Raw genomic sequence first — 70,951 nt, forward strand, 5'->3', positions numbered from 1 at the left:
CTGCTGAGTGCCTGGCATTCCATGCAGAATAAGAATGATTTCCACCCCCTCCATCTCTTTTTTTTTTGTGGTAGTCTGATTATAAAGGTAAGATTTGCTTAATCTTATTTTAAATCTAAAATGTGTCAGAATGCTGTGCACTACAGAGGTTCTACTCGGGGTCTTTCACTTTCTAAAGATAGTCATAGCTGCTGTTTATGGGGTACTGTGAACCAGTGTTTTCCATGTGTGAAGGAACTAAAATCCTCAAAACCAGCCTACCCATCTTGCTTTATAGATGGGAGATTTGAGATTCCAAGGGGTCAGATAACAGACTGAAGAAGAGTGGGAGCTGACATGCTCACCCCCAGCACCCACCTGTCACCATGACTACTGCCAAAATAAGACCTCTACCAGAGAACTCCAGTTTGTTTCACGGCTTTTTCCCGACTAAGCTGTAAGGTCCCTAGGAGCAGACTGGCTGCATGTTATTCTCCAGTGCAGGGCCTGGTTCTCTGTGTGGGCTCAGTAAGTATTTAAGTGAATAGGCGGGTGGCTGATGCTGTCTTCTGCTACATAGCATTTGTGGTCAGGGTCCCACCTTCCTCTGCTAATGTGCAACAAGCACACAAGCTATAAGAAGCACGATGCTGTTGCTAGGCTTCTGTGTTTCAGTGAGCCTGGACTTATGACAACTTGTCCAAGGTGACAGGGCATTTGGCTGAGACCAGTTATAAACAGCTAGACTCTTAGCCATGTCTTAACACTGCCAGTACTATTTTAACAGCCTTATAGCTTCATAAAAGCTACTGGCTGACCTATAGAAGCCAGTTTGTCCAGAAGGGCAGCTGCTGCCAGCTAGAACAAGGCTGGAGAACACCCTCTGGGCTCTTACAGGCCATGGTGGTTTGCCAAGAAAGACTTCCCTAATTGCCAAGACTTCTTCATTATGGCTAACACTCTAAGGATGTGTTAAGTAGAACAAATTGTTGTCTGATTAATTTCAAACCTACCATAGTGTAGATGTATCAATGACTAGGAAAGGGTCCTAAGAGAATTGGTTGATGTATAAGTGACTCATTCAGAAGCCACTACCCATCCCAACCAACCACAGAGGCTCTGGATAACCATGTAAAACAGAATGGGTCAACAGGACCTTACAGGTCAATCATTCAACCTTGTTCCCAGTCCCTGGATCCCTGCAATGTGAAAGTTACGTGGGCAGGAGTAGGGATGGGAAGAGTATGGCTCATATCCAGGCAAACATGTACTATATAAATGCTGGGTAACCCAGGAGCTTAATCCTAGTTCCTCAAGAACTGGAGGCATGTAACTAGACAACCTAGATGGCTGGCTGGGGACAGAAGGAAGCAGTTCCAGACAGAGAGGCATCCTTGAAATGGCTCTTTGTTGACCACAGCCACTCGAGCTATGCATATTTCCCTTTGCCCCAGTCTGGGCCCAGATCCCCCTTCAGGGGGATTGTCCTTTGGGACCAAGAGTAATGAGAGAGTGGGTTAAGTGTGTACAGGGAGTAGGCTGGGGAAAGTGAAGAGCTCTGGGGAAAGAAGAGGCCTGCACTAGATGCCTGATGATTTTTCCTGTCCAGACACTTTTATCCCCTCTGTGGTAGTTTCAGTCATTTCCTACAACCACTAGTCATTAACTCTCAGTCCATGTGTGTGCCTGTATCTCAGCTTCTTAGCTACAATGATGACTTGAGCCTGGATACCTCTCTGGTCTGGACCAATGAGAACCAAACCCAGGCGGTTTTCGGCAACGAGAAGCTCTTTCTACCAAAGCTGTGTGGGTTGTGTGTATGTGTGTGTGTCACACTATGATATCTGAAAATAAGTCAGGCATGGTGGCACACTTTTAATCAGGAGGCAGAGGCAGGCAGATCTCTGGGAGCTGATGCCAGCCTGGTCTATCTGGTCTATAGTGAGTTCCATGGTAGCCAGGGCTACACAGAGAGACTCTGTCTCAAGAAAGACAAACAGACCAACAAAAGAACCATCCCAAAGGAAAACAGACACAGGGTCTGGAGAGAGGCAGGTCCTTGTGACACTTTGGTCTTAGAATCCAGCCTGAAGTCCAACTAAGGCCTGACTTTCTCAGCAGCAGAAACCCAACTCCTTTCTCTCCTCTCTGTAGCTGGAAAGGTCTTTCCCATCTACTTTCTCTTCTAATATTCCAAGAACAAAGAATTTTTCTTCTCTGGAATTATAAGTGCCTAGTGACAGGCTGTCCCTGGGGTGAGAACCACCGTGGAGACAGAGTCCAGCTGGCGTTTCCTAGGATACACACTCTTGACGGTTAGCATACTCTCAAATACTACCAGCACACAATTAAAAAGTAGCTACTGGTTATGGTAGGGACTGTTTTTGTCCTCTCAGTACCTTGATTTGGCAATAGACCCCATTCTCACATTAGGGTCAATCACAGGATCAAACACCATTGGCCACAGTCACTGATCCAAAAGGGCACAGGTCTCACAGTGTAAAGCACTGAGCATTTTCTTTGGGACCTGCCAGGCTAAAACTGGAGTGCCACTGGAATACAATAATAGAAGTCTAGAGCTGTAATCTGTCATATCCCAAATGTACAGAGAAATCTCACATGTAGTACAAGAAAAACAAAGCAAACACAGAGTCTGCTCAAGGCTGCTTACTATCTACTTATGTCTGTTCTCTTTAATATCAGAAAATCCTTCCTAGCCTAGGTCACAGTGAGACCATGTCTACACACACACACACACACACACACACGGCATGACATGTTGCATCAAGTTTGGTCACCCAAATGGAAATTAATTTGACAGTCTCCCTTAGGTCTAAATTTCAAAGGTGACAAGTAGGATGCCTAATGACATTAGGAAGCCCAGCCACTTGCGTATCTCTGCACTGTTAGGGGAGTGTGATAGCTGCTCTTGCTTGTCAACTTGATTACATTTAGAATTAACTAAAACCCAAATGGCTAGGTACACCTGTAAGGGATTTTTTTTTTAATTAAACCTTTTGAAGTGGGAAAACCCATTTCTAATCCATTTCTTTGAGGTGGGAAGATCCACCTTTAATCTGGACTATATATACACCTTCAGCTAGCAGCCTCTGGGGGGGTTGTCTTTTTGTATGCTGGGAAAATGTGTTGCTCTGATTGGTTGATAAATAAAACGATAATTGGCCAGTAGCCAGACAGGAAGTATAGGTGGGATAAGGAGACAAGGAGAATTTGGAGAAGAGGAAGGCTGAGTCAGGAGATGTCAACCTGCCGTCCAGGGAGCAGCATGTAATGGCACACAGGTAAAGCCACAGAACATATGGCGACATATAGATTAACAGAAATGGGCTGAGTGTAAGTGTAAGAGCTAGTCAGTAGTTAGCCTGAGCTAATGGCCAAGCAGTTTTAATTAATATAAGCCTCTGTGTGTTTACTTGGGTCTAAGCGGCTGCAGACTGGGTGGGACACAGAAAAACTCCAGCTGTAAGCCTCTATAAAGGACATGTAAGAAGGAAGCATTCTCTCTCTTGGCCTGCTCTTGCCCTCACTTTTGATGGCAAGTCCATTCCTTCACTGGCATTAGAGCTGGCTTCCTCAGGATTCCAGTGTATACTGAAGACCAGTTGAGACATCCAGCCTCACAGACTGAGCAGCTTCTAGATCCCTGGACCTTCCATTGGTAGGTAGCCATTGTTGGACTAGCCGTAGCACAGCCTGTAAGCCATTCTAATAAATCACTGACTAGCACAGTGAGAGAACTGTCTCAACTGAGGTCCGGCATTCCTCAAGGCCTCTGTTGCAGCCAGCGGCAGTCTGTCTTTCCACTATGTGAAAAAGATGCAAAAGTGTACTAGCAGGTACACCTCTGCATGGGACCCTGTAAGAACCTTTGGGAGAGTGCTTCCTAAGCGCCAAAAGCTGTCCTTAATGTTTACAGTGCCTTGTTTAATCAGCTCCACCTGTCCGAGGTGCTGCCATTACCTTGCTGCTCACTGTAGGATCCAAAGTGTCTTGCCCACCTGCACGCTATGTTGCTGCTAAGACTAGTCTTTTCTAGTGATTTATTGTGTAAGGTGATAATCTCTCTCCCTTTATTTTGGAGGTCTTGCTTTATAGCCCAGGTTAGTCTCTAACTCACTATATAGTCTCAAATTTACAGCAATCCCCCTGCCTTCAGCCCACATAGTACCCAAACATGTTTTTTTGTTTGTTTGTTTGTTTTTGGTTTTTTGAGACAGGGTTTCTCTGGGTAGCTTTGAGCCTTTTCTGGAACTCACTATGTAGCCCAGGCTGGCCTCAAACTTACAGAGATCTGCCTGGCTCTGCCTCCCGAGTGCTGGGAATAAAGCCATGCACCACCACCACCCAGCTCTCAAACATACTTTTTAATTTCAGTTGATTAACAACAAAATGAAGTCAGTTGCAAAAAGTAACCAAGTTCCTTTTGGAGGTATTTAAACACAAGCTGGACAGGTAACCTGCCAGACATGCTCTGGAAAATATCTGAAGTTAGCATAGAGAGCATCTAACTGCCAATTCCAACATTTACCTTTTTGGTAACACCAAAGGACAAAGAATCTGGAGCAGGTGCCTTGATATAACTAAGAAAAATCAGAACCATTACAGACGGCTGCTATCAGACAAGACACAGAGCAGATGGCCTCCAAGGACAAGCTCATTTTGTCTTTACAGGGCAGAGCTGACCAGTGTAGGCTGTGAAGCCAGAGAGCCATGGGGGACTCCTGACTCAGCCAGTTCTTCACTGTACAAATGGCACCAAGTTGTCCAATAGCTCTGAGTTTTTATTTCATGTGTTAAATGTGAATAATATGCCGGGCGGTGGTGGCGCACGCCTTTAATCCCAGCACTCGGGAGGCAGAGCCAGGCGGATCTCTGTGAGTTCGAGGCCAGCCTGGACTACCAAGTGAGTCCCAGGAAAGGCGCAAAGCTACACAGAGAAACCCTGTCTCGAAAAACCAAAAAAAAAAAAAAAAAAAAAAAAAAAATGTGAATAATATTCACCGTACAGTATCAGTGTGAGAAACAAAACAAGCCCATGAACAGAAAGCTTGTAGCGGCCGGGCAGTGGTGGCGCACGCCTTTAATCCTAGCACTCGGGAGGCAGAGGCAGGTGGATCTCTGTGAGTTCGAGGCCAGCCTGGTCTCCAAAGCAAGTTCCAGGAAAGGCGCAAAGCTACACAGAGAAACCCTGTCTCGAAAAAACAGAAAAAAAAAAAGAAAGAAAGAAAGCTTGTAGCATGGCTCCAGGTAGTGTAGTGAATCCTAAGGAACAGCAGCTGCAATTACTGGAGGTGGAGAGTGATCATCTTCAAATGTGTGCCAAATGTCAATCTTTTAATGCACCAACGTTAAAAAAATGACAAACAGAAAGCAGTTTTGAATTGGATTAGAGCTGAATCCTCATAGGTTTTTCTAGACTACGCCTAGTTGTAAGTCAAGATGGCCTGTTAAGTCCTATCCTTTAGTGCTGAACTGCTCTGCCATAGTCTCTGAGAGCACTGGTGGACCAAGCCCTTCCTTCCTAAACCAAGGATTCAGAACAGAACCAGGAGGGCTGTGCTATCAGCTAGGGGAGCTGGGAAGATGGCACTGGCAATGCCCTTCCTCAGGCTGTGTGTCCATGTGATGGCTTGAAAAGCTGCTCAGACACATGTGAGGCTGACCTCAAATACTGATATTTGGGTCTAAACTACGGGAGTTTTGGCAAATACAAGGTAGGACAAATGCTTCTAGGCTAGAGAGCAAGGTTCACAAAAGCTCATTTCTAGTGAAGTAAATCTTGAGACAAGGAATGACCTGCCTAAGCTGTCCACACCCAAGACCTAAACCTGGAACTCTGCAGAAGCAAAATCTGCAGTATTGGTTTCCCCTCTGTAAATAAATGAGCCTAAAACAGGATATTTATATCTTTTATTAACACCTTAAGACAGCTAAGGTCTCTCTGAAATGAAGAACAACAGCTACCACCTGCTCTTTGCATTTTTTTTTTCTTTTACTGATTTGTTTTCGTGGTTTTGAAGCAGGGTCTCATGGAGCACATCAGACAAATGTGAGCTCACTATGTAGCTCTTACTCCTCCTGCCTCTACATCACAGGTGCTAGGAAGACAGGTATGTGTCACTGCAGCCCATCTCTTTCTCCCATACTGTAATAGCCAATAGAAACCCGGGCTCTGAAATCACTAACACTTTCCACAGGGTACAAGAAATTGTGGCTACTGGTCCTGTGTTAGAAGCAGGATAGCTGAATGTCATCTGTGTGGGTGGTGTGCAGTGGGGGTAGGACATGGTTGTGAGTAACACCTGGGCCATGTGACCCCATGCAGGGAGGGTGCTATTGCTCTGCAGGCCCATGCCAGCCAGGTTCCAGCCATCTGCAGGACCACAGGGCTGGAGTGTTGGGAACAGACCTTTTTGCCCTCCTCCGACAATGGTACAGTGATGTAGACAGATTAGGTGAAAACACAGCAGGTAAAGACAACTCCTCCAGATGTTCCCTTGTTAAAATTATTTTCTTTTAAAAAAAGTTCATTATTTTATGTGAAGGGATGTTTGGCTGCATCTATGTCTATACCACATGTATATCTGGTACCCAGGGAGGCCAGACCCATCAGATCACTGGAGTTATAGATGATTGAAGGTACCATGTGGGTGCTGGGAACTGAATCTGCATCCTCTGGAAGAGCAGCCAGTACTCTTAACCACAGAGCCATCTCTCCAACCTTCTTATTAAATTCTTAAATGCTCAGACAGAGCCTTCGAGTATTGAAAAATTCTAAATTTAAAAAAAACAACAACAAAAAAAACAAAAATCAAGGAGAGTAGAAGTCATCAAAAACATGGTAGCTCTTGTAGTTACTGACCACTCACTTTATCTCCAAGTTCATCATAGTAGAGTTCAAAAGAATTCAATATATAAAGCAGAGATTAGACTTGTGTTAGGGGCAGAAACTTCTGGTAGTAGCTCTTGGTGACATCAATCATCAGCTCCTGTGTGCACTCTGGGAGCTCCCCTGAGAAGAGTCCTGGGGAAAGAGAGACCAGGTCAAGCAAGGGAGCCAGGAGGTCTGTAGCCCTACCCTTTGTGAAAAGCTTACAATTTCTGAGATCTACTGTGAGGATCTAACCGTGAGGCCCTTCATCTTCAGACTGATAAGACTGTTGGCTACTGACATCTTCTGAAAGGTCTGAGTTTGTGTTTGGGAAACAAACACTACAGCTCTCCAAATGAAGAAACAAATTCCAGGTGGAGGAGATCAGAACACGCTTACAAGATAAAAAAGAGAAAAGGCACATGGGACTGCTCTGAGCATCATTCCACAAAAGGGTTTCCACCCCCCAGGATTCCAGTGTGAGCCCCACTGAGCCAGTCTTACCCTTATCCCTGAGGCAAGAACTGTCCCGCATTCCTACAGTGAAACTCAGTCCAGCACAATAAAACCAAAGCAACGATACTAGGTACAGATGAATCAAAGGAGGACAACAAACAGTCCATGATGGAACAAGCATGGTTAAGAATTTCACTCCTGGGGCCAGGCGGTGGTGGCACACACCTTTAATCCCAGCACTCGGGAGGCAGAGGCAGAGGCAGGCGGATCTCTGTGAGTTCGAGGCCAGCCTGGTCTACAAAGCGAGTTCCAGGACAGGCTCCAAAGCTACACAGAGACACCCTGTCTCGAAAAACAAAAAAACAAAAAAAAAAAACAAAAAAAAATTCACTCCTAAACCGGGAATGATGGCACACGCCTTTAGTCCTAGCACTCAGGAGGCAGAGGCAGGCAGATCTCTGAGTTCAAGGCCAGCCTGGTCTACACAAGGAGTTCCAGGATAGCCAGGGCTATACAGGGAAACCCTGCCTAGAAAAACGACAACAAAAAGAAAAAACAGTTTCTGAAACAGTGGTAATACTCTGTGCTACCATCTCCACTCACGCAGATTTTGTTTGTTTTTTGGGTTTTTTGGTTTGAGAGGGTTTCTTGGTGATGTCCTTGAACTTACTCTGTAGTTTTTTTGTTTTGTTTTGTTTTGATGTGCATTGGTGTTTTGCATACGTTCTTCTGTGTAAGGGTGTTAGATCCCCTGGAACTGGAGTTACAGACAATTGTGAGCTGCCCTGTGGGTGCTGGGAATTGAACCTGGGTCCTCTGGAAAAATAGCCAGTGCTCTTAACTGATCAGCCATCTCTCCAGCCCTATCATGCAGATGTTTTGAAGGACACTTTAAAAATAGCTAGCAAAGGGCTAGAGAGATGCCTTGGCAGCTAAGAACACTGACTGTTCTTGCAGAAGTCCAAGTTTTGGTCCCAATACCCATATGGCAGCTAACAACCACCTGTAACTCCAGGCCTGGGTGCTGTATGTATGTTGTGCAGAGATATATGCAGGCAAAGACACATACACATAAAATAAAAATAGCCAGCAAATTTTTCAACATTCATATCCTGTGGTCCATAAGTTGGCTTCTAAGAATGTATGCCAGAGATAACTGTGCCCAATTGCATAATACATGTAAAAGAGTGTCAAGACAGAAGTTTCTAATAGTGCCCAGGTACAACTAAATGCTAATGACCCATTATACTATGGGACTAATTCAATGCTTTGTGTTAAATCTACCTATGCAGTGTGCGAAACCTGTAACCCTTGAGAGGAATGATGTAGTTCTCTATATACCACCTGAAAAGCTGCCCAAGGTATAATGCTAAATAACTGACAGTTTCTGAACAGTACAGAGTAATAGAGTGCTTGATTTCATTTATATAGGTGCCGTTTCAAATACCTATATTTTCCATTCAAACATATAAGTGCACATATTTCATACATTTATACAAATTGTATTAAGTATATATATAAAACAAATAAAAAACAAAAAAACTCATACAATTCTCATAGACACTGTATAATTAAAAAGTGCATGTTAGGCCTACAAATATGTTTAAATTTCACAGTATTTTTGTTTTGTTTTGTTTGTTTGAGCCAGGGTTTTTATTGTAGTCCTGGCTGTCCTGGAACTCACCATGTAGACCAGGCTGGCCTCAAACTCATAGAGATCTGCCTGCCTCTGCCTCTGCCTCCTGAGTGTTGGACCACAACTGGCTCAAATTTTTTTTTAATGTATATGGATATTTTGCCTGCATGTATGTTTGTGTACCATGTGCATGCCTGGTGCCTAAGAAGTCAGAAGAGGGCTTTGGATCCCCTGGAAGTGGATTCGTGGATGGCTGTGAGTTATGTGGGTGCTTAGAATCAAACCCAGATCCTCTGCAAGAGAAACAAGTGCTCTTAACAGCTTAGCCATCTCTCTAGCCCTTAAACTTCACAGTATTTAATCTTTAATCACAGTAATAATTAGACAATTTTAGAATTCAGAGATACCTCATAAAATTCCCATTTGTAGCTGTTCCTTAAACATCAGCTTTCAAGCTTCCAGTGCCATGTCCAGCAGCCATGATGGGCTATGACTTCAATTAGTGCATTATCTGCCTGTGTACAGTAGCATCAGTGCTCTCGGCTTCTGATCAGGGTTTATCCTGCTTTCCATTTCTTTTTGCTTCAGGCTCAATTTTATCTCATGTAGCTCTCACAAATGTGTCAGATTCCCTGCAAGCCCACGTGTCTGAATTCAAAGATGGACGTGCCAATAAAGTACCCTAATGCCTGGCATTTATTTTTGAAACGACTCAAAAGAAACACCCCGTCATGGTGCAAGAAGCTTTGGGCCCTAAATGAGGCGTCTTTGACACTGGAGACGCGCACCTTCCAGTCTCAGTTCCCTCATATACAGAGACCTGCATGGTCCCATGCAGCTGGCCTTTTCAAAAGTAGTCATTATGATTTCCACCTGAAATACTAGGATGGTTCCTTGTCTTCCGACATTAGTGTTCCATGACCATAAGAAGTTAGTACTAAGGAACTTGAATAAGTTAAAAAGATGAGGCACATGTATATCTAAAGAGATTTTTTTTTCTTTCCCCTTTGTCCAGTCAGAGCCCAGGCCAAGAAAGAAATGCTTCTTTGTCTTTACCATGTGCTGATGGCAGATTTGTTCCATAGCAACCTTTTTTTCTTCAATGTTATTTATTTTTATGTGTATGGGTGTTTTGCCTGCATGTATGTCTGTTTACCTTGTGTGTGCCTGGAGATTGCAGAGGCTGGAAAAGGTAGGTGAATCCCCTGGAACTGGAGTTAAAGTTGAGCTGCCATGTGAGTGCTGGGAATTGAACCCAGGTCCTGTGGAAGAGCATCCAGTGCTCTTAACTGCTGAGCCACCTCTCCAGTACCTATAGCAACCTTCTTGAGGGGAAACCCTTGAAAAGTATTTGAGAATCTCTCTGCCATGTGTGGATCTAAGGCCTTCTCCTATCCCACAAGTACCACATTTTAAATCACTTTACTATGAGGTCAGCATTTAACACCTGCTGTCTTCCAGCTTGGGTTTCATTTCCTTTTTGTTTCTGATAATTCCCTTTTTTCCTTGTAAATCCAGTTATTCATTCCAAACACAGCTTGTTCACTGGGTGTGGTGGCGCACGCCTTTTATCTCAGCATCAGAAGGCACATGCAGGCAGATCTCTTTGAGTTCAAGGGCAGCCTAGGCTACATAGTGAATTCTCTTTGAGTTCAAGGGCAGCCTAGTCTACAGAGTGAATTCCAGACCAGCTACATAGTGAGACCCCATCACAAAAAAACAAATACTACCTGTACCAAAAGCAACTTATTTATATGACTTTTCTAGGTGTTTTGTTGCTAAATCACATATCAGAGTTAGAAGTCACATGGATTACTTTAGTAATGGAAAACAGTTTGAAGGAGGCTGAAATAGACATTGACATCAACATTACCTGGGCAGCCTGAGAAGACCGTGAATGGTGGGACCACAGTTTCTGGAGGTAATACTGTATTGTCAAGAATTTTGCAGCAGTCTTTCAAGACACACCGGCGCCCCTGAAATTAAAATCTTATTAATAGGAATTGAGCAAGACATGGGAATAAAGCTTGTTTAGTATTCTGTGTGGAAGGCTGTTCTATATTTTCTCTATTCATTGTATTTTTATGACAGTGTCTCATTATTGTAGCCCTACTTGGCCTGGAATTTGCTATATAGACCAGGCTGGCCTTGAACACAGAGATCTGTCTGCTTCTACCTCCAGAGTGCTAGGATTAATGCCGAGCACCGCCACACCCAAGCATTCACGATATCTTGTAATAGCAAGGGAGCCAAGGACAATGACAGGGTGTTTGGTTGAAATGACATACTTCAAGTAGAATGTGACAAGGAGTAAAGGGTGAGTGTGTGTATGCATAGGTACACACGAGGGAGGGTTGTATGCTCCAGATAGTACAGGTTGTCGTAGGCATCAGACACTAGGCAAACCTTTGACTTGTGAGAGTTCCATTTTTCTCTGTTGTTTTGCTGCCTTGTCTTCTGGTAACAGAAATCTTTTTGCACTGGGCACTACCCACCCCCATCTTGGTTCACATGCTTTACTTCTAGCTCACACATAGACTCCATGCTTGACCAGTGACTGGTTTGAGGAAGTGGCGTATGAGCCAACTTAGTCTAGTGAACCTCAACCTTGGGTTTCCGCTGGGACGACAGGGAAATGAAGCACTTTCCAGTAGAGTCCCCAGAAGACAGGATGGATGCCAACAGCATCTTATCCTTGCCAAGAAGTAACCTCCAGAGGAAGGAGAAAAGGGATGAAGGCTTGTTTTCATGGTATCAGATGAACCTTTGGATCGCGTGGGCATGAAATTAGGATCTACTTCTGGACTCTCAGTTTATATTAGCTAATCTAATACATCTGGTTGGGCACCTGCCAGGTTAAGGACTACTTGTCTGTTCTCTGGACAAATTTTCTTTCTTATTTTTTTTTATTTTTCGAGACAAGGTTTCTCTGTGTAACAGCCCTGTCCTGGAACTCGATTTGTAGACCAGGTTGGCTTCAAACTCACAGAGATCCACCTGCCTCTGCCTCCTAAGTACTGGGATTAAAGGCGTGCACCACCACCACCGGGCCCTGACAAATTTTCTTGAGTAGAAGTTATTAGTCAATTTGTTTTTCCACAGGAGATAGGTATCTGAATATTTGGACTAAACCTTATGTTTAACTTTATACAGTGTTACCATTTTTTTAATTCTTCCATAATCCACAGCATTTTAAAGGTGAGCGATATGGCATGGGAAAACTCATTTATTTGATAGGTTAAGGGAAAAGCTATACACACTGTTTAAACCTATGCCTTAGGTTACTCACCCGAGCAGAGCAAAGTTTACTCTTTTTTGTTGTTTGTTTTGCTTTGTTTTTCAAGACAGGGTTTCTCTGTGTGGCCCTGGCTATCCTGGAACCCACTCTGTAGACCAGTCTGACCTCGAACTCTGAGGTCCGCCTGCCTCTGCCTCCCAAGTGCTGGGATTAAAAGCCTGTGCCAACACTGCCCAGCTCAAAGTTTCACTCTTTATTAACTATTTTTTTAAATTGTGTGTGTGAGAGTGCTCATCCATGCATACCCATGTGGAGGTCACAAGTTGTTTGTTTGTTTGTTTTTTTAATCAGGAAAGTGGTAATTTTCAACCTTATTTTTTGAGTCAGGATCTTTCACTGAGCCTAGAACTTAATGTTCTAGCTAGACTACCTGACCAATGAGCCCCCAGCACTGTCTCCACCTTTCTCCAGCACTGGGGTTACAGGCATGTGCCACTATACCCAACTTTCATATGGGTGCTGGAAAAAATCTCAGATCATTTGCCTTACACAGAAAACACTACCCACTAAGTCAGCTCCTTCAAGCTGTGTTTGAGACTCTTAATCTCAGGGTCGTGGGTTCGAGCCCCACGTTGGGCACCATTTGTTGCTAGAGTTTTCCTGCCTGGCCCACAGTCAGGGCAAATCTCTCTCACCTGCCAGTCCCACAGCCGCTCAAACCTGACCAAGTAAACACAGAGACTTATATTGGTTACAAACTGTATGGCCGTGGCAGGCTTCTTGCTAACTGTTCTTACAGCTTAAATTAATCCATTTCCATTAATCTATACCTTGCCACATGGCTCGTGGCTTACCGGCATCTTCACATGCTGTTTGTCATTATGGCGGCTGGCAGTGTCTCTCTTACCCAGCTTCCTGTTCTCTCAATTCTCCTCTCTGTTAGTCCTGCCTATACTTCCTGCCTGGCCACTGGCCAATCAGTGATTTATTTATTGACTAATCAGCAACACATTTGACATACAGACCATCCCACAGCAGTGGAGGTCACAAGTTGTTTGTTTGTTTAATCAGGAAAGTGGTAATTTTCAACCTTATTTTTTGAGACAGGATCTTTCACTGAGCCTAGAACATAATGTTCTAGCTAGACTACCTGACCAATGAGCCCCCAGCACTGTCTCCACCTTTCTCCAGCTCTGGGGTTACAGGCATGTGCCACTATACCCAACTTTTATATGGGTGCTGGAAACAATCTCAGATCATTTGCCTTACACAGAAAACACTACCCACTAAGTCAGCTCCTTCAAGCCGTGTTTACTAGGGCTTGAAAGTTCGCCTGTGTCCTGATAAAAACAATTTGATAAACATCTGGGTAGTAAAACACAGATAGGAGAAATGAGATTAGACAATCTGATGAAAAATATCTGGCTGAGAATGTAGAAATGTAAACAGCCAGTGCTCTTAACTGCTGAGCCATATCTCCAGCTTCCCTAAATGAATTTTTAAAAAAGCTTCTACTTTAATCTCAGCACTCAGGAAGCACAAGCAAGCTGGTCTCTGTAAGTTCCAGGTCAGCATGGTCTACAGAGTTCCAGGCCAGCTACTAACGAGACCCTGTCTCAAAATAAAAACAAAACCCAGGGAGCTACAGAGATGGCTCAATTGTGAAGAGCACTGGATTCTCTGCCAAAGGACCCAGATTTGATTCCCAGCACTCACAAGGTGGTTCACAACAGTCTGAAACTCTAGTTCTAGCAAATCTTTTTTTTTTTTTTTTTTTTTTGGTTTTTCGAGACAGGGTTTCTTTGTGTAGCTTTGTGCCTTTCCTGGGACTCACTTGGTAGCCCAGGCTGGCCTCGAACTCACAGAGATCCGCCTGGCTCTGCCTCCCGAGTGCTGGGATTAAAGGTGTGCGCCACCACCGCCCGGCTAGTTCTAGCAAATCTTACATCCTCTTCTGACCTCTGCAGTCACCTAGGAGGCATGCAATGCATAAACAGACATGCAGACAAAATACCCACACACATAAAATATATATATGGTTTTTAGAGACAGGGTTTCTCTTTGTAACAGCCCTGACTGTCCTGGAACTTGCTTTGTAGACCAGGCTGGCCTCAAACTCCCAGAGATCGACCTGTCTCTACCCACCTCCTCTCCCCCAGTACTGGGATTAAAGGCAAACACCACCACACCCGGCTAAATTTAAAAAAAAGAAAGAGAGAGAGAGAGAGAGAGAGAGAGAGAGAGAGAGAGAGAGAGAGAGAAAGGAAGGAAGAAGAGAGAGAGAGAGAGAGAAAGAGAGAAAGAAAGAAAGAAAGAAAGAAAGAAAGAAAGAAAGAAAGAAAGAAAGAAAGAAAGAAAGAAAGAAGAAAAGAAAAGCTTCTGCAGGATCTGAGTTTCATAAACGGTTAAGCTGCCTCCAGCTGGATGCACAAGACAACAGTTGGTGTGTGACTCTGAAGCAGGCTGGCTCTAAGTAGGGATCTTCATTCTTCCGAGGAAGTGCTCATTCACGAATTAGCTATGGTACTTCCAAAGGTATCAACTGTCGATCTCCCCTGGTGAACAAGGTGATGTTATCTCTAAGGCCTACACTCAGGCCTACCTGAGTTATCTCATGAGGTCATCTCATGCCTACACTCCTAATCCCAGGACTAAGCTCATGGGAACAGGATGTGCTAAGTAAGGCATGACGCGATCCCATGCTGGGGTCCGTGGACAGATGGCCCTAGGGAAAAAACAGTGGGAGGAGTCTTCTCACTTACTGCTAGCCACTGTACAGCCTGCAGCCCGCTTTGTCCACTAGCTGGCCATCCCACTCACTTAGATCCTGACTGCTTAGAGAAACAGATTAACTACATTTCAGGAACATTCTGAGTATAGGGATTAATTCATAGCAACAAGAAGAATGCCAATAGTTTTTGTTTTGTTTTTTATTTTTTGAGACAGGGTTTCTCTGTGTAGTTTTGGTGCCTGTCCTGGATCTCGCTCTGTAGATCAGGCTGGCCTTGAACTCACAGAGATCCACCTGGCTCTGCCTCCTGAGTGCTAGGATTAAAGGTGTGCACCGAGACCCAGTGAATGTCGATAGTTTTAAGACATGCGTGGATTGGGAATAGCTAAGGATATGTTAAAAGGCTTCTTCATTCTTCCTTTAAGAAGGAATCAGGAACTGTGGCTATGCAGCTCATGTTACAGCAACCTGGATAATTTTAGCAAGCCAAATTAGCATCACTGAGCCTTGGTTTCTTCACCTAGAAAGCCAAACCAACAGCAATGCCACCAATCCAGTAACAAGCATAAAGCTGACAGCACTGTAATGCCTGGGATATTGATCGCTAAGCTTTTCCTTCTGGCATTATGACAATTCTGATTTATACCTTCACACAAAAAGCTGTCACTAGACTATCACACGGGACACTCTAGGAAAGTCTATGTGCCATGGAGGCAGTTAGGCTTTAGCTCTGAGAGTCTATAGTTCTAAAAGGCTCTAAAGTCTAAAAAGACTTTAAAATGTGTTAAGGGTTAACAAGTACTGCTCATACTGAACAGTGAAGAGGTCATTAAGTGATATTCTGAAAAGAGGTACAAAAAGCAGAGTATCTAGCCAGGAATGGTGGTACAGGTCTATAACCCAGCTCCTTCGAAGGCACAAGTTTAAGGCCAGTCTAGGCCACACCAAGTTCAGGTGAGTCCAAGCAACTTAGCCAGTCTCTGTCTTAAAATTAAAAAATATATATATATATGTTTTAAGTGTTAGAAATGTAGCTCAGGACAGAATGCATGCCTGGCAGTTTCTGACAGTAGTCTGTAATTAACCAGTATGTAATAACTGTTGTATTTGTAAGTTAGAGTATGATATTTCAGTACATAACATGTGGCGATCAAATCAAGGCAACTGGGATTTTGATTGTCTCATCACTTCATGTTTGGAGCCTTCAAATGCCTGTCTTCAGGCTCAGCAGTATAGAGTAAGTTGTGAACTGTGGCCTCTCTACTAGAACGTCTTCCTACAGAGCTGTATTTTAGCGCCCATATTCAATTTCCTTCTATTTTTCCTTTAATAACTACTCTTTCTTCTATTTAAGATCAAATTTTTATCACTCCCTTTCTTTAACATGAAACTGAACAAAAACTTTGTCTCTACACATATTGAAGAATTCCTTTGCAGTTAGAATATGTGCAGACAGGGTCTCTCATTGCTCTGGTGCTTACCAAGTAGGCTGGCTGGCCAGACCTGAGACCCTGGGGTCCGCCTGTTTCCGCCTCCCCAGTGCTGGGGTTATAAGAGTGTGACACCACATCTGGCATTTACATGGGTTCTAGGGATCAAACTCAGGTTCTCATTCTTGCATGACTGGTACTTTACCAACTGAGCTATCTTCTTAGTCCCAGGAGCCCCATACATATATGTATAGCCCCATATTTAATATCATATGGAAAAGGTTCAATAAAGGCTAGCCATTATTACTTGGTTTTATTTTGGGTGTGTGTTTGTGTCTTTGCAGTGCTGAAGAATCAAATCCTGAGCCTCATACAAGCTACATAAACACTCTACCAGTGAGCTAGATCCCTAGCCCACTGGCCATTATTATTACTGCTTGGAAAAATAACTCCAATCCAGTAAGGAAAACCTAACCTCAAGAAACTGGAAATGACTCCTCCCCTTGTTACAGGGACAGAGTCCCACAGATGGGGTGGAGAGAGGAAGACAGAGGAAATGATGCTGCTTAGCTGAGTGAGTCATGTACTCACAATCACACAGTTCTTCCCAACGTGAACATAAGAACCGATCTGAGCAGCGTTGACCACACAGTCTTCCTCAATAAAGACATGGTCCCCAATATGTAGAGGAAAGAATGCAACACTAAAAAGGAAAAGAAGACAAACAAGAAAAGGTCAAGGTGATGGAGTTTGGGTTAAGGTTACAGAACTACAGATCATAATCTCAACATTTATTTATTTACAGATAGACTATTTTGTTTTGTTTTCTGAGACAGGGTCTCTCTTTGTAGTCCTGACTATCCTAGAGCTTGATATGTAGAGCAGGCTGGACTCAAACTCATTGAGATCCTCTTGCCTCTGTCTCTCGAGCTCTGGGATTATAGGCATTTGTCACCAGGTCCTACCTTTACAGACAGACTCTTTCTATGTTGCCCAGGCTAACCTAGAATTTGTCACATAGCCCAAGATGGCCTCAAACATCTGACACTCCAGATTCAGCTTCCTGAGCAGTGATTACAGGCATGTACCATACCCTCAGTTTTTGTCATGTTAATAGGACTATTCCTTGCAAGGAAAGAATCCTCAGGTCACTGAAATTCCAAATGTTAAAACCAAGGAATCAGGCTAAAAACTCAGAATCAGAATTACTGGATTGTAAAAGGAAAAGGTAAGGCAGGATCTTCAAAGCAAATTAAAATGAGTGGGTACTGACCCATTCCTGCTTTCTTTGACAAAGCTCACAGACATGTTTAATAATCTGTTTCCAGGACTGACAAGTTCATAGGCTATCAGTTTTGGTGCTCAACACATAACAAAGAACAACAGCAGCAACCAAAAACAAAACGAAACCAAAAAACCTGGGGGGCTAGGAAAAAGAACAAGCTTTCATGTAGCTAACCTGGCCTTCAATTTGCTATGGAGGAGATGACCTTGAACATTTGATCCTCCTGCCTCTGAACTAGAGCTGTGTGCCACTACACCCTCCCTGTTCATGCAGTGCTGGGACTGAACCTAGGGCCTGTATTATGCTAAACAAATGCTCTACATTCTCAGATCTTTTTTTTTTTTTAAAGATTTATTTATTTATTATGTATACAGCATGTATGACTGCAGGCCAGAAGAGGGCACTAGATCTCATTATAGGTGGTTGTGAGCCACTATGTGGTTGCTGGGAATTGAACTCAGGACCTCTGGAAGAGCAGTCAGTGTTCTTAACCTCTGAGCCATCTCTCCAGCCCCATTTTCAGATCTTAAAAAAAAAAATCATTTTAGTACTCATCATTCTTAAACTTCAACCCTCTACCATATTTACTGAGTTCCTATTGTGTGCCAGACTCTTGGCTAGGAACTGAGGATAGAATGTAAGCAAAACAGATTTGTTGCATGAGGAGTGTACAATCAAGAGAAGCCAAGAGCTTAGAATTTTGTCTTCTTAAGATTGGTTTAAATGTTTCTTGTTTTTTCCCTCAGAGTGGGAATAATGCAATATTAAATGTCCTTTCGTGGAAAATGTTTCTTATTTTTCCCTAATAGTGGAAATAACTCATTATCAATGATCCCTTCATAGGAGAAAGAAAACACTTTTAACAAGCCAACTTCTAGTAAAAAACAATTGGGGTCAGAGTCAATGCTGTTTAAATTTCCAGAGATATTAGTTATCCATTGTATAAAGGATGTTCTCTTCTCTTGATTGTCTAATTATTGTCTAAATGAATGTTTAATTTTCATAGTAAATGAACTAAAAGAACAAAATTCATGATTTTAAACTATATATGCTCTTGACTGTTTATCATTATTAAAAATTTGGCTCTGCTCTTTTAAGTTGCTTTCTAGAAATTCTTAGGTAAATTCTATGAAAATGGAACACTTGAAACAGAATGGGTTGTTACATTATTAGAGAATGTGGTTACTAAGGTAAAAGCTCATGGAAAATGATCTCTTGCTAAGTGAGAGCTTATAGAAGTTGTTTTTCTGCTGAATGAAATGCAGGTGGATTGTTTGGTCCACACTGTTAATAACTGACAAGTTGCATTAACATGTTGCTTGAAATCTATTAAAAAAAGAGATCGGGGTTGGGGATTTAGCTCAGTGGTAGAGCGCTTGCCTAGCAAGTGCAAGGCCCTGGGTTCGGTCCTCAGCTCTGGAAAAAAAAAAAAAAAAAGAGATCCTCCTTTTAAAACTTTATAAAAATGCTCCATAATGTTGCCTAAAGTTACCTCTTAGAATCCTATAGAGATTGTTTTTAATGCTTTTATAGTTGGCTTATATAAAAAGTACTATGCAAATAAATGCTGGGGGTAAAGTTGCTCAATTGTTATTACTCCCATAATTTTAAAGACAAAGCAACTCCAATTGTAAGACAGAAGATTTTAAAGGTACTAAAAAGAAAGTATTTTGACAAACTGTTATTAATGATAAGAGGCCAAATCTAAACTTGCAAGTAAATGGCATTCAAATTTCAGGCCTCCTAGACACTAAAGTTGATGTATCTATAATTTTTCAAAAATCTTAAAATCCCAGTTGACCTTTACAAAAGGTCTCCACTCAATTTGTAAGCATTGGAACCTTATCTCAAGCAAAACAGAGTGGATTAAATGTATAGGGCCTAAAGGATAAACAAAAAATGTTAAGTAGTCCAATTTTATGTCAATATTTTGTAAAAATTAACTTCTAGAAGTGGTATGTAAACAATTTCCTCAGTCTATTAGCTATCATTATATGGATGATATTTTATTGGCTGCTTCTGATACAGATATCTTAGAAAAAATGTTAAGGGGCTGGAGAGATAGCTCAGAGGTTAAGAGCACTGGCTGCTCTTCCAGAGGTCCTGAGTTCAATTCCCAGCAACCACATGGTGGCTCACAACCACCTGTAATGCGATCTGGTACCCTCTTCTGGCCTGCAGTCATACATGCTGTATACATAATAAATAAATAAATCTTTAAAAAAAAAAAAAAAAAAAGAAAGAAAGAAAAAATGTTAAATGTGGTACAGAAAATTTTACCCTATTGGCGATTTCAAATTTCTCCTGAAAAAAATACAAAGAGGAGATTCTCCTAGTTATTTAGGTTATAGATTAAATAAAGAGAGAATTCAGCCACAAAAGGTACAGATTAGGAGAGATCAGTTGCACACTCTTAATGATTTCTAAAAATTATTGGGTAATATTAGTTGGCTACCTCATACCACTGGTTTGTTTACTCAAGAATTAAGTAATTTGTTTCAGATTTTACAAGGTGGCTCAGATTTAAACTGTCCAAGACAATTAACAGCTGAGGTGGAAAGGGAATTAGCTCAAGTAGAACAAAAGCTGCAAAACGCCTATGTGGGTCGATCAGATCTTACAAAAAGGCTGATTCCCCCTGCAGCTGGAAAGGCTAGATATCCTAAAGGTGCTCTGTGTCTTCAGTCCATGGACCCATGTGGACCCATATCCGTACAGTAACAGCCAGATGTGGTGGCTCACACCTTTAATCCCAGCACTTGGCAGGCACAGAAAGGCAGATCTCTGTGCACTCAAGGCCAGCCTGGTCTCATAAATCTCTGTGAATTCCAGGACAGCCATAGTTACATAGTGAAAGCCTGTCTGGGGGCAGGGATAGGAGATTATATTTAAGTCAAGACTGAATAGGATTTATCCGGCTTCCTTCAGACATATAACAACATTCTATTCTCTACAATTCCTCAAATATTACTGACAATGTTTCTAAAATAGCATTTATCAGACCATGTTTTTTGTTAAAAAGACTTATTTGTGGGTGTGTGTTTCTGGGTACCTACAGAGGCCAGAAGAGAGCAGTGGATTCCTTGGAGCCAGAGATAAAGGCCACCTAATGTGGATGCTGGGATCTGAACCTGATCTTCTGACACAGCAGTAAACACTCTTAACCACTGAGCCATCTCTCCAGACCCTGTCCATATTTGAAATCTGTGGCCTAGGTAAGATACAAAGTAGCTGTTTGCTCATTAACTCTTTCCAGCTCTGTTCTACATGAATATTTTGTCAGTCATCCTATCTATATTCTCCAAGACTCAAGATTTACATGAACTTTGTTAATTTCTAGTATTTTAAGTCTCTTCCTCTTGTACAACAATGAATTCCTTGATCACATGGCAGTCTACAGCAAGCTCTCTTAAACTTTTTCTATTCCTGACACCTCTTTACCCAAGAAATTGTTTTTTATGTGAACCCAGATATGCAAGTTTACTAGTAAAATGTTCAAGCTGAGTGTGGTAGCATACACCTATAGCCCAGGACTTGGGTGGTTGAGGGAAGAAAATTAGGGAGTTCAAGGCCAGTCTGAGCTACACTAGACTTACTTCAAACAAACACACACACAAAAATATTTACTGATCATTAAGAGCTTATGGCCATACCAGTCTGTATATGTCTAATCTCATTATAAATCATAAAGAAATTTATTTTAAAACAACACTTTGGTATACATATAATCTTACCATGATTAAAGACAAAAACAAATGTGCATGTTGTGGTGTGTTCATTTATTTTTACATAAAGAATTAAGTCTTTCCTGGGTATCTGATAATGCAAAACAGAGCATCTTCTCTGCTATTCAGAGTTGACTGATATTCTAATTTTATAATTAACAATGCTGAGAAAGCCACTTTGCATAAATACTTAGCACAAAAAGGCAGGTATGTTTAGAGCCATTTCAGGAACTACTGGAAAAACCTGTCTGAATCTCAAGTCAAAATATATTGACCAAATTTTTTTCTTTTAATGAAACTCAAGTCAGTAACTCAAACAGCAATTTTTAAAACCCAACAATCTTTTTAAAAAAATATTTGTTTAATCTCTGTGAGTTTGAGGCCAGCCTAGTCTACAGAGTGAGATCCAGGACAGGCACCAAAACTACACAGAGAAACTCTGTCTTTAAAAAACCAAAAAAAAAAAAAAGAAAGAAAGAAAAGAAAAAAGGATTTGTTTATATGTTTATTTGTTTGCATGCGTTTATGTACACTACAGGCACACCAAAGTCCAAGGAGGCCAGAAGAAAGTCCCTTAGAACTGGAACAATAGGCAGCTTTAAGCCACCCAGGTCCTTTGCAAGAGCAGTGGTATCCTTTTTTTTTTTTGGTTTTTCGAGACAGGGTTTCTCTGTATAGCTTTGCACCTTTCCTGGAACTCACTTGGTAGCCCAGGCTGGCCTTGAACTCACAGAGATCTACAAAGCTACACAGAAAAACCCTGTCTCGAAACCAAAAAAAAAAAAAAAAAAAAAAAAAGGCAGGCTGAGCAAGGCATGGGAAGTAAGCCAGAAGCAGCGGCCCTCCATGGCCTCTGCATTATTAGCTCCTGCCTCCAGGATCCTGATCTGTTGAGTTCCTGTCCTGACTTCCTTCACTGATGAGCAACGTGGAAGTGTAGGCCAAATAAACCCTTTCCTTCTCAACTTGCTTTTTGGTCATGGTGTTTCATTGCAGCAATAGGAACCCTGACTAAGACACTGAGCAGAAGTGTTTCAGGTGGCATTCATTGGGGTGGCTTGTATGACATCCTGCACAGTGCAATGCACCCTGCTGTGTGCAAAACTGAGGCTGCAGTCACGTCACATGATACACCATGGACAAGAACTACCAGAAACTTTGGATTCATTATATATTTCATTTGGAATTAATTTTTGGTTGTTGCATATTCAGAAACCTTTCATTGTGGCCAATTTTTCACAGCCTTCCACATTCAGTTATGAAATGGCAATATACGGTAATGACTCAGTTTAAAAAACTACAGGCTACATCAGTTCTGAGAATTCTTCAATTTTAAATTAAAAATCTAAATTTCTTAGCATTATCTGATTCTGGTATGACATGCAAGAGGAAAATCCACCTTCACCTTTTACTCATGCTTTACTATTTATGTTTTATTTCTCTGTTTCTCACAAGGACTATTCTACTTCTGACAACCAGCTATGAACAAGGTTACAACCACCCAGAGTGGTGTTCATTACTGTGAACACTTACTCAGGGCCCCACCAACCAGGATAGACCTTCTCATCTAAACACATGGACATGTACAGTATCACCAGGAACAGTAAGGAGCTTGGGACTGGAAACAGGAAATTAAATCACATACCCTTTACTGAATTTCTTGAATGGTGGCCTTATGACACTACGGCTTTTTACAACACAGTGCCGTCCAACTCTCACATTCGCCAGATCTCCGCGGATGATACAGTCATTCATTACAATGGTCTATAAAGCAAAACACGTTTAAAAATTAATGGTGTAGCCTAAAAGGAACGATTGGTTCACGCCATCAATTGTTCTACAAGAGGGGTAACTGTATGGTGAAAGGAGAACTGACTTTGGATTGACTGCAATACAACATAAGCTTTGATCTTAATACTCCACGATCTTAATGACTCACTGAGTGAAGAGAATGCTTATGGTAGACCAGGTAACATATCTGTTTAGAGCAGTGGTTCTCAACCTTCCTAATGCTGTGACCCTTCAATACAGTTCCTCATGTTGTGGTGACCCCCAACCATAAAATTATTATGTTGCTACTTTATAGCTCTAATTTGTTACTGTTATGAATCACAAGGTAAATATCTGATTTGTGACCCACAGGTTGAGAACTACGTGTTTAGAGTCACTCAGATTCATCTGAAGTCCTCCGAGCCTTGGAGACTTGGTCAGAGACTGTCCTATCTGCTTCCACACAGGCTGTGCCACCACATTTCCAGATCCTTTTGAAAAAAGTCAGAAGCTCTGGTAATACAGGAATGTATGCTAAGTCAGTAATAACCAATGTCAGCATACATTGGTCATATATTCCCCACTTACTTTGTTTTGAGACAGTGTCTTTCTTATTATGTCTCTGAGAATGATCTGGAGCTCACTACGTAGTCAAAGGTAACCTGAAACTAGATGCAATCATCCTGTTTCGTTGGCCAAAGTGCTGAGATTACAGGCAAGCATCCCCTGACTTCTATTTTAAAATATTTTATTGCCTCTTTAGGTTTTGTGTCCAGTAGTCCTGGGCACAATATAACACAGCAGAAAAATGTGCCATTGTATTTTGTTCGGACACAAAAGGATTCTGTTCCTCCCCCCACTCCAACACTTTTTTATGCATAATATTTAATGTAAACCCTATATAAATAGGATATTGAAGAAAATGACGAACAAAAGTTCACATTCCATTCAAATGAAATTCCTCCCCTTCCCCTCCTCCCATCATCTAGCTGCCCGTGCCCCTTTGTCTACTGTGCCCTCCTCTTCCACATCTCATGTGGTATACTGCTCTCCCCTCCCTTCTTCCTTAAAACGTCTCTATTCTCCACCTAATAGGTCTCCTTCTAATTTCCTGGCTTCTCCACATTGATCATTTTTATGCATTCAATAAATCCACTTTGGAGAAAAAAATAAAGCAAAGAAAAGAGAACTGGAAATGTACAACAAATTGGAGACACAGTACCATTTTATATACCCTGCTAATATGGTGATGAGCAAAGGTATGCACTCTGGTGCCGCCTGTGTACTTTACCTTGCCATTGAGAACGATGTTCTGACTGCCACACAAAACAGACTGGCGACTAACTTTGTTCCCAGATGCCTAAAAGCGAACAGAAATCCGGGGTGAAAAAGCTGAGATTTCTGGGATACCATTTCCATCAAGAAAGCTTTCATTGCAGAGATAATTACTTTAAATGGAGTGCAGTCTAAAATGGAATGAGAGCTGAGTGTAGTACTGCACCCCTACTGTCCCAGCCCTAGCAGGATGATTATGAATTTGGGGTTAGTATGGACTACAAAATAAGACTCCATCACAAAAACAAACTAGAGAAGGAAGAGAGAGAGCAGGAAGGGGTGGGGAGGCTGGGGGTGTAACTTAATAATAATGTGCTTAGTACCCCAAAACATGTAAGAGGGACTGAATCCAATATTTCACAAGAGCAAGGGTGGACTAGGAACTCAAAGTTCAAGAAACGGACTCAGGATTTGTATCTACTGACCAATGTGCATTCAAATCCCAGTTCTACACTCCAGTTTCACAGCCCTAAATGAGGAAAATGACTTTCCCATGACCACAGAGTTGTAAGGACATACAGAAAAAAAAGAATAACCCTAATAGTGGCACTTGCTTGTTTCCAGCACTTTACACATGTTATCATGAGTTGACGATTAGAAACAACTTTTTAGCACGTTAGTATACTGTAAAATATTATTTTTAAAAGGGCCTGAAGCCTGAAACTGTAATTAATATCAGGACGAATAGACTGTATTGTGTATTCCGGAACACACTATCTCTACAGGAAAAGTAGGTGTGTGTGTGTATACGTACACACACACACACACACACACACACACACACACGTATACAGAAAGAGAGAGAGGGAAAGGATAGGGAGGGGGGCGGACGAGCGGAAGGAAGGAGGAGAGAGCCTAATTCATGCATGCACAGACTAAATAACAAAATCAGAGGAAACACGAAGCGTCTGTACGTCATCCCCAAGGTACAGACTGTGGGAGCAGGGGCGGATGAAGCAGGGACAGGAGGAGCGGCCGTCCTGTCCTCCAGGGGCCGCTGGGCTGCCAGGGGAACGACGTCTGCACACGCTCACCGTCTCGATGTACTCGGACTTGTTGTACAGCTGCTCGCCCAATTCCATGGCTGCCTCCTCCTCTTCGAGCCTCAGGACCCTGTCAGTCGCTCAAGCCCACTGTGATTCCAGCTACTTCCGGCTGCCTGTCCACTTCCGCTATCCGCGCCCTCGACTCCCATGGACTCTCATCGACTGCTCGGCTCTCCTCTAGGCAGCCCCACGCCGTCGCGCGGAGGTCTCCAGCTGCGCATGCGCAGAGCGAGCGGCGGCTTTAATTGGCCCGAGTGGGTAGCGCGCGGGATCCGAGTGGCCCGTCTAGTCACGCGCGGAGGCTAGGCTAGGTCCTGCTTCCTTCCCGGGAATCCTTCTGGGCCCAGGAAGGTCTGGCTGGGTCCCCGTGACCACAGACCCGAGGCTGGCGACGACTGCTCCCTGTGTTCGGCTTCCATCCGGATGGAAGAGCCTCCCGGGAAGCCCCTCAGCTGTGCGGAGAAGGAAAAGGTGCCCGGGTTGCGGGAAGGGTGACTCAGGGCTCTAACCCCGGGACCTCAAGCCTGGTTCCTGAATCCGAGGGAGGAGGTGTCCTCCGACCTACCCGCTAGGAGAAGTCCTTGAGACTAGCGCGCTGCTCACGTGGCGGAGCTTAAAATGCAAACTAACAGCACGTAACTTCTAATGACATTGCATAAATATTAGTTGTAAAACTTTAAATGTAGGTAAACCTAAAGGCCACACACACACACCGACACCCTCCGCCTCTCCCACCCTACCCCTGCCCACTCACGTAAGTCGTTCAACATTCTTGTACTTACATTTTTCGTGTTTGTATATTGGGTCTTGACCTCCAAAAGTAATAGGTATATTTTGGAGAGGGAGGTGTTCATAATGTATGCTCTGGTTGGTTCTGCAACTTCTGTTTTCCTCCGTGTTTAAGACCATGTTAGAACAGGACGACAGGAAGACTAATATAAACACTACATATAATGAATTGGTATTATGTATGTTTGTGCATGTAAATTAATATAGTAGGCTATAGTTTGGAAGTGCTCTCATTTCTTTAGGGGTCAATATATTACTCTTATGCAAGACTTAAAGATTGCAAGTTCTTGTGCTTGCCGTGCAAAATTGGAATTCACATTAATTTGTCCTCCCATCCTGTCTTACCTTCTATTGGTGGTAAAGATAATTTACAAATAAACAAGATAAGTCCCACATATTGATAAGATTGAGGACAAGACAACACCCAAGGTTGAGAGCACAGACTCTAGGACAATGGTTCTCAACCTTCCTAATGCTGCGACACTTTAATATAGTTCTTCATGTCGTTGTGACCCCTAACCATGAAACTTTTTCGTTGCTACTTCATAACTGTAATTTTGCTACTGTTATGGATCATAATGTAAATATCTGTGTTTTCCAGTGGCCTTAGGCCACCTCTGTGAAAGGACTGTTCCACCACCCAGAGGTCTCCATGCACAAGTTGAGAGCAGCTGCTCTAGGCCCTTCTTATGGGAGTTTAAATGGAGCAGTTATAAATTGCAGTATTCTGGAGAAACTGCTTATTCTGTGTTCATTTTACATATAGTCTATAAAATGAGGATGATTGTATCTATCTGTTAGGGTTATTGTGAGTGCTAATCGAGTTAATGGACATTAAAGTCGCAAAAAAACCAGCTGAAGCACATATGAAAGTATCAGCAATTTTTATTATTGTGTGACTGAAAATGTATGGGGACTGGGGTGACTTTAGTGCAGAAGTACTAGAGTCCACAAAAAGCCCTGGAAACTGAGGGGGAAGTGATTAATTAAGAAAAGGTAACATTGTTTGCAACTTTTGTTGTAGCATTTTTTGCTGCTTTTTTGTTTGTGGGTTTGTTGTTGATTTTAAGACAGGGTGTCATATCCCAATCTCGTCTTGGACTTACTAGGTAGCTAAGGATGCCCTAGACTCCTGATCGTCCTCTCTACCTCCCAAGTGCTGGGATTACAGGTGTTCACCACAGAACTGGGTTTATGCAGTGCTGAGACTCAAAACCAGGGCTCTGTACATGCTAGATGAGCACTCTGCCAAGTGAAATATGTCTCCAGCCCCATTGTTTTGTTTTAAAAGGAATACACTAAGGGTAGAAATCCAACAATTGTCTGAAGGATGAATAGCAGTTTAAAGGTTCCTAAAGGACAGAAAGACAAGGGTGGTTTGCTGCTGAGAGAATATTTCCAACCACAGAAGCCAAGGAGACAAAGAATCTAAGCTTTGAGAGACTAATAACTTGGCATAATACAGTTCAATTAATTTACAAAAGCTGTGGGAATGCAGCCATGCGCCTAGCTGGGAACCCAGCAGTGACAGCCCCACCTCTTTCACTGGCTCTCTTCTGCATCATCTCTTCAAATATATGAACCATTCCACCATGAAGCTTTCCTACTTGTGCTGCCTAAAGTAACTACACATCCCCCATTTCCCCAAACTTAGTTCCTTCCTTCAGATCTGGGTGCATTTGGTCACCCTCAGAAATGCCTCCAAGACTACGTTCCTTGAAGTAGTGCCTTCAGGGAGCTAGTTGCTCATATCACCCAGGTTGGTCTAAGTATTTATTACCATGTGAAATCTTATCTGTTGTCTTGCATATTTGCATCCCTTACTACAAGTAAATTGTCTTAACCACCTTGTACCTCAAGCACCAGGGATAGATATCTGACACTGTGTGTATCACTGGGGGGGGGGGGGGGGGTTACTACTGTAAGTTCCTGTGCCATTAATAGATAAAAAGCATTTATTGGTTGATTGACTGTGGTAAGGGCCCCTCCCTGTTTCTCAAAGTGATGGGAAGACAGAAGAAAATGGACAGCATAGTGTGTGGTGTAGTAAATTTTGAGAAGAGCGCAGGAGAATGGGAGAATGTCTAAACCGGGTTTGAACAAGAACCTAGAAGTCTACCCTGGGGAAGTAGTCCTGCAAACTGAGGCTTGAGGAATCCATAGGAATCGTGAAAGGGATGAATTGCTCCAGGTGACAGGAAACCATCATGGCAAGGTCCTGAGAGAGCTTGATACTTTGTAGGAACTATGGAAAGGTCTATTTGGGGAAACTGCCCTTCCCTGTACTGAGTCTTGCTGAGGGATACTGCTGAGCACCACACACTGCCATATGCCATCTCAGGCCTGCTGAGTACCACATCCCTTTCCTCTGGTTCCACCTTTCCACTGCTCAAAATTGTTAATGTTTTTCTTCTAGTTGAAGGAAAAGTTAGCATTTTTGAAAAAGGAATACAGCAAGACACTTGCTCGTCTTAAGGTGAGTGAATCATATTCTGTCAAATTAAGGTGTTGCACAAACTGTAAAAGAGTTTGTTGTTTTGGTTTTGAAACAAGCCATTGTGGACTTAAACGCGTAAACCTGGGGCCATGCAAGGTGGCTCAGAGGGTAAAGTCACCCACTGCCATGCTCGACAAAGTGAGCTCAATGCCCAGGACCAACATGCTGTAAGGAAAGTTGTCTCCTGATCTCCACTAAAGTGCTAAGGCACAGGGGTATTTGAGTGTATGCACACACACACACACATACACAATAATTAAAATATAGTAAAAATAAATAAACCCATAATCCTGCCTTGGCCTTCTGGCTATGCTAGGATTACACGTGTGTACCATCACACCTAATGGGAAGAAAGGTTCTTGACAGTAATACAGCTTTAAGGAAAATTGATTTCTTGGGCTGCTTTTGTTTTCTCTAGCGTGCCAAAAGAGCTGAGAAGGTTAAGAACTCTGAGAAAGCAATAGAAGATTGTGTGCCCCATCAGGAAACCTCCCCACAGCTAAGCCGCTCTGGTAAATTAGCCTGTTCACTTACACTTGCTTTGTATTCATTCCCCAGCTGGCTGATGTTATCTTTTCACAGCCCATGGATAATAAGCAGTAGACTTCTTAAATGATACAAAATTCATGTTACACAACTCAAACGATACCCTGTGTCTTTTATTTTTTGGTTTTTCGAGACAGGGTTTCTCTGTAGCTTTGGAGCCTATCTTGGACTAGCTCTGTAGACCAGGCTGGCCTCGAACTCACAGAGATCCACCTGCCTCTGCCTCCTGAGTGCTGGATTAAAGGCGCGCGCCACCACCGCCCGGCACCCTGTGTCTTAAGTTGGATTGTCTATTTAATTGTTCTTTTTCTCCTCAAATTTTAGGAACTATAGTCAATGTTTTAGTATTAGAAAAATGACTTTTTAATTCTTAATTATTTTTTAATTTATTTTTAGTTAGCTTTTTTTGTTTGTTTCTTTTCTTTTGGCTTTTCGAGACAGGGTTTCTCTGTAGCTTTGGAGCCTGTCCTGGAACTTACTCTGTAGATGAGGCTGGCCGCAAACTCACAGAGATCCACCTGTCTCTGTCTTCCGAGTGCTGGGATTAAAGGCGTGCGCCACCACCAGCTCTAGTTATGATTTTTTAGTTGGCATCTTCCACATAGCCAATGTTTCCTACGCTGGTTTCATACTCATGGCAGTCCTTCTGCTTCAGCCTCAGTAGTAGTGCTTGGATTGCGTGGGCCGCCATGCCCAGTGCCACCTTTTAACTGTAAAGGTAATGCTACATGAATGTCTATGTCTGTGTTTCTGTGTGAGTCTGTTTGTGATTCTCTTGCGACTATCTGGGAGTGGACTTACTGAGTCTCATATATACATACTTTCCCCCTCAGAACCTATAAACGAAGGCTCTCCTTGTGATACATTACAAATCAACCATCTTGATGAGGAAACTGGAGAAAACATTGCTGTGATCCTTGCTGTTGAACCTCAGTCCTTTAACCATAAAAATGGCCAAGAAGAAGAAGTATTATATACACAAAGAACAGGTGACATCCAGGAACAGTTTTTGCATGGCATCAGCAGCCCTGGTGGTAAGAAAGGGCAGAATGCACTGCCTGGGAAAACAAAGAAGCAGTGGAAGAAGACATCGGTTTCACAGGAGAGAGAGTCTTTCCTTGACCTTAATTCTCTCGTACTCCCTGACAAGCAACGAAAGACACAGGAAGCAATCAGCAGCAAAAGTCCTAGGTCCCCAATAACTGAAGAGACACGCTGTTTAAGTCTGAAGTCTAAACCTCCTGGTCCTCCATCCCTTGATACAGAAATTGATGGAGAGGGTTTATTAATTTCACCATCTGGCAAATCAGAAAAGGATATTGATAGACTTGTAAAAGGAAATAATGTCTCCATGGAGACTACAGTTCCTTCATGTACTGTGTCAGACAGCAATCATAGTCAACACCTTGAACATCTACCTCCTAACAATGACTGCAAAATTACTGTTCAGGGCCCAGCTTCATCCATAAACCTGGAGGCACAAGGCAGAAAAATGACTATAGTTACAGATAACCCAGTAGTAAATAAAGCTGTGAATGCCAGTGATCAGCTGCCAGGAAGTCCTAATTCAGAGGCAAGGAATTCGTGTTCTCTAAATGATCTCACTCACAGTAACTTGCCAGCAGGTACTACCCAAAACTTTAAGTCTTTAAAATCGGGTCACGTTGTTGGTAGAAATGAGAATCTTCAGGAAGATGAAATTCTAGGGCCGTCTAAGAACAGCCCAGCAGCAGTTTCCCCTCCCTCCACAGAAAGCCAAATACATTCTTGTACAGTGCTTGAAGGCCTTTTGTTTCCTGCAGAATATTATGTTAGAACTACCCGTCGGATGTCAGACTGTCAGAGAAAAATAGCTCTGGAAGCTGTAATTCAAAGTCACTTGGGTATCAAGAAGAAAGGGCTTAAAAATAACAGTAAAGCAACTAAGAGTGTAGTCCTCTCCGATGAAGAAAGTGACCAAAGTGAAAGAAGTGTGTTGGACACAGGCACAGGACAGTCCAGCTCAGGAAGTCCCTCTCAGGAACTAATCTCGTCAGCTGAGGTCAGCTCTCCCACAGGACCTGCTGAGGCTGACAGCCAATCCAGGAAAGCCACTACACAGCTCCCTGGTAGAGGACACAGAGGAAGACGAAAATCGGTCCAAGTCTCCACACTGGCTCATTGTCAGCTGCTTTTCCCTCCTTGCAGCACACTGGGTGTTAACATGTCCAAGGGCAAATTCACCAAGCATAAGTGTCCAAATGGAAAAGTGATTATTCACGGTAAGAAGAAAGTTGATTATAAATTGGGTTGTGTTTGATGATGGTTGATATGACAGCTAATCATCACTGTGTATGTGATACTTGGAAATGCTGTACACTATTAACTTACTGAATCATCACTGCCCTATACAAAGTAGAACCTTTTTATCTCCACTTTTAATTGAGGAAAGTAAGGCAGGGAGAGGGTACGTTGACTTTAAATGGTAGAGCTAAGATTGAAACATGGCAATGTGGCACCAGAATTCAGTGGTGTGTTTGAAACTTACACAGCAAACGAAACATATTGGGTGCTTATCAAACTAATACCTGTTTAAGTACAGCACAATCTTTCCATGGGTAGAATCTAATAGAGGTGTTTTGAAGTAAAATGGAATATGTACTAGGTAAAACTATAGAAAAACTCCATCATGTAATAGAAAGCCTGGGAACTTTTATGGATAATATAACTGTGGTCTGTAGAATATAAGATTTTTGGAATAGTAAGCAAGAGTATAACAAGCTTCTTATTCATTTTCTCAGAAAATCATACCTGATAAGCAACAGAAAAAACAGGATCACTACAGCTTTAAATAGGGAATGAACAAATACCTCAAATTTAGATAGTGAATAGTTTGCTTGCCATTTCCTCCTCTATTAGCTGTGGTGCAGCAGCAGCAGCCATAGACAACAATATGTAACTTACCATGTTCTCATAAAACTTTGTATATAAATAGACAGCCATTGAACATAGACGATGGTTTATAAGCTATAATTCATTCAGTTAAGAATAGTAAGCATAGCTCTTTTCCTTATCTAAATCAACAGTATACAAATTTAAGAAAAAAGGAGGCCAGGCGTGGTGTTGCATACCATTATTCACAACTGAGGTAGAGGCAGGCAGGTCTCGTAAGTTCTAGACCATCAAGGGTTATATAGTGTGACCCTGTCTGAAAAAAGGTATGCACTCCAATAATAATCTAGAAACTTTTCGTTTGGAGACAGATTCTCAGTATCTAGTCCAGACTGGCTTTGAACTCCTTCTGCCTTAGCCTCCTGAGTGCCGGGCTACCTTGCCTAGTTAGACTTTTTTTTTAACATATATAATTAGAAATGGTCTGTTGTGATCTTATTTCCCTTTATGTGTATGAGTGTTTGGCCTGCCTGTATGCCTGTATACCACCTGCATGCAGTGCCAGTGGTGGCCAGAGGAGAGCATGGATGGTTGTGAATCCCAGTGTGGACACTGGAGTGCTCTTAAATGCTGAGCCATCTCTCCAGTCCCCTGCTATGGCTTTAGTAAACTGAGCTACATTTAAAACCTTTTTCTGTTTCCATTATCAAGTTTACTATTCATAATGTGAAATTGGTATTACTAGGGATTTTTTTAAAGATTTATTTATTTATCATGTGTACAATATCCTGCCTGCATGTATGCCAGCACACCAGAAGAAGGCACCAGATCTCATCATAGATGTTTTGAGCCATCTATGGTTGCTGGGAATTGAACTCAGGACCTCTAGAAGAGCAGCCAGTGCTCTTAACCTCTGAGCCATCTCTCCAGTCCCCTATTAGAGATATTTTTAAAGCATCATTCAAGACAAAGATAAAACAAAAAAACCTGCAACAAAACCTTCTTTAAGGGCTGGAGAGATGGCTCAGAGAGGTTAAGAGCACTGGCTGTTCTTCCAGAGGTCCTGGGTTTGATTCCCAGTTAACTCATGGTGGCTCACAACCATCTATAATGAGATCTGGTGCCCTCTTCTGAACGCTGTATACATATAAATAAATCTTTAAAAAAAAAAAAAACAAAAAAAAAAACTTCTTTAATAACAATAAAAAACAGCCAAGGATTTGGTGCTGCTTTCTGTTTTTGGTTGTTTTGAGGGTCTTTTTTTTTCTTGTTTTTGTTTTTAATTTGAGACAGTCTTTCTGTGTAACCCTTGGCTATCCTGGCATTTGCTGTATGGACCAGACTGCCCTGAAACTCATAAAAATTCCTTAGCTCTGCCCCCTGACTGCTGATACTAAAGGGTGTGCTGGTCTCTGCCTCTGTTGAGACTAAAGGCTTGTGTCACCACACTCAGCCTCGTGCTGCTTTCTTAAGGGGTCAGAGAAGAGATGTGTTTGTCATTTTGTTTATGTGTACACATGTGTGGGTTTGTTTATATGACTGTAGTGCTTGAAGGGGCCAGAAGAGGGCATCAAATCCCCTGGAGCTGGAGTTACAGGCAATTATGAACTGCTTGCTCCATATGCATTCTGGGAACGAAACTCTGGCCTTCTGTAAGCATGGTACACATTCTTCTGTTTCTTTTTTTTGTTCATTAGATTTATTTTATTTTCAACTGTGTGTATATGTATATGTCTGTGCATGTAAATGTAAGTACCTAGTAAGACCAGAGGTGTTGGAGCTGGAGTTACAGGCTGTGAACCACAAGTATGAGTGCTGGGTATCAAACTCAGGTCCTTTAAAAGAGCAGTAAGCATTCTTAATCTCTAAGCTACTGCTCCAGGCCCAAAGTACATGTTCTAAATCATTCTCTCCAGCTCCAGAGACATAGTTATAATAAAGATGATAAGATAATAAACAATATCAGTCTTCGAAAATTAAAAACTTTTTCTAGATCCAAATGTGGTGGCACATGCCTTTAATTCCACCATTCAAGAGGCAGAGGCAGGTGGATCTCTTGAGTTCAAGGCCAGCCTGGTCTACAGAGTGAGTTCTAGGACAGCTAGGACTACACAGAGAAACCCTGTCTCGAAAAAAAAACAAAACAAAAAAAATAAATAATTAAAAAACTTTTTCTAGAGGTGACATTCACATAACAGAGTTAACTGTTTGTTGCTAAGTGAGCAATCCAGTGACATTTACTGATTTACTGTGTTACACAGTTGCTCTCTCTACTTCAAAAACATTTCATTACTCCACAGGAAGCCCATGCCCACTAAGCACCTGCTTTCTTCTCATTTCCAGTCCACATACAACTACCACTCTACTGCGTAATATCTGGGACCAGATATCATGGTAGCATTCTAGATATTTCAGAGAAATGGAATTATGTGATGGATGACCTTTGCATTTTGCATCTGTTTGTTTTCACTTAGCATTATGTCCATGCTGTAGTGGTTCAGTGCTTCACTCCTTTTTGTGGCTAACAGCTTGCTGGCCAACCAGGCTAGCTGAATCAGCAAGCTCCAGGCTCAGTGAGAGACCTTGTCCTAAAAAAATGAGGTAGAGAGCAATTGCAGATACCACCTAACATTGACCTCTGGTCTCCACATGCATGTGAACAAACATACACATGTGAAAACACATATCTACATTAAAATAATAACAATTGTTTTGGAGTAATGATAATGCTTTCATTGCACCATAAGAATAAAATCTGAATTTTAAGGCAACTTGTCTTCTTTCAATATCACAGACTTCGAGTTACCTGATGAAGAATTTGGGCCTCTTAAGCTTGAAAAATTGAAGTCCTACTCAGAAAAACTGATTGAGTCATCTGACTCAAAAAACTATGGAGAGGGGCTTCCTAGGGAAGGAAATTGTGCCACTCTGGAGGACCTGCAGATAGATTCAGAAATGGAGGACTTGGAGGAGAAACTCATGGCTCCATCAGGAGAAGCACAGCATCCAGGGCCAACCCTGAAAAGGCAGCAAAGGACCAAAGGCATTTCTTCATCCATAGTGCTTTTCACTCCTACAGATACGGCTGCATCTAACCACAGTGCCAGATCCTCGGCCTACCCATGTTCACCTGCTTTCCCCATCTTAGGCAAGACTCCAGCTTTTGCCTCCCAAGCAACCAGTGAGAATGTAGCTGCTGAAGTTGGACAGACTTGCTCTGCATCCCGACCTTCTCACTTGGGAGACACAAGCAGTCTTGCTAGTAACAAACAATGCAACAGTTCAGCCAGCTCACCAAAACTGGATACCAACCTGCATGTGTCAGGTAGGCAAGGACAACCTGCCTGTGACGGTGACTCTGGCCTCCAGGCAACACCTCTGCCCATTGAGTCATTCACTTTCAGAGAAAATCAGCTCTGTGGAAATGCATGCCTCGAGTTACAGGAACATTCCATTGAACAGGTACAGTCATTTCCTTTGTGAAATTTTCTCTGAAAGGATGAAATGTCTTAGTGAATATGGACAGCATGACTTTCTCACCATTGGCCTCTCAGTATTTATAAAGATTTTTTGCTGTTTGTTTGAAATGACTTGATTGTAAATGTTATACTCATTCTGGGGAAATTAAGGCTAATTAAATTATGTATTTCTTTGCTAACTTTTTATTTTTATTTTATGTTCATTAGTGTTCTGCCTGCGTGAAGGTGTCAGATCCTCTGAAACTAGAGTCACAGACAGTTGTTAGTGCCATATTGGTGCTGGGAATTGAACTCGGGTTCTCTGGAAGAGCAGCCAGTGTTTCTAACTGCTGAGCTATCTCTCTAGCATTCTAAATTATGTATTTTAAAAATAGAAGGAAGGTCCTATTCTTTTTGTCATTAATGAGATAGTTGATTTGCCTTTGTGTTGTTAGTAGAGGAAGTAACATCTGAAGTAGCTTTGCTGCTGAGTGAGTGAGAAAGACAAGCATCACGTAAAGTAAACTCACAGTGTGACTTATCTCCACAGACTGAAATCGCAGACCTCCCTACTCAGGACAGCTTGAATCCAGGCAGCCTACAGTTGGTCTCAAAGTTCAAGGTCAGAAGAATATCCTGTTATGTGTGCCTTGTATATTACATGTGAAACACTGAATGAGTTGATGAGAAGGTTGTAAAGAATTCTATCACAGAGCTGTTTAATTTCTTGTTTGTTTAATATTAAATGTATTGAAAAACAGATGCAGGAAAGCAGATTTTAATTCTTTATCATAGTATTTAGTTGCAGTTATGTTTTGATTTACCTTTCTGAAATTTATACACCAACTTATTGCCAGGAACAACTTAATTCTTTTGAGACAAGGTCTCACTATAGGCTGGCCTCAAACTCAGAGATCTGCTTGCCTCTGCCTCCCAAGTGCTGTGCTGGGATTAAAGGCATGTTCCACCACACCTGGCTTAATTTTTAAAATTGAATTTAAGTTTATTTAATTGAGTTGCATAATTTATTTAAATCATGTTTTGACAGAGGAGGGAGGAGGGAGACAGGAGTCATTCATGCCTCTCCTGCTAAATGATGTAATATTCTTCAAGAATCATGATTTATAAGAAGATGGGTTGGATCTCGCTCTGTAGACCATGCTCCTCGAACTCACAGAGCTCCACCTGGCTCTGCCTCTCAAGTGCTGAGATCAAAGGCGTGCGCCACCGCCACCCGGCAGCAACTAGGTCTTGATTGTACTGATTTTGTTTTGTTTTAGAGGTAGAGTCTTGGTGTGTAGCTTAGGCTGGTCTTAAGCTCAAGACCCTCTTGCCTCTTTTTTCTGGTACTAGGATTACAGCCATGCATTACCACACCTGGTTCATTCATTGTTTTTACTTTGTTCTCATTGTTTTGTTTGTGTTTTTATTAACTTCTTGGGCTGTTTGCAATCTATTTTATTCTTTCTGAAAACCACTGTTTGGGCCATGATTACGGGTTTTGACACATAGTACTGTCTTTGTCCTAATCAAAAATGGCATGTTGAAGTGGGTCAAAGTGGTGCATGCCTGTAATCCCAGCACTTGGGAGGCCAGCCTGATCTACCTTTCAAGTTCTAGACCAGCCAAGGTTACACGGTGAGACCCTGCCTTTAAAGAAAGTGTATAGTATATGGTTTCCACTCTTTATTCTCTCTTTAACTCCTGAGTTGTTCACCAGAATGTTTAATTTCCAAACAGATAAGTTCTTGTGGGCTCTTTTTTTTGTGGCTAAATCAGAATGTATTCCATTCTAGAATTACATAGTCTACAACCTTTTATTTAGTTCTGGAGTTAAGACATTTTTACATTTATCATGATGTAAATCTGGTAGATGGTTTTGGGTTTTTTATTTATTTTGTGACATAAAATTTTATAAAGCTCTTTCTTATAACCTGCATAAAACTTCCATTTTACTTAGCTGGTATTTCTTCTCATCTTTGTAACTCATCACTTTTCATACTTAACTATTTCCATTAAACGGAACGTTAACATAACTTATCCTTCTGGGTCAGAATCCTTCCAGTTCCTGTTCTGTGGATGTGAGTGCCGTGTGGTGGGAAAGAGCTGCTGCTAAGGAGCCGTGTATCATAACTGCTTGTGAAGATGTAGTTTCTCTTTGGAAACCCTTGGATACTTTGCAGTGGGAAAAAGTTCATACCTGGCACTTCACAGAGGTATGTCCAACCCTTAGACCTGAAAGATGGATTTATGATGCGGATGAACAGCTTAGCAGAGATCTGTGACTACTCACTGTAGACTCATGTTCAAGCGTTTATGAAACATCTCGTACCACATGCTCACCTTCTCGACTCCAGCATTAGCATCATACTTTGTTTCATCATGCTTGCATGCAGGTGGATTTCTACAGTGGGTCTGTTGGGAAGCTCGCATTTGTGTCTATTCTACCATCTAAACTGCTGATAACTGTGTGTCTTCCCCTCACCAAAGCACTGTTCTGTTTTCTACATATTATCTGTTCGTTTTCACACGCCTCTAATGTGGCTACAGTCCTACTGTGTTAGAAATGTTATTACTATTACTATCACCACTACTACTTCTACTATTATTATTATTGTGTTGGGGGAGGTGTGTGTGCATGCCACAGCATGTCTATGGAAATCAGAAGACAGCTTTCAGTAATCATTCTCCTTCCAATCCCTGGTGCTCACCAGGGATTGAACTCAGGTTACCAGGCTTATATGGGAAGTATTTTTACCTGCTGAACCACCTTCCCAGTCCCTATGTTTAAGATTTTTAAATCCATATGAACATTTACTTGTTTCTACTTATTTTTTTCTTTGGTGAAAGGGGAGTATTGAGACAGGGTCTCATGTAGCCCAAGTTGGCCACTTCATGTAGTGAAGCTTACCTTGAACTTCTGCCTCTTCTGCTTCTACCTGTCAGGTACTGGGGTTATAGGCATACACCATATGCCTGGCTTTTCTATATATTCTTTATATGTATTTGTACTTTTTCCTTATTCTTCTAATGCCCACAGCTTTGAACATTGGGCTTTGCACAGAGGTAACATTGAACATCTGTTTGCTCAGTGACTAATAAAATCTCCTTTTTTCTCTGAGGATTATACCTAGGGCCTTATTCATGCTAAGCTCATGATCTACCATTGAACTTCACCTCCAGCCAGCCCCTAAATGTGAATGTATAACTCAAATCCTAATTGGTTTTAATAAAACCCGGAGCCAGATATTGGGGTAAATGCTAAAAGATCAGAGAAGCAGAGCAGCCAGCCACTAGAGTTCTTACCTTTACCGAATCCTCAGCCTGGAAGAGCACTGAGCTCCTGTCTCCTCCATCTTATTCCTCTCTCCACCCAGCCATATCACTTCCTGTCTCTACCTCCCTAGTGCTGGGATTAAAGGTGTGTGCCACCACTGCCTGGTTCTGTTTCTCTTTTAGACTGGATCAATCTCATGTAGCCCAGGGTGGCCTTGAGTTCACAGAGATCCATCTACCTTTGCCTTCCAAGTGCTGGGATTAAAGGTGTGTGCCACCACTGCCTGGCCTCTATGGCTAACTAGTGATTTAGCTCCACACACTGATCTTCAGGCAAGCGTTAGATCACAAGCAAAATATCACCAAATGAACTAGGTTTCTTTTCTACTCCTTTCTTCCCTCATTCCCTTCCTTCTTTCCTTCCTTCCTTTCTCTATATTTAAGTGTGCAGGTGATGCAACTATGTATTTAAGTTCAAGTACACGTGTTTGTGGGGACCAGAGGACAGCATCACATGTGTGTCACATGTCAGTCCTTAGACACTGTTCATCTTGCTTTTTGAGATGGAGTCTTTCATTGGCTTAGAACTCACTAATTAAACTAATCTGAATGGCCATACTGAGTTCAGGTCAGTCAGGGCTACATACTGAGACTGTGTCTCAAAAAAACAAAAACACCAAAGGGAGGTTGTGAGGGGCAAGAAGATTTTTCTTCACATTTGTTTTAATGTTGGAAATTAAACCTAATACCAACTGATTAGCTGGCTCAGGCCTGTAATCCCAGCTACTCAGGAGGCTGAGGCAGAAGGATCACAAGCTCAGGGCCAACCTAAACAACGTACAGGACCGTATCTCAAAAAGTCAAAAGGCTAGGGATACAGCTTGGTTATAAAGTGTTTGCCTAGCATGAGCAAGACCCTATGCTCAGTTGCAATAGCATAAAGAAAAGAATGTGGTAAATTTTTGTAAAATATTTATGAAACTATAAATGACTGAGTATAATTTTGCTTTATGTAGGTTCCAGTGTTACAAATAGTTCCAGTGCCTGATGTTTACAATCTTATATGTGTAGCTTTGGGAAATTTGGAAATCAGAGAAATCAGGTATGCAATTTCTCAAGACCACACGTGACCTCTTGCTCTTACACTCTGCCATCTTTATCTTTGTTCTGTTCAGATTATTTTGAATACATATTGTAACCTACACTCAAGTCTGAAAAGCAGGGTACCCTGCCTTAAAAGAATCTGAGTTTTCGAAGCTGGAGAGAGAGAGCTCAGTGTTGAAGGCCACTTGCTGCTCTTGCAGGGGATCCAGGTTGGGTTCCCAGCACCTACCTTAGGTGGCTCACAACTGCTTTCAACTCCAGTTCCAGGGGCTCTCACAACCCTCTTCTGGCCTCTCCAGGCACCTACACACACATGGTGCACATACATATGCTCAGGCACATAACCATAAAATAAGTAAATCTTTTTTTTTTCTTCCTGAGACAAGGTTTCTTTGTGTAGCCTGGCTATTCTGGAACTCAGAGATCCACCTGCCTCTGCCTCCCAAGTGCTGGGATTAAAGGCGTGCGCCACACCATGCCCAGCTAAATCTTTTTAGTTAATTTAGGGCCAGTCATGGTGACATACTGTAATCTCAGCACTTGGGAAGCTGAAGCAGGAGGATTAAGAGTTCAAAGTCGGCCAGCAGTGGTGGCTCACACCTTTAATCCCAGCACTCGAGAGGCAGAGCCAGGCGAGTCTCTGAGTTTGAAGCCAGCCTGGTCTACAGAGCGAGATCCAGGACAGGCACCAAAACTACACAGAGAAACACTATGTCTCGAAAAAGCCAGGGGGGAAAAAAGAGTACAAAGTCATCGTCATCCTTAGCTACATAGGAAGTTCAAGGCCTACGTAAGACCCTCACTCCAAACAAACAAACAACAAATGGGTGGGAGAGGTAGCTCAGTGGGTAACAGTGCTTGCTACTCTGAGAAGACTGGGGTTTGTTTCCCAGCACCCACATGGAGGGTCACAACTACCTATGACCCTCTTCTGGCCTCTGTGGACTCCTGTAGTGTGCTGTGCACATAAACTCATGTAGGCATGGGTACATACACATAAAATTTTAAAAAAAAATCTCAGGGGGCTGGAAAGATGGCTTAGTAGTTAGGAGTTCACACTACTCTTACCAGAGGACTCAAGTTCAGTTTTCCTCACCCTTGTGGGGCAGCTTAACAACCACTTATAACTCCAGCTTGAGGGGACCTGACACCCTCTTCTGGCCTCTATAGGCACTGCACTCAGGTGCACATACCCACACACAGGCACACACACACACACACACACACACACACACACACACACACACGTGTGTGTATATATATATGTATGTATATATATGTATATATATGTGTGTGTGTATATATGTATATATATGTGTGTGTGTGTGTGTGTGTATATACCCTCTTGCAGAGGATCCAGGTTCAGTTCCTAGTTCCCCTATGGCAGCTCACAGCTGTCTGTGGTTCCAGTTCCAGGGGATCCAACACCCTCACACAGACATGTAGACAGGCAAAACACTTAACACATGTAAAATAGAAGTGAATAAACCTTTTAAAGAGAGAGATCCTGGCTTGGTGGCACACTACACTCCTAATGCTTGGGAAGCTGAAGGAGGATTGTGAATTTTAAACCAGCCTGAATTACATTAATCACTGCTTCAAAAATTTTAAAAAGGGAATCTGAATTTATTTCTAAAAGAAGTGTTTTGGTTTTTGTTTTTAATCTTAGTGCTTAGGAGACAGAGGCAGGCAAATCTCTTTTGAGTTTGAGACCAGCCAGATCTACATAGCAAGTTCAAAGCCTGTCTTAAAAAATTCCAGCGGCTGGAGAGCACTTAGCAGTTCAGAATATAGCACCCATATAACAAGCTAGCTGCCTTTCAGACACCTGTAGTTCCAGCTCTGAGAGATTCTAAGCCCTCTTCAGGCCTTCAGGCACCAGGACCCATATCTACATGTCTGTATACACACACACACACACACACACACACACACACCCTTAAAAAATAGACCATGTGTGGACTGACATCTTTGGCTAACACACAAAACTGACGTCTTTGACTGAAGTTGCTATTTAAAATTTGTACTCAGTCCCTTATTGCTCACTGCTTACTCCTGGATTCTCCCCCATTTGTGTTTGTATTGGTTTAGGGCATTGCTGTGTTCCTCTGGTGATGAAAGTGAAAAGCAAGTACTACTGAAATCTGGAAATATAAAAGCTGTGCTTGGCCTGACAAAGAGAAGACTAGTTAGTAGCATTGGAACCTTTTGCAGTCAACAAGTACAAATCATGACATTTGCTGAAGATGGAGGGTAAGAAAAGCAATGATTGGTCTTCACTGTTCTGTAAAAAGGCAATATATCCCAGACTTCAGGGAAAGTGGATGACTAGGATCCTGATTTTCTATGGTTATAGGGGCAATAGTGTCTTAGTTAGCGTTTCTATTGCTGTGAAGAGACACCATAACCACAGCAACTCTTATAAGGAAAACATTTAATTAGGGTGGCTGGCTTATAGTTTCAGAAGTTCAGTATGTTATCATCATGACAGGGAGCATGGTGGCATGCAGGCAGATGTGGTGCTGGAGGAGTAGCTGAGAGACCTACGTCTTGTAAGCAACAGGAAGTCAACTGAGACACTGGATGGTATCCTGACCATAGGAAACCTCAAAGCCTGCCCCCATAGTGACACACTTCCTCCAATAAGGCCACACCTATTCAATAGTGCCACTCCCTGTGAGCTTATGGAGGCCAGTTACATTCAAGCTACCACAAGTAGCAAACATGGTTTTAATGCCACATTGCAACCAACAAGCAGGCTAACGAGGTGAAAGCCGGGAAGCCAGTGGCGTGGAGAAGCTCAACAAATGTGGTTTGCTCTCTTTGGCTTTCTTTGAGATTTGTTTGTATCCCTTAAGTATTAGAAGTACCTTGTTCCACATAGTCCGTCATGTCCATTGCTGACTGGCATCTAGATGCAAGCTCTAAGCTGCTCATGTTCTAGACCTGCATACTTGTTTAGTAGCCATCTCGTAGGTACTTAAAGTTCAGCACATGGAAACCTGAACGAAAAAGGTTTTCTCTTCTTATCATATCCTATCATATCATGTCATGCACTTTTTCCCTTTATTTTACTTTAGTCCTTGGGGACTGAACCCTGAATAATATTAAGCATATTCTCTACTGCTGAGCTACACCCTCAGTCTGTTGTACTTAATGTTTTTTGTCATTCCTAATAACTGAGGGCAGGCATATTATCTGTCGTAGTTACCCCTGAACCTACATGGTAATCTAGGCAAGAGACAAGTGATTCCTTAAATCAAGAAAGTGAACTGCCTGTGATGATACACACCTCTAATTCCAACAGTTGGGAGAATTGATGTGAGTTTAGGTCAGCCTGGGCTATATAGTGAGTACTGTCTAGTCATCTGGACAGGTGACCCTGGCTCAAATCAAACAATCACCAGGGAAGTGTTGGTGGACAAGGAAAGAAGACAGATTTGTGAGAAATGAGCATATGAGTCATTAAACCTACTACTAATTGAGTGGCTCAAGAGGAGGGACACAATGTCAGTTTTCAGGGTTCATCACCTGCAAAGATTGGTTCTATAGTCATTGAGGTAGGAATGGAAAAGAATAGATTTAAACAGAAGGTTTATGAGTTTAACATTGGCTAGAGTGAATTTTAGGTGATTATAATGTGTCCAGGAAGATGAGATAAGAAAATGTGTCCATTGTAGAAAATTTAGAACACGTGTCTTCTGGTTACAACTTTTTTCTGCTGTTTGTTTAATGTTTTATTGTACATAGTCCAGTAATGTATAGAAGAACTACTTAGAAACTGTTTTGGCTCAAAAAGTGATTTTCAGTACTGTTTTAAATACAGTAGCAAAGATGAACAGCTTTTGATGCCCCCTGATGAGACAATACTGGCTTTTGCTGAAGTCCAAGGGATGCAGGATGCTCTGCTTGGTACCACCACTGTGAACAACATTGTGATCTGGTAAGCTTTCTGCTCTGGGTCTTCATCTGTATATGCAAATATGCTTCTGTCTGTATAGAGTTGTGAAGGTTAGATATGCTGGTATGGTGGGTGGGGTATGGTGCTACACACCTGTAATCCCAGAACACAGGAGACAGAGGAGAAGGCTGATTTGATCACAGCTGGATATGTGGAAAGATCCTGCCTCAGAGAAAGAGAGAGACTGCCGCCATGACTGTAGCTTTCCCTTTTCTACTCCTAGAAGCTTTGTTCTCGTCTTGCCAAGAAAATGAACCCAGATATGTGAAAAAGAACACTCTTCAGTCAACTTTTTTTTGAAAGATTTATTATTTATTTATTATGTATACAGTGTTCTGCCTGCATGCCAGAAGAGGGCGCCAGATCTCATTACAGATGGTTGTGAGCCACCATGTGGGTGCTGGGAATTGAACTCATGACCTCTGGAAGAACAGCCAGTGCTCTTAACCGCTGAGCCATCTCTCCAGCCCTTAAGTAAACTTTTTAAGATACAGGGTTGTGGGCTGGAAAGATGGCTCAGCAATTAAGTTCTCCATCTGCTATTTTAGAGGATCTAGGTCGATTCCCACTTGCCCAAGGTGGCTCACAACTGTCTATAACTCCAGTTCCAGGGGATCTGATGTCCTCATCTGGCCTCCATGGGCACAGACACCTACATGATGTACACACTTACATGTAGCCAAAACATCCATATGCAGAAAATCAAAAACAGATTTTTTTTAAGTGTCATTTGCCCAATATGTGCAAGGCATTGGGTTCAGTGCTCACTACTGCAAAATAGATAATCAGTAAGTCAGTAAAATTAAATTAAAGAAACTTTTTGGTGAAAACATAGAGCTGCAGGCTGTGTGTAGCTTTGTGATAAGGTGTTGACCAAAGGATAGAGTTCAAGGTAGCCAGGAACTAGCAAGTAGGAAGAAATGTCTAAGAAAATTGACAAAGAAGGAATGCTGGGGGGGGGAGGGTGTTTACTCACTTGGTAAAGTGCTTCCCTCACAAGCAGAATAACCTGAATTTGATCCCCAGAACTCACATTTGAAAAACTGAGACATAAACTGGGTGCAGTGGTGGTGTACGCCTTTAATCCCAGCACTTGGGAGGCAGAGGCAGGCGGTTCTCTGTGAGTTTGAGGCCAGCCCCATCTGCATAGAGAGTTCCATATTAGTTAGGGCAATATAATGAGACCCTGCCTCAAACAAATTTAAAAAGGTAAGATGAAGGAGATGGTAAAATGACTTAGCATGTTGAATTCTTTCCAAACAAACCTAAAACCTGAATTGACCCCTGTAGTCTACATATAAGTGAAAGTTAAGAACTGACTGCTCACAATTGGTCTCTAACTCTCAAATGTGAAGAGTGACATGTGCATACTGTCCACATGTATATATCACATACATACACACATGCATATACACACAGAATAAAGAAAATTACAAGGCAGAGCAAAGAAACCCAAGTTCTTCCTCTGTCCTTTGTGCGCGCGCGCGCGCGCGCACACACACACACACACACGAAGAAGGAACCTTCAGTTCTGAATATATTACCTAATTATCTGGCATACTTACTTTTGGTTTTGAGACAGGGCCTCACCATGTATCCGGGCTATGTACCTGAGCAGTGGGATTACAAGTGTTCATTACCACTCCTGGTTCTACTTTTTACAAGCTAAACTGTAAGCAGCTCTATTAAAGCTTGAAGAATTGAACTAGAATTTCAGCATTTGGAGTTTGAATTCAGCCAAGTTAACTATTTACTAGAACAAATAAATAACATTGCTATTCTTCAGAGGAACCTAACTGAATGCAGAGTTTTGTAACACTATATCTGAGATAGTCTGACAATAGGAAATAGAGGAAATACATTAATATTTCCTAGCATGTCTTCTGTTCCCCCCCCCCCCCCATTAGTAGCTAGTAGAGAGGTGTTTGGCTGTTCTTTGTTTTTTGAGACAGGGTCTCACTGCAGCCCAGGCTGGCCCCTAACTCACATTCCTCCTACCTCAGACTCCCAAGTGCTAGAATTATATATATATGCCTGTCACCTGGCTGTGTCCTTAACGTCTATCTTAGCTCCTTAAGAATCAAAACATATTGGTTGTGCCATCAACAAGAAGCTATTATTGACATTTGTTCATTTGTTTGCTTGTTTACTTTCAAGACTGTCTGGCTATTTGGCCCAGGGTGATCTAGAACTCACTATGTAATCCATGCTGGTCTCAAATGTGTGATCCTCCTGTCTCAGTCTCCCAAATTCCATGATTACACGTGTGTGCCTCCACATTCATCTAATGTTTCTTTATTATATTTGTTTGCCTTTCCTATTTCATTTCTGACTTGTCCTATTTCTGAAGTGATTCATGTTATACTTGGTGTTTGAGTAGTTTGTGAATGATGGTTGGTCAGAGGACAGATAACTTTTCAGGACTTGTTCTTGAGGCAGGGTCTCTTTTTGTTGCTGTGCTTATAGTTCAGCCTAGCTGGCCTGTGCATTCCTTGCTGATCTCCTGTCTTTCCCTCCCATCTCTTGTGATGGACTGCAGGTGCTTGCCATTGTAGCCGGCTTTTGGGGGGCTTCTGGGCATTGAACTCAGATCATCAGGCTTGCCTAGCTGAGTCTTCTCTGTGGCCCTCAGGTGGCTGGCTGGTTTGTTTTTTTGTTGGTTTTTTTTTTTTTTTTTTTTTTCCCCTTTCTAACTATTGCTTAAGGTCTAGATACTTCATCTTCATTAAGCTGTATTTGCTGAGTACTATCTATCAAACATTAAAGAGACAGTTGTGGACGATTCTATTTGAAAGTGCAGTGATTGGGCAAATACGAATCCTGTTCCGAGACTCCTAAAACCTAATAGGTAAATAAGATTTTACAGTTGGAAGTATATCACTCCAGTAAGTTCCTTTATAGTTCAAAGAAGTTTGAAATGATGGGGCTTTAGACAAAATACTTTGGGATTTGGGGGAAAGCACTTAGTAAGTACAGAGCTACACTAACTTCTGTAGCTTATAAACCCGTTCTGGTATCTTGGATAGGAGCAATCTTAGTGTTTTTATAGGCAGTTCCTGCCCAAAGAAAGTTCTTCATTAGTTGAAATAACATGTTGTATTCTATTGTAGCATATAAAATGAGATGTGGACAGTTCTATAGGAAGTGAAAAGGGAAGGATGGCTATGAACTAGTGTAGATAGGGAGAAGAGTTTAAATGGAGTTCCTGCAGACTAGAGGAATGGATGGAGTTGCCCAGCAATGGGGAAGACATTGGAAGGGATAACCTGAGAAAAGGTAAAGAGCCGGGGGATACACAGTGTGTTCAGGAGAGGGAACAGTTGTCAGTGTATTGCAGCCCTTCTTGATCTGTAAGGTTAGAAATATCACAGAAATAATCTTGTGGCTAACGAGAAGCCAAGGGAAAGCTTTCCATCAATATAGTGATATGATGGCGCAGTTACCAACATCAGGGATCCTCTGCACAGATGAGGAGTGGTTCCATCAAATGCTTTGTTTCCTTCCTTATGTTTACCATTTCTTTTTCCCATTTTATCTTACCCGAGTCTACTTGCTCGTGCCATTATTTTAGACTAGCTCCGATATGAATAAATAAAATACAGACATAGCTATAAATCTCTTAAAGGTGTAGTTTGGTAATGTGATTATTCTCAGTGGGAAACATCAGCATAACAAGAATGAGCACAAACTAGATAAATGGCCCTTACCTAGCACCACCTGTTGGGAAGCTCATAGCTATCTGTAACTCCAGTTCCAAGGGATCCATGCCCTCTTCTGGCCTCTGCTGGCACTGCATGCAGGTGTCTTAAATAGACAAGTAGGCAAATACATTGTGTATATAAAAAGATTTAAGGGGGACAAATCATTTTTTTAATTTCTTTTCTTTATTTTATTTGTTTTTTTTGAGACAGAGGTTCTCTGTGTAGCATTGGCATTCCTGGAACTCGCTTTGTAGACCAAGCTGGCCTCAAACTCACAAAGATCTGCTTGCCTCTGCCTCCCAAGTGCTGGGATTAAAAGTGTGCGCCACCACCATGAGGGGGTGGGTAAGTCATAATGGTGAGTGGTGTAACTTGTAGCTGTATTAATTCCAAGCACAGGGAGATAGTGGAGAATGTTGAGTAGATTGTAGATAGATTATCCACAATAGTGTAGCAGAATTCACTCAAGGCTAAACTGTCAGGTTCAATATTTGGCAAAGTTAACCTGTCATTACACTTTTAATAAGGGTATATAAAGTGCTGGGTGTGGTTGTGAATATCCTTAATCCCAGCAGGTGGATCTCTGAATTCGGGGCCAGTTTGGTTACAAAGAAAGTCCTAGACTAACCAGGGCCACTTATTGAGACTTATCTCAAACAACAAAAAGTAGTGTATAAAGTCTGGCTAAACAAAAGTACAGTGCTCCGTCCCTTACTGATTTCCTTTTGCTACCTCCCAAAATAGTTTGTAACAAATAAAGAACATGTGTGTGAGGCTGGCAGAGCACAAGCTTGAGGTTAGCCTAGGCTACATAGTGGTACCTTACCTTCAAACGGTGGGGAAAAAGTGTAGTATGTGAAAATCATTTACTGAAAGAATGTGTAATCACCTCATTTATTTTGATGTCTAAGGAATTTAAAAACTGGCCAGCTCCTGAAAAAGGTGCACATTGATGACTCTTACCAAGCTTCGGTCTGTCACAGAGCCTATTCTGAGATGGTGAGTAGTGATCCAGGGCTACTTGGTATTTATTTGTGTTATCTATTGGTCTCACTAGTAAGAGTAGTAACAGTAGCAATCATACAATTGGATGGCAGTGTGCTTTGCTTTGCTTTGTTTTGAGACAGGGTCTCGTGTAGCCTAGGCTGGCCTGAAACTCCCCATGTATTGAGTAAAATGACCTTGAATTTACGATTCCCTCTGCTTCTACCTCTCCAGTGCTGGGATTGCTGGCACATGATAGGTACTCTATTGACTGAGCTACATTCCTATCCTGTTTGTTCTTTCTGAAGTTTATGAATGAAAGTAAGTGTTATGTGATTGCTTATTAAAAGTGTAATGGTACGTGATTGCTTACCTCATTTTCTACCTGTATGATTTAAAGACTCACATTCTAAATTATGAATTTTGTTCATATTTTTAGAATGCCTAACTACTTAAAAAGGAAAAGGGGGAAAATCATGATATAGCCCTGATTGGTCTAGAACTCAACATGCAGATCAAGCTGTCGCAAAATTTTGAACCTAGCTTTTATAATCTGTTAAGAAAGTTGAATTTGGCTGTTCTCTCTCTGCTCTGCTCTGCTCCACCCCCCACCCCACCCCCATCTTTCTCTCTCCAGACTTGGCTCTCCTCTTTCCCCTCCTTTCCCTCCTAATAAAGCTCTGAAAACTTTAAAAAAAAAAAAAAAGGAAGGAAGAAAGAAAGAAAGTTGAATTTGTTTCTAGAATTTACCTGTTCTTCATTTAAGTAGTTGATATATTTGTTATATACTAATTACTCCTAGTTGATGCCCTTTAAAGAAGGAGAAAGTCTTAAATGGGCTACTTCCAATTTGAGGGCTCCTGTGTCTCTGTGACCTCCTTCCCTGTGCCAGCCTTTTCCTGAATGGGTGGCACTAAAGTATAAGAAACTGAAGAGTCAGCTGGATTCAGGATGGCAGGACTGGCTGAGGATCTTGAAGTCTGGTGTGGAGATCTTCTCAGCAGCTGCTGTATGAACAGAGGGAAGCCAGTGGTTATGTCCTGCATATCGAAGAAGCTGTTGATCATTGCCTTTGCTTTGGTTTTATCACCACAGCCAAACCTACTCTTGATAGTCTGATTGGTTATTTCTCTCCTACATCAGGGGCTCCTATTTGTTGTTCTGAGTCATCCTTGTGCCAAAGAGAGCCAGGTCTTTGGAAGCCCCGTGTTTCAGCTTCTGGTGATAAACCCTAAGACAGCTCAGAGTGTGGGTATTCTGCTGTGCTGTCTTCCTCCAGGGCAAGCTGGAAGGTAAGTAAGTGTGTGACTGCTGTTCAAGGGGAGGTATTTCTGGAAACACTCTGCAGATAGAAAGCTGGGTACTTTTGTGTTGCTAGAATGAGTAGAACACATGAGATGCTAAAGGCTTTGGTCTAGATGTTGCTCGGTGTGTGTGCTCTGAATTGCCTAGTGTGCCTGATGCCCTGGATTCAAGATCTCTACCACTGAGCTGGGGAGATGGCTCAGCGGCTACAGGCCTGGTTATCTGAGTTTGTTCCCAGGAATCCATGATGGAAAGAAATAACCAACTCCTAAAACTTGTCTTCTGATCTCCACATGGCCTTTGTGCCGTGTATATATACAACTATATTCACAGACACATATCATACACACACAGTAATACAATTTCTGATACAATACATAAATACAGTACAGTAATACAAATATACAAAATAATAAATACAATGGCACATGCCTGTAATCCCGCTGGGAGTCAGAAACAGAAGGATCTATGTGAATTCAAGGCCAGCTTTGGCTGTATAGCAAGTTCCAGGACAGCCAGGACTACAAAGAAAGACCTTGTCTCAAAAAAACTACAAATAATAATAATAAATAAATGTTTTTAAATCCTTGTTGCTGAGGGTAGCAGGTATGGAGAGGATGTTTACTGGAGTTGAGTCAAATTTTAGACTTGTCTTATTTCCTGATCTCCATCAGTATGGGATTAAACAGGTTTTTCCTTTTTGTATTTTATTCATGTGTTTGGGTTTTTCTACTGCCTGTATGCCTGTATGCTGCTTGCATGCCTGATGCTCATGGAAGGCAGAAGAGATCTCCTAGAGCTGGAGTTACATCTGTGAGCTGCCATGTGGGTTCTGGGAATCAAACCTGGGCACTCTGAAAAAGCATCTGTACTTTTAACTGCTGAATTGTTATGCCCTCCTCCTGAGCCCCCCAGAGATCACCAGGAGTCTAAGTTCATATGCAAAAGCAAAGAGCCTTTATTGCAAGCTCAAGCTTGGGCTTCCCATCAGTTCCCACACAGTGGTTGGATCAAGGAGAGTCTTGAGCTCAGTTGAGGCAGGGTTTTTAAGAAGTAATGAATGTGGGGTAGGGGAATTCCAGATTCAGATGGGGGTTGAACTCCTGATTGGGCAGGAGTGAGGTAAACAGAAGTCTTGTCAAACAGGGATTGGTACTGGCGTTGCTGCAAGGAAATTGGCAACCTATATACTAGTTATGTGTAGAGAACCATAGAGGTTTTGTAGTGAGAACTTACTCAGGGTCCAAGAATCTGAGCTTGCTTTACCCAGCAGGGCTGTGTGAGGGGATGATCTGACCACAGGTGTGGTTACTAGGTGTTTGGAAGGATCTACACTTGGTTGTGCAGTGTGCTTTGATTTAGCAAGGGGGATGTCTTTTGCCCCGCTCCTTGGCATTGTTTTTAAAAAGCCCTTTTGAAGAGACAGAAAGAGCCATTGGGTTTTGATCCAGGTCCTCCCAAAGCTATCCTGTGATTCTGTCTTTCTCCTCTTCGCTATCTTTCTATCTAAAAGTTTCTTATCCCTCTCTCCTACTCATGAGTACCCTTTAAAAGGTGGGATCTGAGCCAGGTGGTGGTGGCACACGCCTTTAATCTCAGCACTCGGGAGGCAGAGGCAGGCAGATCTCTGTGAGTTCGAAGCCAGCCTGGGCTACAGAGTGAGTTCCAGGGCAGGCACCAAGACTACACAGCGAAACCCTGTCTCAAAACAAAACAAAAGGTGGGAGCTGATCTCCCACAGTTATGTAAGCTATCCTTTATGTCTTAGAGCATTTAGTACTTGTTTGTCTCAATTCGAATTGGTACAGTTTGTGACTTTTCCTGGTTATTGTAATGGTGAGGCCTATTCCCAGTATTGTTAGTCTTCAGCCTGTCATGGCTGCACTGATGTTAAGTTAGGCCTCTTCACCATCTCTCCAGCCCCTCTTTTTTTTTTCTTTTTAGTTTTTTTTTTTCTTTAAAGATTTATTTATTGTGTATTATGTATAGTGTTCTGCTTACGTGCCAGATCTCATTACAGATGGTTGTGAGCCACCATGTGGTTGCTGGGATTGAACTCAGGACCTTTGGAAGAGCAGCCAGTGCTCTTAACCGCTGAGCCATCTCTCCAGCCCTTTTTTAGTTTTTCAAGACAGTTTTTCAAGATTTCTCTGTATATTCCTGGCTGTCCTGGAACTCGTAGACCAGGCTAGCTTTGCCTCCTGAGTGCTGGGGTTAAAGGCCTGCATCACCACTGCCAGCCTAAGCCTGCATTTTATGTTTGCTAGACAAGAAGTAAACTACTGAGCCACATCCTCAGCCTTAGATTTGTTTCTTTCTTTGTTTTTAAAACATATAACAGCTGGGCAGTGGTGGTGCACCCCTTTGATCCCAGCACTCAGGAAGCAGAGGCAGGCTGATCTCTGAGTTCAAGGCCAGCCTGGTCTTAAGGGAGCTGTAGAGATGGCTCAGTAATTGCTCTTTCAGAGTTCAGTTTCCAGCACCAACATCAGGTGGCTCACAACTGCCTGTAGCTCCAGGTCTAGGGAATCCAGCACCTCTAACCTCCTCAATCACCTACACTCTTGTACACAGACCTCACACACACAGATCATTAAAAACAATCAAAAAATTTTAAGAAAATATTTTAAGTTGGGTGGTGATGGCACATAATTTAGTCCCAGCACTGAGAGGCAGAGTTTGACATTGTTAGGTGCCCATTTAGGACAGAAGACCGTGGATACCCTAGAACTGGACTTAAAGATGGTTGTGAGGTACCATGTGGGTGCTGGAAGTCAAACCCAGAATCTCTGGGAAAAGCAGCTAATATTTTTAACCCTTGAGCCTGAAGGGAACAGGCGAAAGCACCTTGACCTAAGTACTACCATTTTGACTTCAGACTCCATTTTACTTGTAGGGTGAAACACAGTTCAAGTTCCCAGGCCCCTAGGGGAGCTGAGAACTTTCCAATGGCTGATCAACCTCTTCCTTAAACAATAGAAACAGTCTGTTATGCGCCTTAGTTCTTTGGGATATTATGGCTGTTCCTAACAAGAGAAAGAACAAATGACTTTAATTGGTTGAACATTCTGTGCCAGTTGACAGTGATGGGACACATGGGGAATGCCCCTAATCCCTGAATCCTGATTGGTGAAAAATTTAACTGTAACTGGTGTATTTATGGTTTTGTGCTTATAAACCAGCTTCTGCCCCTACTCAGGGCAGCCAGGAAAAACAAGGCTTCCAAGTCCTTGTCCTGCAGCCCTGATTAATCAGCAACCCCACTTATGTGGTGATTTATTAAAGACTTTGGAACCCATAAGTGTCTCTGTGCTTCCACGTGGCGCATAACGGACTGGGTGTAACAAGCCATCTCTCTACTTCCCTAAGTTTGGGATTTGGGGGTTTTTGTTTTGTTTTTTATTTTTTTAATGTATGTGTGGGGGCCTTCATATATGTCTCTGCACCAGGTATATACAATGCCCACAGAGGCCAGAAGATGTCAGATTCCCTGGAACTGGAGTTTAGGATGGTTGTGAGCTGCCATGTTGGGGCTGGTTTTGGCTGTTTTGGGGGAACATGGTATTTTTTTAATTTAATGTGTTACATTTCATTTTATTTATTTATTTTGTTGGGGGCAAGTGTCGTGGTGGGCACGTGGTGGCCAGAGATCAACTTTCAATAGTCACTTTTCTCTCTCTGTATCATGTGGGTTCCAGGGACTAAACATGGGTGTTCAGTGAAGGGCCTTTTCTGCAGAGCCATCTCTGGGCCCTTTGTGAAGCCTTTGAGGTGAGATCTGAATTGTCTCCTTTTCTCAGATTCCTGGAAGGGGATGTGAAAGATCACATCGCAGCAGCCGTCCTGACGTCCGGGACAATTGCCGTTTGGGACTTGCTTCTGGGTCACTGCACTGCTCTCCTCCCACCCGCCTCCGATCAGAGTTGGTCTCTGGTTAAATGGTCAGGCACAGATTCTCACTTGCTAGCTGGACAAAAAGATGGCAGTGTATTCATATACCGCTACTTGTAAGTTAAGAGGCAAATAGTTTCCTGGATATTTTGCCTCTTAATAGTTTTTTTTGAAAAAGAATACAGTATCCAAAAGACATTTAACATGATTGTTTGAATGTGTTCCCACAAACTTCATTTTATTCTAATGGTGGCACTACTGACTTTGTTTATACTTACTTTGGTGTTGTGGTTTTAAGTCCATATTTGCACATTTGCTATTACAGGTGTATATAAATGTTAATAAATATTTATTTTGATACATTCTGCTTGGCATGTTCCTTTTTTTTTTTTTAACAGTCTGTTCAGGTCATTTCAAAAATAAGAATTAAAAGGAATTACTTAGAAGGCTGGGGAAGATAACTCAGTCAGTAAAGTGCTTGCATGTACCTGACATCAGTTATAATGGCCTAGGGACAGAGTTGTAATTCTAGCACTGAGAAGGCAAAGATAGCCAGATCCTTAGGGCTCACTGGTCCCCCAAGCTAACCTAATTGGCAGGAGACAGGCCAGTGAAAAGATCTTGTCCCCCCCAAAAAAGTAGATGACACCCAAGGAATACCACCAAAGGTGTTTCCTGGCCTCATGTGCACTGGTGTATGTGTAGTACACACACATACACACAAAGGTTACTTATATAACTAGGATATTTAGTCAATAATATTTGCATAATAAAAATATTTCAGTTAGATTAGAATAATATATACTTTTTGTTTAACTTAAGTATTTTTAATTTACACAGTGTAGTTTGATCATATCTGCCATCCATCCCCTTGTTTACTTTCTTATTTCATTTTTACTTAATGTATGTGGAAGTCAGAGGACAGCTTACACGAGTTGGTTCTTTCCTTTCACCATGTGGAACCTAGAAATTAAACTTTAAAATTAAAATTAAAGGCATTGACAAATGCCTTTTATGTGCTGAATCATCTCACTGGCCCTGTTTATTTTTAAAAGAGGCTTACTACTTAATCCAGGCTGCCTTCAGATTTAAGATCCTCTCGTCTCGGGCCCTCCAACTGCAGGGATTATAGGTGTGTACCACCATGCACACAATGTAGCTTTTTTTTCTTTTTAAAAAAGGAGACTCAGCTGGGTCTCAGCCACACGGGGGTGGTGCATGCCTTTAATCACAGCACTCAGGAGGCAGAGGCAGGTGGATCTCTGAGTTCAAGGCTAGCCTGGGCTACACAGTGAGTTCCAGGACAGCCAGAACTGTTACAGAGAAACTTTGTCTTGGAAAACCAAAAAAAATTTTTAAAAAATAACAAGGCCTCACTATGTAGCCCTGGCTGGCCTGGAATTCACTGTATAGATCAGGCAGGCCTCAAAATCACAGAGATATGCCTGCATCTACCTCCCAAATGATGAATTAATATGTACAGCACCATGCCTAGCCTCACAATGTAGTTTCAATGCCGTTTATACTTCTTGATTTTCATATATTGATTAAAAATAATTCAAAATAGGCCAAGCGGTGGTGGCACATGCCTTTAATCCCAGCACTTGGGAGGCAGAGGCAGGCAGGTCTCTGTGAGTTCCAGGACAGTCATATACTGAGAAACCCTGTCTCAAAAAAAAACAAAAAAATAGATAAAATTCAAAACAGCCAGGAATGGTGGAACACACCTTTAATCCTAGCACTTGGGAGGCAAAGGCAGGTGGATCTCTGAGTTCGAAGCCAGTCTGGTCTACAGAACTAGTTCCAGGACAGCCAGGGCTGTTATACAGAGAAACCCTGTCTCCAAAAAAAAAAAAAAAAAAAAATGGACGATGGTGGTGCATGCCTTTAATCTCAGCACTCAGGAGGCAGAAGCAGCTGAATCTCTGTGAGTTCAAGGCCAGCCTGGTCTACAGAGCGAGTTCCAGGACAGACTCCAAAGCTACCCAGAGAAACCCTGTCTTGAAAAACTAAAAAAAAAAAAATTTGAAAACAACTTTTTTTTTAAACCTTAGACATTGGAGAGATGATTTAAGAGTTAAGAATGCTTGCCATACTTCCAGAGGACCCCAGCTGAACTCTCAGCACCCATGTCAAACAGCTCAAAACTACCCCTAACTGGAGCTCTAGGGGATCTGATACCCTCCTCTGACCCTGGCATGCGCCCTTACAGGTAGCAAACATTCACACAGAAATAGACACACAAGTAAAAATCCCAGGTCAGAGATGACCTTGCTCTTTTCCATTCTCATGTGCATCCTTAAGTACCAGCTCCCTATCACTAGTGGTCCATCCCCCACCCCCCCTCTAGTGATAGGGTCTCATGTAGGCTAGAGTCCTGGGCTGGCCTTGAACTCACTATGTAGCTGAGGAAGGCCTCGAACTTCTGATCCTCATGTTTCCACCTTTTGAGTGAATAGGAATACAAGTCTATGATTCCATCACTTTGGAAGTGGAGGCAAGATCAGGAGTTCAAAGTCATCCTCAGCTACATAACAAATTTGAGGCTGGTCTGGGATACATAAGATCCGGTCCAAAAGAAGAAAGGGAGAAGGAAGCAAAACACTTGAATAGGGTGAGGTCATAGTTCCATGCTGTGAAGAGTCAGTGGATGGTGAGTGTTAACATTAAGGACATAAGGATTGCTGCTGGGCTTCTGTCCTGGGAGATGTAATGCTTATGTGCTGTGTGAGACCTTTAAGGGTTAGTTCCAGTGCCGCTATGGAAATGCAGGTGTTGGGCAGTTAGTACAACCTGGAAAGCTCTGTGGAGGGTAACAGCTGATTCTTGCCGGAGAAGCAGGTGAAGCAGAAGTGAAGGATTCCAGGCAGAAAGGACAGATAGCTCAGAATTCCAAAGATAAACCATGTCATAGAGAATGGAGTTGGGAATATCAGTCTTGTCTGAACTTTACCTACACAGCTAAAATAAGTACAACCAAGACATAAAAAAGTGGAGAAAAATTTAGTGCCTGTAGCAGTCAGGAAAGCCAAAGAGTTATTTTCAAAGGAAGATACTCATAAACAAAGGTACTGGGGAATTTCATTCAGTGAACTCTCTATATATTCACACAGGGATTGGCTTTTTTTTTTGTAACATAATTTTTTATTGAATCTTTGGGTATTTCACATCATGTACCCCAATCTCTCATTTCCCAGTTCTTCCATTATTGCCCTCCACTCTTGTAGCCTCCCCCAAAAGTAAATAAAAAATAAATAAAAATTAGAAAAGAAAGAAAAGGAAACAAAACGAAAACTCATCTTGTGGACCCCTCTGGCCAACCCCTGCTCCTTTATCAACTTCATCATTCTGTGCATGTACCATTCTGCTCTTCCATCTTCCCTGCATCTCCATCGCATACTCATTTGTCATAGTGGCACTGGAAGTTGCGGTGCGTCACATAGTACACCCTTTTGCCCAAACAGCTTTCCTTAAAAATGTTCATTGCAATGAGTTGTTAGGCTTGTTCAAGGCCTCTGGCTTCTACTACAGTGTCAATACTGGGCCCTCATAGAGACTCTCAGATATCCTGTTGCCCTGAGTCAGGATCCTGCAGCTCACTAGCTCCAGCAGTTCCTAGATGGGGAAGATGTTGGGGTGTGGTTGGCTCCATTCTTAATCATACAATCTCTTATCCCTACATACACTTCTGAGCATGCTCAGTTTAATTAATTTAAAAAGATACTAGGCACGTTTTTAGGTATGTGTTTATGAGATTGGAGGGGATGAACAGGAATGCCTCTAGGCATGCTCAACTTACACCAGAAGGCTTTAGCTGAAAATAAAGGAAATAATGAAATAAAGTGCATTAATGTAGGAGTTTGTCCCTCAGATGTTTGCCTTGCTTAGTGGCTAACTGGTGTGTGGGCACCAAAGTTGCCACTTTGTTGGATATGTTAGTTGTTGGATATGTTAGTTGGATATATTGTTGGATATACATAGTTGTCCATTTTGTTGGATATATTACTGGATATTGTCCAGTCTTACTTTTTGTTGTACTGCAGAATTAACCCAGGGTTGTACATTACCAAAATTTAAAATATGTTATACTTCTCATTTATTAGTCTTCAGTTTACATATGCAAGCACATGGGATTTTGTGGGGTTCGTTTTGTATATGTGTCCTTTGGGTTATTTATTTATTTAGAGACAGGACCTTGCTATATAGTCTAGACTACCATCATCTCATGATCCTCCTGTCGCAGACTCTGGAGCTGGGACTTGGCAACCACACCTGGCTACTAGTCTTAAATCCACTCTGTTTCACACTCATTTTGTACTGAGTTTTCATTCAAACCAAAAAAGAAAAAATCTTAATGCTATGCGAGAACCGTGGCATATTTTATTTTTTGAGACAGGGCCTTAGTACGTAGCCTTGGCTGGCTTGGAACTTGCAGTGTAGCCCAGGCTGGCCTCGAATTCACAGAGATCCGCCTGCCTCCAAAGTGCTGGCATTAAAGACGTTTGCCACCACGCCAGGATCACCGGCCAACACTCTTAAAACAATTTTTTTCAGAATTTTGAGGGGAGAAATGTCACTTCCTTTTTTTGAGCGTTTGGGGACAGATGGCATTTGTGCGGAGTAGCGCTTGCCCTTCAAATGGAGGTGGGTGCAGAGCCGCCGGGAGCCGCCAGGGACCGCCAGCGCCCGCGGAGCCGGCCGGCGCCGCTCTGTACGTCGCTAGCGTACCGTGCTAACCCCGGCTTGGGCGGGAGGTCGCGGCGCAGTGCATCCTGGGTTGGCGTAGCCATGGCGGCTCGTGTCCTTTCCGCCTGTGTCCGCCGCCTGCCCACGGCCTTCGCGCCCAAGCTCCGGCTTCCCACACTGGCCTTAGCCCGGCCGCTCAGCACCACTCTTTGCCCTGAGGGAACCCGGAGAAGGCCCGGGACTCTGCAGCCCTCCTTGGCGCTCACGCAGGTGACTCGCGGTGACTTTGCCGGGGCTGCTCAGGGGTCAGGGCCCGGGCCGCCTGGGTTGGGGGAGGGGCCCCAGCCGGCTGCACAGCAGCTGCAGGGGTGATTCGGGGTACGCGGCTAGCCCTGCTGCCCGACGGGTTTTGGTTGACCCCTGTCGCCAGGCCGAGTGTCTTATGATTAAAGCACAGAACTTTGACCAAGTCTCGACTGAACAACAAAATTGGGCACCAGCCCTCATCCTTGCGGAGTGGCAATGAGGTTTAGTTGAGAGAGATCGAGGAGAGCACCTACTGCGGTCCCCGTCAGTTAGGATGATGGTATACTGTGGTCACTTCCTAGGGAAGGTTAAAAAGAGTGCACAAGGAGAAACCACTTGCCTGCCCTCTCTATAGAGTATTCTCTTCCTAGCGTTCTGTGATAATTTCCCCCTTGTGGCACCTTTTGTCTGTGAGCGTTCTGGAAGTAGGGATAGGAAAAAGTGCTGTGTAGCTTGCATATTTAATAAAACTAGTGTGAGGCTGAAACTCTCGGGCATCACTGTCAACCCTAGATGCCCAACAACAGAAGATTCTAACCTTCTTCCCGCTCCCCTTCTGATTTATTCCTCTGGCATCAGGCCCTGGCATGGCGTTTTAAGTTCCCCGTGTGCATCCAAGATTAGGAGCCTACTGTAGGATAGACTCTGGGCCAAGTTGAAAAACCCCTTTTGCACTCATGAACTTCCTATGCTAGCGGTTTCAGCCACACCTGCATGCTACAAGAAGAAATAAGAATCTACATCAGTGTTGAGATTCGCTGACAGTGTAATGGATACACAGGGCATTGTCCCAAAAGCTGTACCAAAAGCTTGTCATTGTAAGGTGTTAGAAGGGCAATAAAGTTGCTGTGTGTTTGGGTCTAGAGACTAATTTCAGATTAGGATAAAATGTGATCTCCCTGTTCTTACAGCATTGCTTCTCAAACATAGGTGTGCATACACATCATCAGGGTTATAATAGAAGACTGATTTGGTAGGTCTGCGAAGTGTGTTCTCATGGGCTTTCCAGATGTGGTCCTGGGACCATGCTTAGAACAGGCAGTGCTATCTCTGCTGGGTTTATGTTGACAGTAGAGGAACTGCTTTATACTTACAGAATGGTTTTGAGTAAGTTCATTCATAGATGCAGAAAGACAGCTGTTTACAAGGTATTTTAGGCTTGTTATTGGAATATGGATGTTCTCTGCACAAATCAGGGGAAGCAAACAGTAAACAAGGCCAGGCGGTGGAAGCACACGCCTTTAATCCCAGCAGAGGCAGGCGGATCTCTGTGAGTTTGAGGCCAGCCTGGGCTACCGAATGAGTTCCAGGAAAGGCTCCAAAGCTACACAGAGAAACCCTGTCTCAAAAAACTAAATAAATAAATAATAAAAAGTAAGTAAGGTTTGTTGTTGAAGGAAGAAGAAACCTTTTCACTAAATCACCCAGCTTCGATGATTGAAATAAGTTGGCTTGGAAGTCACCCAGCTTTGATGATTGAAATAGGTTGGCTTGGAAGTTTCTAGCTAGATCCCAGAAGATGGAGAGGGAGTAGAGTAAGGAAGAGATTTGTAGAGGTGTAGGTTTGTTTCAAACAGCTGCGTTTGAGGTGTCTCAGTTCCTGAGGTTTGAAGTGGACAAGTGACAGAGATGGCCTTTAAAGATTCTTCCATAAACAAAGAAGGACAGAGAGGAGCAAGATGGATTCTGATAGAAACTCTTCAATACCAGGCAAGCTCAGAGTCACTGCAGACAATACCACCCTTGATGCTTGGAGATCATTTATGTCCCATGTGTGAGTCTGGGGGAAGACCACCCCCGAGACAACTGTGTTGACTACAGGGGAGGTGCTTTCCTAGCAGAGATCTGTAGCATGAATCTTAAAAGGTCTTATTAATAGAAACAAACCTGGAGCCAGGTACTGGGGTCAACACTGGAAGATCAGAGAAGCAGAACAAGCCACAGCTTCCTCACCTCTCAATTCCTCAGTTGATCCTGTTTCCTCAGACTGGAAGTCTCTGAGTCCTCATCCAGAATGAATCTCAGCTAAACTGCTGCTAAAAGCTTAACCAGCTCTAGTTCCTGGTTTTCACGCCTTATATACCATTCTGCTTTCTGCCATCACTTCCTGGGATTAAAGGCGTGAATCACCATGCCTGCTGTTTCCAGTGTGGCTTTGAACTCAGAGATCCGAATGGATCTCTGCCTCCCAAGTGATAGGATTAAAGGTGTGAGTGCCACCATTTTCTGGCCTCTATGTCTATCTAGTGTCTGTTCTGTTTTCTGACCCCAGATAAATTTATTAGGATGCACAATATATTGGGGGACACAATACATCACCACAGAGATCTGGCAGGAGGAAGCAATTTATACCCTCCAAGAGGTCATGCACGGAGACCTGGGGTAGGATACCTAGCCATCCTGTCTCAATTACTTTATAAAAGGTGTGTAAAGTGCTTAGTAGTGACATAGTCTGATTTAGTGAAACAAATCAACCCTGGCCTGTAATCTCAGCTCCTTCGTAGGCAACAACAGAAAGAACATGTTCAAGGCATGTCTGGGCTGCAGAGTAAGTTCAAAGCTACCCAGAGTAACGTAATTAAGCCCCATTTCAAAAACAAGGCTGGCGATATAATGGTGGAGCCCCTGCCTAGCACGGATGAAACGGGGTCCCATGCCAGTACCAAAATAAGTAAGTAAATGACAATTTTTTAAAATGACCGAGGAAAGGAATGAATGGAGTATGTATTTTAGGCTCTACCACAGCTGAAGGGGCCAAACTGCCGGACTGCAGCACTGCTAGATAACTACACGGTATGTGTAGATGCCAAGCAGTATCCAGTGCTTTTACATCAGCTAACTGGTGCCTTGCCACAATCTCACGAACGAGTACTGTTGCTTATCCGTATTTAATAGCTAAAGAAACTGAGGCATATACAGGTTATATAACTTGATGAGGACAAACAGCTAATAGGAGCCAATACTCTGATGCTAACTACCTTAAGCAGTCTGGTTACTGCATCTGATCTGGTTTCTGAGTCTCACCTCTCGGCTCACTACATCTTACTGCCTTGTACTGATCTCACTACAGCCATCTACTTTAGATTGACATGTAGCCTCAAGACAGAGAACTCTTAGTTCAATCACTTGGCACCTACCTGACTCAGGAGAAACTTGCCAGTGATGCCTGGTGAGCTGCTGACACCTAGTGACCACATGGGTGACTATACATGCAGACTCTCCCAGCCACTCTTTCCCATGGCCTGGTGACAAGCTCGGCACTCTTCTCCGTCTCTGCTGTGTTAATTCCACTTCATACCAGTCCTTGATGTTTTCTGTTTGTTTGTTGTCGTTGAGACAGGGTCTCATGTTATCTCAGGCTGGCCTTGGAACTCAGGTTGGTTAGAGAATGTGTTACTCTTTCTCAGCCTCCCAAGTACTAGGATTGCAAGCCTGAACCATGTCTTACTAAAATCTGCTTGGATCTTTTTTTCATTCCAGGCTGGACATTGAACCCAAGGCTTCATTCATACAAGGCAAGCCCTCAACTAATGAACTACAACTCCAGTCCCTTAATAGTTTCTAATCTCTTTTCCATGCCTTCTTGATATACACACAGGACCTCTTAGGTCCTCCTACCTCAGGAGGTCAACTCTCTGTCATTCTCATTATTAACATATTTCTTCTCCTTCTTTCTTTTTATTCCTTTCTGCTTCATTTTATTTGTGACCTCTTTAAGTCATTGTGATGCGTAGGTCTGGTGGTATGTCCCTATCAAAGGCCTCTGACACAAAGTATAAAGGAAACAATGGATTTCAACACAAAGGTGCCCTGCCATTCTTAAAAAGTATTCAGAAATCCTCTAGAATATCTCTTCAGTTCATCTCTTTAGTTTGCTGCAAATTAAGTATATCTTGATAAAGAGGTATACACTGGTTCAGTTTTATTTTGAAGTAGGTTCTTGCTAAATAGTCCAGGCTTGCCTGGGACCCTGGATATCAACCTCCCAACTGTTAGAGTTACAAGCATTTGACACCACAGCAGCTCTTAGGTCATCTTTCATGGGTAGTTTTCATAGACATACTCAGGGACCTGAGTGCCAGCAAGCAAACCCAGTCATTCTTTCTTACATTTATTTATTTAGTGTGTGGGCATGCATGAGAAGGTCAGGGGATAACTTGAGGTAGTCCATGTTTTCTCTTTCCACTATGTGGATTCTGAAGATTGAACTTGGGTTATTAGGCTTGGTGGCAAGTGCCTTTAGCCTCTGATCCATATTGCTGTCTTTTCTTCCCCGCTTCTTCGGTGTTAAAGAGTGAACCCAGGGTTTCATACATGCTAAGCAGACTGCTCTACCATTAAGCTGTATTACATCCCTGCCCCTCTTTATTTTGAAATGCATTCTCACTAAATTGCCCAGCTTGGCCTTGATCTTGACGCTCCTGCCTCACTTCCCAAGCACCTGGGATTAAAAGCCCAGCAACAAATGCATTTTCTGTGGGAAAGCCTTACCTACAAACTAAGGATTCAAAAACCATTTGAAGATAACCTGTTTAGTTTATGGGGACTCCATGATACGCCAAACAGCTAAATAGGTCGTTTTTTCTTATTCTAGTTATGACTTCATCATCATTAAACCCTCTACCAGTCACTGCTCCTCTATACTTAGTAAATGAAATCTGGTCAAGGCTTCAGTACTCAACTCAGTATAAAGCAGGCTGACAGCAGAAATACTTGGGATATTTAGTTCAGAAAGGCTCATGGCATGTCTGGTGACTTATAGGGCATGCCCACCTGGCAGGGAAATAGATGGGGCTGTGAGGTTTAGGGATGGTAGCTAGCATCAGTTGTTCTAGCCAGAGTCTAGTTACTGCCTACGCCTAATTAACCCCTGATGTATATATACTATGACAGCTGTTAGGTGGGTTAACCCCGATGTATATATACCATGGCAGCTGTTGGGGTGGGTTATTTTGACGCTTACCTGTGTGATGAATGTGGCAGTGCATTGAAGAGGCTATGACATGCTAAATTTGCCATGAGGGAACTTAGGCATTTCTATAACCCTCTTATGTTAGTGACACTCTTACTGAACAAGATGATGTCCAAAGCCAGAGGGACCAGTCCTGATTTTGAGGACAAGTGACACTCATTTTGATGCTAGAGCTGCTGAGTTGACCCAGCTCTATGACTCAGTATACAGTAATGACCACACTGGAGAATGAGATGAGGTGGGTTCTGTAAAGCCCAGGAAGCTTTGTGAAAGTGCCTGTGGTGGGCAGTGAGGTGGCTCAGCAGGTAAAGACACCTGCCACCAAACCTGATGACCTCAGTTCAATCCCTAGAACCCAGTGAGAGAAGAGAACTGACTCCCACAGCTTGTCCTCTGACCTCCACTCATGTGCCATGGCACATGTGGATCCCGCTCCCAAGTAAAACATTGCTGTGTAAGTTTTTTAAAAGATACCTGTTACGTGCACTTATATAAAGACATTTGGGACTGAGCGACAGTTTCCTTCCTGCCTTTGTTCTAGGTGCCTGGAAGGGTCACACACTTGTGCCGTCAGTACAGTGACGCACCCCCTTTGACGTTAGAGGGAATCAAGGACCGAGTGCTGTATGTCTTGAAACTCTATGACAAGATTGACCCAGAAAAGGTAACTGGTTGAGATTTTTTTATATCTTTTCCTTTAATTTAAAAGGAATTTATTGCTGCGTGGTCACACAATCCCCGCCTTAAAAAGCCAGACGTGGACCCCCACACTCTCTCTGTGTTCTCTCTCTGCTCCCGCCACCTTCCGTTCTGTCCAGGCCTGGCTCTCCTCCCTCCTGTTCCCTCTTTCTTTCTAATACAGCTCTTTATAACTCTGGAAAATAAATAAGAGGAATTTATTAATTTCCCTTTTGTTTTTGTGTATGTGTTTGTGTATGTACTTCTGTATGTATATGCATGTCATGGCCCCCATGAGGAGACACAGGACAATCTGCAGCAGTCAGTTCTCTCCTCCCACCATGCCTGTCCCAGAGGTTGACCTCGGGGTCATCAGGATTGGTGGCAAGCACCTTTACCTGCTGAGCTGTCTCACCAGCCTGTATTGTTTTTCTTTAGTGTATTTAATCAGATAGTATAAAATTCAAAGGGGCCAAACAAATATTCAATTAAAAGTCTCTCCATCGGGGCTGGAGAGATGGCTCAGTGGTTAAGAGCACTAGCTGTTCTTCCAGAGGACCTGGGCTCAATTCCCAACACCCACATGGCAGTAACCACTTCCAGGGTACCCAACACCCTCATACAGACGTTCATGCAGGCAAATACACCAATGCACATAAATAAAAAAATAAAAAAGCAAACAAACAAAAAACCTCTCCCAGCCTCCAGCCAACCAGTTCCCCCACTAGGAGATTGATAATGTTCTCATATAGATAGAGTTTCTTGTGTATCTTTCCAGAGACCCAATAGATGTTAGGCAGTACAGACACATATGTATAGCGTATGTATTTGTGAGTTACTTTTCTACTGCTGTGATAAAACATGACCAAGACAACTTACAGAAGGAAGTGTTTATTTAGGTTATAGTTCCATCATGGCAGTAGGCAGGTAAGCATGGCACTGGAGAAGTAGCTGAGAGCTTACATATGAACCACAAACAGGAAGCAGAGAGTACACTGGGAATGGAGGAGCCTTGAAGCCTGCCCCTGGGACACATTTCCTCCAACAAGGCTGCACCTCCTAATCCTTCCCAAATTGCCACCAACTAGGAACCAAATATTCAAATGCCCAACACTTACCGGGGACTTCTCATTCAAACCACTACAGTATTTATGTATATCTCCCACTCTTCAGAAAACACAAGTGGTCAGGGAGTGTAGTTAAGGGGGAAACACATATTTACCCCGTGACAGGACCTAATCACAATCCTCAGTACAAGAAAAGCCTGCAAAAAAACTCAGGTGGTCCATATACCAGAACTGCATTCTGCCTCTTGCTTTTTGTTTTAAAAGACAAGGGCTCCCTGTGTAGCCCAGGCTGGTCCAAAATTCACACTCTTTGCCGTCTCCTGAGCACTGGGATTATAGAGGTACTGCCACATAGGCTTGCTTCTTTTTTAACTTAACTCTTGGAATTTTTTTCATGGTGGTTTGTACAATTTTTTTTCTTTAGTAACTGATCTGTTGTGTAGTTTAACATAGTTTTTAAAAAGTTTTTTTTGGGGGGGGCGTTGTTTTTTTTGAGACAGGGTTTCTCTGTGTAGCTTTGCGCCTTTCCTGGAACTCGCTTTGGAGACCAGGCTGGCCTCGAACTCACAGAGATCCACTTGCCTCTGCCTCCCAAGTGCTGGGATTAAAGGTGTGTGCCACCACCGCCCGGCTAAAAACATTTTTTAAAAAAGATTTGTGTGTGTGTACAATTACATACCTGCCTACGTGTGTACTGAAGACAGAAGTCATCAAATGTCCTCTTTTATTCTCCCATCTATTTTGAGGCAAGGTATCTCTGAACTTGGGGCTCCCATTTTCTCAGCTAGGCTGGAAACCAGCAAGTCCAGTGATCCTCCTGTCTCTGCCCACTCTGAAGCTGCCGGTATAGGCATGTACCAGACACACAGCTTGTTACATGGGTGCTGGAATCTGAACTCTGGTCCTCAGGATTGTATAGGGAATGTTTTTAACTGCTGGGCCATCTCAGGACCTTATCATGGATTTTAAAGACTATTTCCTGGTGATCTTGAAGTCTAAGTTATAAGCAAATGAATACAATATTTTATCTTCTGACAGGTACCTACAATTTATAATAATCTTAAGATTTTTAGTTGTTGAGTGTGTCTATGTTGCTGGAGATGGAACCTTGGGCCTCATACATACTAGGCAAATGCTCTATACTGAACTACAGCCCTATAATAGCCTGCCTGTTTTTTCTTTTTTAAGGATAGATACTCACTGTGTAGGACTGACTGTCCTGGAACTTGCTATGTAGACGAGGCTGGCCTCAAAATCAGATCTGTGAGTGCCTGCCTCCTGAGTTGCTAGGATAATAGCCTACAGTTAGGCTTGGGGAAGAAGGGGTTTTATTTGCTAGTAAAATAGCAAGAAAACAAATTCTCTCAGATGTCCTTTAGAATAGTGATCTAAGATCCTAATAAAATATGTGGCATGGCTGGGCAGCAGTGGCATACGCCTTTAATCCCAGCACTCGAGAGGCAGAGGCAGGCAGTTCTCTGTGAGTTCAAGGCCAGCCTGGGCTACCAAGTGAGTTCCAGGAAAAGCGCAAAGCAACACAGAGAAACCTTGTCACGGGGGAAAAAAAAAATGTAGCATGAAATCCTTTATTTAAATTTGTTTCTAAAGTTAACCACCTTAAAATGAAATTGAATAAACTAACAAAATATACTGTGCCCATGCCAGCATATATTAAATACACCATGTTATTTAAAGCCTTGATGTTTCTTTGAAAATCTTCTGTATGATGATGAAGTACCACTCTGTTGTCTTGGGAAGCAAACACCTTCATGAATTAAATTTTGTTTTGTATTTCTTTCATGCAGCTCTCAGTAAATTCTCATTTTATGAAGGACCTGGGCTTAGACAGTTTGGACCAAGTGGAGATTATTATGGCCATGGAAGACGAATTTGGTAACATATATACCTTAGCTTTGGAATTGCATGTTATGAGTCTTCATTTTGTTATTTTTAAGAAAAGATCTCTCTCTGAAGCCCAGGCTGTATTCAGGTGACTCTTAGGTGGTTTAAACTGAAGGAAATGCTAGAGTCTGGACTAGATTCAGGTATTAGTAGAAACAATAACAGCCAGTACTTCCCAGTCTTCTTACTGTCAAATGAAGTGAATATTAGGAACAGTGCAGGCCTAGCAGAATGTGTACTAGAATTAAAGGTTGACTGGCCCCAAAAGGCCTGGGAGAGCATGGGATCAAGGGCAAAAGTCTGACTTGTAGAGATGCTGATGACACTTGGAGCCTTGATGAGCTATGATGACATCAACCAGACAGCAGTAATAAGCAGCTCTGAGGACACACAGATGAGGTCTGCATCTCCTGTGATGTTTGCCATGCCTGCTCCAACTTTTTATTAAGATCTGTTTGTTGTGCAAATGAGACTTTATAAAATTCCTTGGCTCCTTTTTGGATAGCTGTTTGACTAGAAAGCAAAGGATACCTGTGCCACCCAACAAAGCAGGCCCTAGTTAAAGCTCCTTATAGATGATGTTAGCAAATGCTATGCTGCCTAGGGCTTACAAGTACCAGAGCTGGACGAGTTCAGACATGTGTGAGCCTGACAAGCAATGGCACCTCTCAAGTCTTTTCCTACACTGTAAAATGAGTGTGTCAGATAGGAGCTTCAAGATTGGGACTGCTGAGAGATCACATAGAAGGTGTTCAATACAGTATTTGAGCCCTATTGAAACTGTCACAATTCAGCTGCATAACTAGAAAGGAAGGAGTACAAACTGCAGCATGAATGACCCTCGAGGACAAAATACAAAGCACCCCAGCATGTGCTGCATGCGTATGTCACTGGCATGAAATATCAGGAGGAAAACAGATGGGACAGAGTAGATCTAAGGCTGCCAAGTATTGAGATGGTGGGGAGTGAACTTCTAAATACTTGGTTTTGTTTTTAGGGGTGATAAAAATGTTCTAAGGCAGTGGTTCTCAACCTTCCTAAAGTTGTGACCCTTTAATACAGTACTTCATGTTATGGTGACCTCCAGCCATAAAATTATTTTGTTGCTACTTCAGGACTGTAATTTTGCTACTGTTATGAATCATAGTATATCTGATATGCAGAATATCTGATATGTGACCCCAAAGGGGACCCACAGGTTAAGAACCACTATTCTAGGGGACTTTGATTAGCTGGATTAATTCTTGGGGAATTAAACAATAGCAATGGTTGTACAACCTTGTGAGCATACTACAAACTACTGAGTTGTATACTTAAAAAGAGAAATTTTCTATTATTTCTAAAAACTTAAGCCCAACATGATTTACGTATTTTCTAAAACCTACCCAGTTCAAAAACAAAATGGGACTCCAGATTGCTGGAGATGTTTAACACAGTTGTAGGTGTGATGACAGGGTCAAGTGCGAGCCAAGCCTGGTGGCACAGACTGTAATCATGGCTACTTGAAATTTCAAGGTCAGCCTGAGTAACTTAGTGAGGCTCTGACCTAAAATTAAAAGAGGAAAGGGGAGTCACAGGCTTTCAGTTCTAAAGGGTTTACTTTTTCCATATTCACACACTGTTACCAATTTTTCTTTTTCATTTTAGGGTTTGAAATTCCTGACATAGATGCAGAGAAGTTAATGTGTCCACAAGAAATTGTAGATTACATTGCAGATAAGAAGGACGTATATGAATAAAGTATCAGGTAAACAACCTGACATAAAACCACATTCTCCCATAGGATTAATCCGTCTGTAGACTCAGAGAACAAAAGTTGGCAGTGCTTGACAGAGACTGTCACTAGTTAGAGAACACAGGCCATTTCTGGTTAATGGCGTCCAAAGCCCTAACCCTTGCAGGGTTCCTGGAGCCCTCTTCTTAAAAGCAGTCTTACACAAATACTGCATGGCATAACCCAGAAACGCACCTCAGTCCCTCAGTCCCACTCCCAACACAGCCTCACCTGCTCTCAGAAGCAGAGATGGCCACAGACAGAGACCCAAATTTGTAGATGTAACCAACCTTCTTATTAAATAAGAAACACAGAACCAATGCAAAGAAGAAAGCCAAGAGGTCAGAGCTAAGAGCTAAAACCTTACCCTTCCTCCTGCAGTGGTCCTACCTCTCCGAACTCACTACCCCTGTGTGTCTTTATATAGTGTTCCTGTTCTGTCTTCTCATTGGTTGTAAACCCAACCACATGACCGCCTCATCACGGCCTGTCTGTATAGGCCTCCAGGTTTTCCTTGCTTGGTATTGAGATTAAAGGCATGTGTGTCCAATAATGGCTGTATCCCTGAACACACAGAGACTTACCCAGCTCTGCATACCAAGTGCTGGGATTACAAGTGTACGCCACCACTGCCCTGCTTTCCTATGGCTTGCTAATAGCTCTGACCCCCGGGCAACTTTATTTATTAACATACAAATAACATTTTAATACAAATAAAGTATCACCATACAAATTGGCCGTAATGCCCCTGATTGATAGCCATGCAGTGAGCCTGGCGATCTTGGACAAGCTGCCGAGCTATGATTTTGATTCCATGTAAAGTGGCAATAATGACTGACCCTATCAGGGCTTTGTGAAGGTCAAATTGGGTCATAGATGGGCATTGCTGCCGCTGTTAAGCCTTAGTTGACAGTCGCTATTGTTTCAACTCTACAGTTTTAGTGCTTAGAATGCACTGGGCACCTTAAAGGTGGCACTTCAAAGTCAGTGGCTACACACCAAAAAGAAACCCAACTTATCTTGTCATTGCCAGAGCCTTCTTCCTCATCAGGAGGACTCCAAGAACACCCGATGGCATCATGGCTGACTGACAGCGGTTCTGTTGGACTTGTATTTAAATTGTCTTGAGTGTTTTACCCTTTAAAAATAAATCTATTATAAAACTGACGTTTTTCTCAATCTTCATTTTTCTTTTTCTTTTTTGAGACAATTTCATTCTGGGCCGAACTCATTACCACAAGCTCTCACAGTGACCCTCCTGCCTCAGCCTCCCAAGTGCTAAGATTATAGGTTTGAACCACCCTGTTCCACCTAATTTTTAATTTTTATTGATGTTGCTTAATACTTTTAAAGATTTGTCATTGATAACCGTGCATATCAAAAATACAGACTAGGGTACCGTGATGGGCAGCTGGGGTGAATAATAATAAAAAATAACAATGTATTTTGTATAAAAATGTCACAATGAAACCCATTATTTTGTATGCTGACCAAAAAATAAAAATGAAAACTGTATGACTTACCCAGGCATGGTGGTACATTCCTATAGCCCTAGCATGTGAGAGTTAAAGCCAGCCTAGGTAACAGCAAGACCCTGTGTAACAAAAAAAAAAAAAAGGTTTCCAGCAGTGTGCCCGAAGCAGGTTTCTCTTTCCTACCC

At 42.5% G+C, this 70,951-nt stretch overlaps 3 protein-coding genes across 4 annotated transcripts; 2 read left to right on the forward strand and 1 right to left on the reverse strand.

Moving 5' to 3' along the window:
* Positions 1-6,846: 6,846 nt before the first annotated feature.
* Dctn5 (dynactin subunit 5) lies at positions 6,847-25,725 on the reverse strand. Its single transcript, XM_059251259.1, has 6 exons — positions 25,512-25,725; positions 24,434-24,502; positions 23,018-23,136; positions 16,954-17,065; positions 10,837-10,939; positions 6,847-7,024 (listed from the first exon to the last, which is right to left on the reverse strand). The coding sequence occupies exons 1-6, from the start codon at positions 25,557-25,559 to the stop codon at positions 6,927-6,929; spliced, it is 549 nt and encodes a 182-aa protein (XP_059107242.1). The 5' UTR covers positions 25,560-25,725; the 3' UTR covers positions 6,847-6,926.
* A 43-nt stretch (positions 25,726-25,768) lies between these two features.
* Palb2 (partner and localizer of BRCA2) lies at positions 25,769-54,228 on the forward strand. Its single transcript, XM_059267378.1, has 13 exons — positions 25,769-25,994; positions 28,729-28,788; positions 29,228-29,321; positions 30,189-31,616; positions 35,021-35,688; positions 36,235-36,306; positions 37,739-37,900; positions 39,977-40,062; positions 42,156-42,317; positions 43,891-44,007; positions 48,638-48,725; positions 49,854-50,002; positions 53,816-54,228. Exons 1-13 carry the CDS (start codon positions 25,947-25,949, stop codon positions 54,024-54,026), a joined length of 3,345 nt encoding a protein of 1,114 aa, XP_059123361.1. The 5' UTR covers positions 25,769-25,946; the 3' UTR covers positions 54,027-54,228.
* Positions 54,229-58,658: 4,430 nt separating this feature from the next.
* On the forward strand, positions 58,659-70,458 carry Ndufab1 (NADH:ubiquinone oxidoreductase subunit AB1). 2 transcript variants are annotated; one of them, XM_059267392.1, is made up of 5 exons: positions 58,659-58,862; positions 64,412-64,534; positions 67,421-67,508; positions 69,165-69,264; positions 70,325-70,458. In XM_059267392.1, the coding sequence occupies exons 1-4, from the start codon at positions 58,695-58,697 to the stop codon at positions 69,254-69,256; spliced, it is 471 nt and encodes a 156-aa protein (XP_059123375.1). In that variant the 5' UTR covers positions 58,659-58,694; the 3' UTR covers positions 69,257-69,264; positions 70,325-70,458. The 2 variants fall into 2 exon arrangements, with proteins under 2 accessions (XP_059123375.1, XP_059123383.1); XM_059267400.1 differs by lacking the exon at positions 70,325-70,458 and adding an exon at positions 70,228-70,315.
* Positions 70,459-70,951: the final 493 nt, after the last annotated feature.

This window comes from Peromyscus eremicus, chromosome 1, assembly GCF_949786415.1.
Source record: "Peromyscus eremicus chromosome 1, PerEre_H2_v1, whole genome shotgun sequence".
Classification (NCBI taxonomy): Eukaryota; Metazoa; Chordata; class Mammalia; order Rodentia; family Cricetidae; genus Peromyscus; species Peromyscus eremicus.

What these genes read in the sequence shown, in the direction of transcription:
- Dctn5 (XM_059251259.1), bottom strand. Translation starts at nt 25,559, where the DNA reads ATGGAATTGGGCGAGCAGCTGTACAACAAGTCCGAGTACATCGAGACG. An exon ending in ACATCGTTCTCAATGGCAAG is followed by an intron (nt 23,137 to 24,433) that starts GTAAAGTACACA and finishes TTTGCTTTATAG; the next exon opens with ACCATTGTAATGAATGACTG. An exon ending in TTGGGAAGAACTGTGTGATT is followed by an intron (nt 10,940 to 16,953) that starts GTGAGTACATGA and finishes TTTTAATTTCAG; the next exon opens with GGGCGCCGGTGTGTCTTGAA.
- Palb2 (XM_059267378.1), top strand. Translation starts at nt 25,947, where the DNA reads ATGGAAGAGCCTCCCGGGAAGCCCCTCAGCTGTGCGGAGAAGGAAAAG. An exon ending in AGACACTTGCTCGTCTTAAG is followed by an intron (nt 28,789 to 29,227) that starts GTGAGTGAATCA and finishes TGTTTTCTCTAG; the next exon opens with CGTGCCAAAAGAGCTGAGAA. An exon ending in ACAGAGCCTATTCTGAGATG is followed by an intron (nt 48,726 to 49,853) that starts GTGAGTAGTGAT and finishes CTCCTACATCAG; the next exon opens with GGGCTCCTATTTGTTGTTCT.
- Ndufab1 (XM_059267392.1), top strand. Translation starts at nt 58,695, where the DNA reads ATGGCGGCTCGTGTCCTTTCCGCCTGTGTCCGCCGCCTGCCCACGGCC. An exon ending in ACAAGATTGACCCAGAAAAG is followed by an intron (nt 64,535 to 67,420) that starts GTAACTGGTTGA and finishes TCTTTCATGCAG; the next exon opens with CTCTCAGTAAATTCTCATTT. An exon ending in GGCCATGGAAGACGAATTTG is followed by an intron (nt 67,509 to 69,164) that starts GTAACATATATA and finishes TTTTCATTTTAG; the next exon opens with GGTTTGAAATTCCTGACATA.